A 60,948-nucleotide genomic window follows, 5' to 3' on the forward strand; every position below is an offset into this window, starting at 1 on the left:
GCGGACAGTGCCGGCACGGCCCCGCGGCCACTCCGAGACACAGCTCGGGGAGCGCTTCGCTTCTCGGGCCGGCTCGGACAGGCCCAAACGAGCTGCGGACCGCCGGTCCTGCACCCCCCACCCCAAGCGCGGACGCTCCCGGTTCCGGTGCCGCACCCCGCAGATGCTCCTCGTCGGTGTAGGTGGTGGTGAGGAGCCCCTCGGACAGGACGCAGCCGCAGGCGGCACAGACCAGCTGCTGCTGCGCGTAGTGCGCGTCCTCCACCAGCGACCCCGACCCGCACTCGGGGCACCGGCCCCGCGCCGCCATCGCCGCCGCCGCGCTGGGGGAGCGCCGGGGCGGGCGCACCGCCAACAGCCAATAGCGGCGCCGCCCGCCCCGAGCCCACCAATAGCGGCGCTGCCCGCGGTCCGCCCCGACTCCCGCCCGGCCGCGCCGCCGCCCCTGCACGCCGCGTTCCGCCCCCGCCAGTTCCGCGGGGATGCCCCGGGGAGGCGGCGGCCCCGGGAGCGCGGGGGGAGCGGGACCGAGGGGACAAGCCGCAAAACACCCCGGCCGGAGGCCCTGATGGCCTCCTCCTCCTGCCATCCCCGCGGCAGCGAGGCCAGCGCTGCCATGAGGGCCCAGAGTCCCTCCCGGTGCGTGCCGGTGCTCACAGGAACTGCCGGGTCCGCAGGGGCGGCCCAGCCCGCCCGGCAGGTTTCCCCACCCCGCGAGGTGTTCAGCAGGAAGCTCCCGGCAGGGATGGAACCTGCCCGGAATGCCCGGAGGAGGATGAGGACGAGCAGAGAGGCACAAGGAGGGGACGAGCCCCTTCTGAAACTGCTCCTTCAGAACAAAGGCATGGCAGTCAGAAAACTGGGTTTACGGTGTCTTTATTTGATAATTTATCATCCTCTTTATCTTAACTTTATGTTCTTTACCTTATCGTCCCCTGGAGGAGGATGAGGATGAGCAGAGAGGCACAAAGAGGGGACGAGCCCCTTCTGAAACTGCTCCTTCAGAACAAAGACACGGCAGTCAGAAAACTGGGTTTGAGGTGTCTTTATTTTAGTGTTCCATAAAACCAAAAGGTGTTTAAAAACAAACAGTACCTGGGCTAAAAGCAGAGTACAAACATGCATTAGGTCCTTCAATAATAAACAAGAGATTTGATTCTTAAGGCCCTCGAGGATGTAAAATGCCAGTCCCCTCACACCAAAGGAAGGCTTTAATGAGTGTTGCCAATTAAAACAAGGTGTGAGGGCTGGGCCAGGCTTTTGGGGAAGGAGCCCTGCTCAGCTCGGGCTCACCCCAACACACCTGGCTGGAACTGGCTCAGAAAGGCTGCCAGAGGCTGGCCCAAGTGTTAAGGCTTCATCTCTGCTAAGAGCAGAACATTATTTAGTTTAGGAATAATAATAATATTATTTATTGCTTTGGTTCTGTGCAGGTCACTCTTCCCCAGAGGAGAAAAAGTCTAAAATACAAGTTTATCAGTGAGGTACAGGATCCTGTGTGCAGAGATCCACGGAGGCACGAGGAGGAAACAAATCAATCCTTCATCTTCCTCACTCGAGAAGGCACAGGAGGCAGCAGCAGCTGCAGCAAGGCTGAGCAGCACCCCTCAGAATGAAACCAGCACCGAGGCTGCCTTCACTCAGAGCAGAGGGCAGAGAACACCCCCACTGCCCAAATAACACTAAAATGAGATAAAAGGACCCAAAGTCTTGCAAGACTCTCAGCTCCTAATGCTTGTTTGAGGTCAGGCTGCCCATGAGGGACAGCTCTGCCACTGAAGCTCCAGACTTTGGTAGCAGGAATAAACAGGAAGAAAAAGGTCATTAACAGCATTTCTTTGATTTTTTTTTGTAATAAATGTTTACATCTCTGTGCAAATCTATCAAACTGTTCCTCGCTACAAAATGCAGCATTTGAGATCTCCAGTGGTTTGTGACAATGTCAGCAGACTGCTCACAGGGTGAGAGTCATCCAGCTGCTCCAGCCCCCCAAATAAAGTGCTTTCCTGTAGAAAAATTGAGTTAGAAACTCACCCCTGGGCCAGGAGTGACCCAAAAACCCAACCATTTCCAAAGGTAGGAGTGTTTATTTCCATAGAATTAAGGCTGGAAAGCTTTCAGCTTTGGTCCTCATGAAGTTTTGGTCCTTTGCAGGGCTTTGTTGGTTTTCCAGCTTCCCTCTAAGCCTTTCCTGGACCCTCCCTACCCTGGCAAATCCCAGGGGTCCCAGAAGGCATCTGATGTTTTTGCTGTGTGCCAAGGGCTCAGCAAACAAAGCCCTGGTCAGTCTGCAGTGGGGGAGGCTGTGGTGGCTGCTCCTGCAGCCTGAGGGGATGGAGACCACCCCTGAGACCCCCAGGAGCCCTGCACTGTCCAGCACACCCAGCTCCCTCAGCTGCACAGGGTTTTCCTCCCACTGGGAGCAGAGCAGGCAGGAGCCCAGCCCCAGGGCAAGGCTGATCACCTTGGAAGGGCTTCCAAAGCCCAAAGGATTTCTGTTTCCTCAATGCAGTGTAAAAATGGTCACTGAGCTCCCACAGGGCACAAGGTGTGAGAGCCTCTGCCTGCTCTGAACAACCTCCAGAGCAGAAATTTAAGACACCAAGAGAACAATTTCTGATTTAAAACGTACCTTTGGCCTAAATTCATTGAGGCCATTCCTATGGTAGGAACGTACCGTGAACCTCAATGTCTCCTACTCCAAAAAACCTGAAAACCTTCCCTTGAAGGACTCTTGGGAATGTCCACTTGATGAGATGAACTGAGATTTGGCCAGCTTATGGTCAACTTTCAGGGCATTAATTCCTTTTAAATTACAGCCCAAGTCTGAAGCTGGGCCATCTTTGGACTTCTCCAGTGTAGTTAATTATTATTTTAAAAACAATCAAATCCTCAAGCTCTACTGTACAAGGATTTATATTGCACTACAACTTCAGATGTGGAAAGGAAAGTAACTGATCTCTAAAAGCTGCTACAAAACAAAACCATTAAAAAAAAAATCTTCCTAAAGGATCATCAGTGCCTTGCTGGGAAGCAAAACACATCAAAAACCCTCCTCCTTCCCATCACAACCAGCCTTGGGATTAATGCCTGACCTTCCCAAATAATGGGAAGAAACCAAAAAATAAAAACAAAAGAAATAAATAAGGTGACTTCATTACAACACCTGATGGAACTATTAATCAATCTGAGGGTTGCTCAAGGCAGAAACAGCAAAAGGTCATTTTCTGTGAGCAGCACAACCAGCAGCACCAGCTCCTCACCCTCCCCTGGGGGGGGTTCAGTCCTTGCCCACCGACACCCCCAGACCCTTCACATCTTCCCAGCTTTTTTGTTGCCAGCCATGGAAACTCGGAGGATGTTTGGGGTTTCTTCCATGACTCTGACCAGCAGGTTGTCGATGTAGTCCTCGAGCTCCCGCACCTGGAGCTCCTTCCTGCTGATGGTATCCTTCTGTTTCAGCACCAGCTGGATCAGCTCATCGTGTGTCAGCTGAGCATAGGCATAGGCAGGGTCTGAGGGATCGTATTTCTGGGGAGGGAGGGAGGGAAGGCAGGGTCAGAGCAGGCACAGCACATTCCAAACCAGACACACAGACCAGCACGGTGACAGCTGCTGCCAAACAAACCTGGTAAAGCTTAAAGCAGCTGCTTAAATGCACACTGGGAAAGCCAAATTCAGGTTAGACAGCAAGAAACACCCACCCACATTTCCTATTGCGTTGAAAAAATCTGGTTTTAACCCTCAAGCAGCATGAGAGGTACTGGGCAGCTTCTGCTGACTCCTCCAGCTCCCAAAACGCTGCCCAGGCAGGGAGTGTGAGCACAGCAGGCTCCTGTGGGGCATCTCACACGGTTCAGGTGCAATCAGAACACCACAACACCCACTGCAAGTTTTGAAGCCCTTGAAACAGCAGCGTGTCAGTCTGAGTCACTCAGCTCCCATCCTCTCCCCTCTCACCAGGAGGAGGCACTGCTGTTATTTCTGTTCTAACTTCCCTATTTCCCAAAAAAGCCCTGACAGAGCATAAGGGGACCAGTGGTTTTCCCTGCTGAGCCAGGGATGCTCCCTGCCTGCCAGGGAAGCTGTGCCTCAAGCCTGGAGGTCTCTCTTGAGGCCAGGATTATGCTGAAAGCTCCTCTCAAACCCACTGCTGACCCAACTGCATAACTGTGCTCCAAGGAAGTGGCTGTGCCTGAGAATCTCCCCCACAAAACAAGAGCCACAGCTCTATTTATAGGTCAGTCTGCAAGAAAAAAAAAGCTTTTAAGGACTGCTCCCACTCTTGGGGGCTGACCAAAAGGACGTTTATGTCCCAACTATTTGGAATACACAAACTCTTCAAATAGATTGGACAGTGAAAGTGCCACTTCCCTCCATACCTTCACACTCATTTCCAGCAGCCTATTTGGAATACACAAACTCTTCAAAGAGATCAAAGCTTGGACAGTGAAAGTGCCACTTCCCTCCATACCTTCACACTCATTTCCAGCAGCTTTTCATTCATGGTGCTGATGACATTCAGGTTCTTGCTCTGAGGCTTGTTTGCCATGGCATTCATTGGCTTCACAGGATGGAGTCTGCAAAGGAAAAAAAAAGGGTTCTGTTGTTCAGGCAGAAGAGATAACAGCAGCATGGCACAGATCTTTAGACTCAGAACAAATACAGCAAGAAATTGGGGATGATTCCCTCCCTGCTCTATCTCCTGAAAGAAAAGAGATTCAGCTTCAGGAAGACAAGGTATTTCTAAGCCACAGGGGTTTTGTAAGTATTTTCCAGTTCTCTACTATCTTCATTGACTTAAGGCATTGGAGATAAAGCAGCAGCAGGAAGGGAAATACATCCTGTGTGTGTCATGGAAGAAAAGCCAGGTCAGGCTACACGAGGAGACAGGACACAGGGCAGCTACTCTGATCCCTCAGAAACTGGTATTTCAGCCTGACTTTCCTAATCAGAACATACTTGTCATCTTACAACATACCAAATACTTCTGCTGTCCTGAGACAAGTGTTAGGCCCTGTCCAATCTGAACTGACACCACCAGCTGTGAGGAAGTGCTGTCATTATTGGCCTGCACAGGACTTACAGCACCGATTTTAACACAGGATCAAAATTTTACTTCTATTCCAGCAAACACTGGCCCAGAGGTGTCCTAGACCCCAGGCAGAGCTCTGCAGGTGAAGTCTCAAGGGCTGACAGGTCAGTGGCACCACGCCCACAGAGCAGTGGTGGTGATCCCTGAGGAGCCCACTCAGGCAGGAAATGAAGCATTTACCAGGTGTCCCTCCTCCCTGTCTGACAAACAGCTCAGCCCCAGGCCCTTGTGCCAGTGGGATGGAATGACTCCATTCCCCCTGCACTTTCCCTAAGCTCCCCTAAGAGCTGTGAGGAGCAGCTGCTCCCCTGGGCACCCTGAGGAGCTGCACAGACCCTCCTGGAGCCAGCAGCAACCCCACACTGGGTGACAGCAGCCAAGCCCTGACAAACCCAGACCCCAGAGGAAATCAGGGCTGTCCTGGCCTGATGCAGCAGCCTCAGGGACTGATCTGCACCCAGAGGGCAAAGCAAAGCTCACGCTGCACGGAGGTACCTGCTGGGATCCCCACATGTCTCACCTGTGCTTGGGAGACACGGTTTCAGCACCCCGTGGGGTTTGGTTAGGGAACGTTTCAGAGGGTGAAACCCGTGCCTGGAGAAGTTTCTTCTTGCCCGAATTTCCCGCTTTATCTGCGAAGCCCTCGGCTCTTGGCTTTTTCGGAGACTCTGCTCTACGACTCGGGGTGTCAGAGAGAAGGGAATGAGAGGAAGAGTGGGGCTGGCAAGGACTTGATAGGGAGGAAGAGAAAGCAGAAGGCTCAGAGAAGTCACACTCTGCACGCTCCTCAGCTCCTGCACTCCTTTCCAGCTCTTGTTTCTCAAAATGACTGTCACACTCCCTGGAATGAGACGTCACACCTAAGCCTGAGTCACCTCCCTGGACACAGACCCTGGGAGCACCCACTGCAGCAGGCAGCACAGCCAAGCTCCCTGGCTCACAAGCACCAGGAATGGCTCCTGCTCCTCCTCCCGGAGCAGCCGGCATCACAGGGGCTGCAGCAGAGCTATCACAGAGCTCTGGCTGCTCTCCACGCAAAGGTGTCAAACCTCGGGGCTGCTCTCCATTCCCTAGAACACCTTTGTCACCTGCAGTGGCCCCACAGCTGTCCTGGCAGTCCCCCAGCAGCTCGTCATCAGAGCCTCCCTCCGGGATCACGGGAAGACCGGCCAGTGCCGAGCCCCAGTCCCCGGGAACAGGAACTGCAGACCTGACATTTGTGAGACTGACAGACAAATCATCACCACCTTCCTTTCCTGAAGGCCTGCTCCTGCTCTTACCTCTGGGTGCCACTGCAGGGGTGACAGTCTCCAAGGAGCCCCCCTGAGGGAGGCACCCACGAGCAGCTGAGGGCTCAGGGAACGGGAGCCCTGGTGTGGATTTTACACCATCCCCTGAAGCAGGAACATCACCCCTCAGCTCAGCCTGGGGAGTGGCTGGGGATTTCCTCAGCAGCACAGCCAGTCGTGGGGCTGGCTTTGGGGGCACAAGGACCCCACTGCCGGCCCTCCCTGGATCCCCTTCCCCAGGGGACACCGTGCAGGCTCTCGGTGTTGCTGGGACTTGAGACAGTGGCTCATTTCCAGCAGGTGGAGGTGCCTGGGGCTCTAACGTGGGCACACATTCTGCCCACTGCTTTCCACCACAGGTCTCCTGCTCCTCCCTGAGCTCGCTCTCGGGGGATTGTGCCTGGTCAGCCCCTGGCACGAGGCTGTCACTGCACTTGGAGAGAGACACAAAACCTTTGTCACCCCTCGTGCAGGCCTCAGTGCTCCCACCAGTGACCTCCACAGCTGTTCCATCACTGTTCCAGGTGGGATGAGAGAGCTTTTTCGATGGGTCACCCCCTGCTCCCAGCTCACCCCCAAACCCTGCTCGCATCTGTAACCTCCCACTGGAATCCAGGGGCTGCTCTCCACCTTCCTGCCCACCCAAACCCACATCACCTGATGGAACACCCTGCCATTCCCCAAGGACAAAGGACACAGATTTCCCACGGCCTGGCTTGCTGCTTTCCAAAGACCCCTCAGGCTGAAGCTGGGCAGAATCCCAGTGTGGCTCTGGAGCCAGCCCAGAGGGGCCAGACAAGGTGCCCAGAGGGTCTGGCACAGCTGTGACATCACTGGTTAAAGCCACATCTGCAGAGCCCCCTGAAGCACCACAAGCAAGGTGTCCTGCAGAAGAACAGTCCTCCCCAACAGGAAGGCAGGAAGGGGAGGAACAATCCTGGGAACCTGGCACTGCCTGTGCCCCACGCTTGGACACGAAGGGATTGTTGGCATTGAAAGGACAGTCAGAGGGGACAGAAGGTGTGCGTGGGCCAGAGAGACCCTGGGAAGCCTCAGAGCCCTCAGGACCCTGCTCCCAGTCAGCAGCAAAAGGATTCTTGCCCCTGGCAGACACCTGCCCAGGAAGAGGCACTTTGGGAACAGAGGCTGCAGGATGATGGGATGAAGGGAAACGGGCGATGCTGTCGGGATCCAGGGCTCTGCATGCCCTGTCCCACTCAGGAGTAAAGGGGTTCTTGTCATTCCAGAGCTCTGCAGCAAAAGCAGGAGAAGTGAGAGAGGCAGGAGAACTAGTGATGTTTTCAGAGTCTGGCACTTGGACTGTCTGCCCCACTTCAGAAATAAAAGGATTATTGGCACTGCTGATACGGTGCACAGAGAGAAAAGCAGGGAGGGGGTCAGGTGCAAGAGTAGGAAGCGTGGCTTTGGGTTCCTCCTCTGGAGACAGGCCCAGTCTGCAAAAAGGGACAAAAAACTCGCATGTCACTTGCAGATGCAACACGAGGCAGGAACAGACAAGCTTTAGCACCAGCCTCCATCAGCTCTGCCACTGGAGATGAGCTATACCTTACAGAGACCTCAGAGAGAGGTCCCCTTGTCTGTGAGACTTTACATCCTTAATTTCACCTTTACCAAGCACTGGGCTTATGTCAAAACTCTCCTGCTGCAGAGCTTGGTTTTGCTGCTTTAAGCACTGCCTCTTTGCACCCCAAGCAGGTTTATTAGTATGTAAAACACTGCACAGGCAAGAAACTCAAACTTGAGAAGCACTGAAAATGAGGAGTTAGGGACAGACACAAAACACAGCCTTATTAGTAGGGCACACCTATATATATATATAATAAACCCCATACACAATTTATATATTTGTATGAAGGTTAAAGGAGCAGAATTTCCAAGAAAGCCTCATGTACAAATCCACACAAGATCCCTCTGTGCTGCTGTGAACGATGCCAAAAGCAGAAGGGCTCCAAGGCTACCCTTTGGAAGACCACAGCCAAGTAGGGAAGAGGAAAGCAGAGACGTTAGAACAGGCATTTCAGACCCTGGCGAGGCTGCAGCCACACAGCTCAGACAGAGTTAGTTTGTGCAAGAGATCCAGCAAGAAAATTCACCCCTTCAGCATCTGCACAGGTGCCTCCTGCACTAGAGAACCACCACTGCAGCATCACTTACAAGGAGCATCCCTACATCCATATTTTTTCACACTGAGGAAGAACTCTGGAGTTGTTCTTTGCTAACAAAGCCACCAACGCCAGCGTAAAACCCACAGGTACCCACAGAGCAGCACCTGAGCCCAGGTGTGGCAGACACAGCCCACTGCCACCAGCACTGCCCACCCTGACTCTGCCAGCAGCTGGGACTCACCTGGGTTTCACAGCTTTAGTCTTGGCCGGTGCAGCTTTCTCAGGTTTCTGTTCCTCCTCACAAGGGCTGAGCAGCTGCTTGGTTGTGACGGCCTCCTCTGTGTGGTGAGCATCTCCTGAGGGGCTCCTTCTGCCCACATCTGCTGGGGCCTCAGGGCATTTGGCCTCCTCTTCACTCTTCTCTTCTGGAATTTTATTTTCCTCACTCTGCAGGGTCCTGTCGGGAATAATCTCAGCATCGCTGGGCTTCACCGTTTCCTTCTTCCCAGTGACCAGGGAGAGCAAGGCAGACTTTTTGTGGTCTGGTTTTTTGGTCTCTCTAACAACCTCGACGCTTGGTGGAACGCTGGTGTCCAGGTGCTCCTCACTACTGAGCATTTTGTATGATGGCAAAGTCATGGACTTGAAGGTCTCCAAGGATGTGGACCCAGAGAATGCCTGCCCAGGAGAGGTTCTCCCCATCTCTTCAGGTGATTTAGTGGACCTAGAGAACAGGTTGTCCTCTGAAGCAAAGAGCTGCTTCCTCCTGAGGTTGTGAGGAGAGGGGGAGGAGGCTGGAGTCTTGTCCTTTGTTGTGGTCTCTTCTATATAAACGTGACTGCCATTGATGCACAGACTAGACTTGGACACGGGATCGTTTTTGGATTTAAGGCCACTGAACAAAGACAGCCCATCCTTTTTGGTGTGGTTAGTGGTGCCCTGGGTTAGCTGCCTACTGTCCAAAAAGGCTGGTTTACGAGATTTGAACAGAGGAGAAGGAGCTGGCTTCTGTTCTGGCACACTTTCAAAGGATCCTGGAAAAAAAAAAAAAAACAGGGAGAAATCGTAGATGCAAGAACAACCTTTTCTCTGACACTACTGACAGCCTCAGTGCCAGCAGGGACTTTCTATGCATTTGTTCAGAAAGGAGAATTTAACCAGTGCTGTGAAAAGTGTAAAGAACCCTTTGGAGGAAGGTTTTGTGCCAACACTCACGTTCTGAGGCAGGAGAGGTCTCGGACTCCTCCTCATCCCACTGCGCCTGGAAGTCGCTGGGCCGCAGCCGAACCCTCTGGGTGAGGGGCTGCTGAGTGGGCAGCACTGACATGGACTGGGACAAGGATGTCTTCTGCAGGCCAGGCTTGGAGAACAGCGCTTTGAACTTGGATTTCTTCTTTTCCTTCTCCACTGCCTCATCCTCACTGTCAGCAGGGGAGTGGGAGGTGCTGGGGACGATCGCAGATGCTGTGTCTGAGAGGCCACTGCTCCTCTTGCCCTTGAGCTTGTCTTTGAGCTTCCCAAAGGGAGAGCGGGGCTTGTCCTTCATGGACAGATCAAACATGCTGGCTGTCATGTTGCTCCTCATGAACTGGATGTCCACCTCGATCTCCCCTCTCTCCTTTTCCTTCTTCCCTGGTTTGGAGTGAAGCTTGTACCACCTGAAGCAACAAGGAGATTTCTTTAACCACAGGTAACTGAGAACACGGAGGGTGCTTATGGCTGAAAAATCAAATCAGCCCACAGTGTAGGAAAAGAAAGCCTTTAATCTTATGGTGACGTCACGGTCACAGCCCCAGGTGCCAAAGAAAACACTCCTTATCTTAAACAGAAAGATATTAATAAGATTTGGTTTAAAACCAGATCAGGAAGGGTTAAAAAAAAAGGAGAAAAAACAGAGGCTCAACATGGAATTCCTGTATTTCAGCTCAGCCACTCTCCTCTGCCCTTTCATCTCTCCTCCTGACACTGGCAGGGGCCACAGCTTTGAAGTGGAGCGAGAGCAGCAGCCTCAGAGCTGCACAGGCGTCCCACGCCCTCATACCTTTCATTCCAGCTCCTTAATGCCTCCTAAGCCAAGGAACCCCTAATCAACACCAGAGAGCCAACCCCAGACCTCGGGGATTTCCACTCCCCTCTCCTGCTCGTGACTGGCACACACCAGGAAGGGCATTGCTCAGCCAGAGCCTTCTCCCTCCCCAACAAGCTCTGTGTGAGCAGTGCCCAGGGCATCCCAAACCACAATCCCACCACCCACACGCCCTCAACCGCCCCTCGGTGACACTCAAGCCACATCTGAGCCAGCACAGCACACCAGTATGGTTTTGTTTGTTGATGGAACCGCAGCATTCCCGACCCCACAGGACCCATAGGAAAGGCTGGCTGGAAACTGCTTTGTTTCTTCCTCCTCACCAGCTGGAACGGGAAAATAAAGGCAGCAAACAGAGCATGCAAATGTGCCCTGCCATCAAATTTGCACTTCAACCTCCAAAGGTATACTGGAAGCAACAAAAGAGAACGGGAAAAGGTGATTTGCTCCAGAGAAAATTCAAAACTAATGGGGATAACTGAAGGAGATGGATTTGGGAACCTGCTACAGACACTTCAGAGGGAAATGAGGAAGAAATTCTTCCCTCTGAGGGTGGTGAGGCCCTGAAGAAGCTGTGCCTGTCCTGTCCCTCGAAGTGTTCAAGGGCAGGTTTGGAGCAATGGTCTAGTGGAAGCTGTCCCTGCCCAGGGCAGGGGGTGGACAAGATGGGCTTTAAGGTCCATTCTGGGATTCTGTGACTCTAAATGAACACCTGAGTGACAGTCAGGTGCTCTGGCCTGGGCTTAGAAGACACCCAGGGAAGGGCTTTTATCAGGAGACCGAGGCTTTGCCCAGTCCCTGGAGCTGCAGCAGCCTGGGAATCACAACCCCTCTGCCTCTAACACGAGCCAGCACTGGGCATTTTGTTCCAAAGCTGTGATTTCTAGGAGCATCCTGTGTTCGCAGGGCTTCGGTGCCAGAATTGATCCCGGGAGCCACGGGCAAACGCCGCGCTCAGCAAGGGCAGCTCAGCCCCAGCTGAAAGCAGCACCCCTGGGGGTGGCTGGAAGGAAATCACAGAGTGACACCCCCCAAACCACAAAAAAATCTCATTAGTGGCATTTATGGTGTTGGCAAGCACCTGTCAATCAACATCTCTCTATTTTCCAATAAAACTACTCCTTTATGGCTACACATCACCATGGCAGCAAGAACAACACAGGCTTCCAACAGGAAACCGAGGGCTGGAAACAACTGCAAACATCAGAAATTTCCCCAGGAGTAGCAAAGCTGTGCTTTCCTTTTTTCTCCCCCTCAATTTTCCTTTGCCCAGACACAAAGGAACGCGCCCGGGTGCCTGAGGCACCGGCCCTGAGCTCTGCTGACCAAGGGGCTCCGCAGTGTAAACACAGCCGAGTCTGACACAGCCTTAATGAACCCGCGGCCTAATTAAGCCTTGACAAGCGGGACGGTGCTCAGGTGAGGTAGGGGAGGAAGGTGACTCACCAGCACATTACAAGGCTGCTGACTCCCAGTAAAACCCTCCCGGGCACCACCCCTGGGTTTCACCGTGCCCGTGTTTGTGTTCAAAGCAGCGAGTGTGACACAGAGCTGGCGCTGGGCAGGAGCGGCCCCGGCTCCGAGTCAGCTCGTGGAAGGTGGAATTATCCACCCTGACACGCTTCAAGTGTCTGTTAGCAAAAATAAATAACCGGCTTGGCCCCTGCTGGAAGGAGGCAGCACTCTGAGGACATCAGGTTTCGGGGGACAGGCTGGCTGTTTGCTCTGTAGTGTCAGCACTCACACGGAAATGTTTGGAAATCAAACCCGAGGAATGGCAGGACTGGATGGAACAGCATTCTCCGGACCCCCAGCCTCTTCCAGGGGAAGGCACTCCCCAGCTCAGAGAGGGCTCAGAGGGGTCACCCCATGGGCAGTTTTGGGGCTTCAGGGGTCCCCGTGTCCCCCAAGAGTCCCCCAGCAGAACCCCGCGCTGCCCTGGGGCACAGGGTGACCAGGGACACACGGGCTCCATGGGGGCACAGGGCTCTCCCCCGTGCCCGAGGAGCACAGAGGATTCCACGAGGAACGGGGACATCATCCCACGGGGACTCCTCACAGCACTGCACCCCCTCGGAGGGCACAGAGACACCCCTCACCGTCCTCCCCAGCCCCCGGGGGTCACAGAATCCCCCTCAGACCTCCGAGGGGTCACACAATGCCCCTCAGACCTCCGAGGGGTCACACGATCCCCCTCAGACCTCCGAGGGGTCACAGAATCCCCCTCAGACCTCCGAGGGGGGCACACGATCCCCTCAGACCTCCGAGGGGTCACACAATCCCCCTCAGACCTCCGAGGGGTCACACGATCCCCCTCAGACCTCCGAGGGGTCACAGAATCCCCCTCAGACCTCCGAGGGGGGCACACGATCCCCTCAGACCTCCGAGGGGTCACACAATGCCCCTCACACCTCCGAGGGGTCACACGATCCCCCTCAGACCTCCGAGGGGTCACACGATCCCCCTCAGACCTCCGAGGGGTCACACGATCCCCCTCAGACCTCCGAGGGGTCCGCACGATCCCCCTCAGACCTCCGAGGGGGGCGCACGATCCCCCTCAGACCTCCGAGGGCCGCACAGCTCCCCTCCAAACCTCTCCGTGACCCCCGTGGGGCTGAGACCCACCCCCCAAAACCTCCTCCCCAGCCTCCTCAAGACCCGGAGGAGCCTCTCCATCCTTGTCCCCAGCTCCCGCGGCACACAGCGGCCCTCGCACCCCGGCGGCCGCGGGTGCCCATCCCTGCCCCGGAGCCCCCCGGTCGCACCTGGTGTGCCGCCGGCCGCCGTCGTCCCTCAGCGCGGCCAGCTCCACCTCGGCGCGGCCCAGGAACTTGTCGGCGCCGGCCAGGGCGCGGTGCAGCACCGTGAGGCGCAGGGCGGCGGGCCGCGCCGGCAGCTCGAACGTGGCCTCCTCCCGCCACAGCGGCTCGCCCCGGCACCGCTCGGCCACCGACGTGCGGAACTTGTCGCGGCCCAGCGCCATCACCGCGTACGCGTCGCTGCCGCCCGCCGCCGCCTTGGCGCGCAGCCCCCGAGCCCGCAGCACCGTCACCCGCACGTGGGTGGGCGCCCAGCCCGGGGCCGCGCCCGCCATGGCTGCGAGGGAGCGAGCGGCGGGGCCGGCGACGGGCCGCGAATGAGCCGGGACGGGCCCGGAGCGGCGGCGGCGGCCGGTGAGTCCCGCCCCGCCCCTCTCGCGAGAGCGCGGGGAGGGCGGGGCCTGAGGGGGCGGGGCCTGGGTGTACAGGTGAGCACAGGTGTGTACAGGTGTTTATACATGGGGGGGTGTACAGGTGTGTGTACAGGTGAGTACAGGTGAATGTGTACAGGTGGCTGTACAGGTGTGTGTGTACAGGAGAGTACAGGTGAATGTGTACAGGTGGCTGTACAGGTGTGTGTGTACAGGAGAGTACAGGTGAATGTGTACAGGTGGCTGTACAGGTGTGTGTGTACAGGAGAGTACAGGTGAATGTGTACAGGTGGCTGTACAGGTGTGTGTGTACAGGAGAGTACAGGTGAATGTGTACAGGTGGCTGTACAGGTGTGTGTGTACAGGAGAGTACAGGTGAATGTGTACAGGTGGCTGTACAGGTGTGTGTGTACAGGAGAGTACAGGTGAATGTGTACAGGTGGCTGTACAGGTGTGTGTGTACAGGAGAGTACAGGTGAATGTGTACAGGTGGCTGTACAGGTGTGTGTGTACAGGAGAGTACAGGTGAATGTGTACAGGTGGCTGTACAGGTGTGTGTGTACAGGAGAGTACAGGTGAATGTGTACAGGTGGCTGTACAGGTGTGTGTGTACAGGTGTGTACAGATGAGTACAGGTGAGTACAGGTGTGTGTGTGTACAGGTGTTTATGCATGGGTACGTGTGTACAGGTGAGCGTACAGGTTCGTGTTTACAGGTAAGTACAGTTGAGTACAGGTGAGTGTGTACAGGTGAATGTGCACATGTGGCTGTACAGGTGTGTGTGTACAGGTGTGTACAGGTGTCTACAGGTGTATGTGTACAGGTGTGTGTGTGTACAGGTGAGTGAGTCCAGGTGTGTGCCCATCCCTACAGGAACACCCTGCAGCATCCCGGGTGCGGCTCCTGTGCCGGGGCCGGGATTGATTTCCGTGGCACCGGGAGGTGGCACGGGCAGCTCCGCCCGCCCTCCCGGGGTGCGGCAGCACGGGCAGCGCTCGGGGCCAGCACCGCGCCATGCCCAGCGCGGTTTCCCCTGCCAGCCACGGCCCCAGGACGGGGATGGACCCCCCGAACCTCAGGCAGCCCCCCGGGAGCAGCACCCGCTGCTCGGGACAGACCTGGAGGCACCGCAGGGATCCAGAGGTTTATTTCACGCGGCAGGGGGGACACAAACCGGGACAAACACTGTGCAGACACTGACCATGCTGACAGCAGCGTGGGCAGGGCATCTCTGTGAGATGAGAATCCACCTCCCGTCCCCCAGGGACATCTGTCCCAAAGGAGAGGGAGAAACTGCCGAGAGAGCCGAGGCGATCCCAGTTCGCTGCCTTTGGAAGCGCTCCGTGCTCGGAGCTCTCCTCGTTCATTCCCCTGAGCTTTTCCTTTGCTGAAGGCATCGCTGCAGCTCCTGGATTGCGCTCGGCCCTGGAATGCAGCAGCTGGGGCAGGGATGGAAATCCTGGGAAGGGCTCGAGCCTGCAGGAGGCTCTTCTCTCCTTCTCAGCAGACTGTCCGAAACTGGCCAAGCCTGGGACAATAGGGTCCTTTGTCCTTCAAGAAAGCAGAGCTGGCAGTCTCCACATCCCGCTGCCAGCCGTGCCAGGAACACCCCAGACGGGAGTTTGTCCCCTGTCCACACATCCCTGAGGCTGTGCTGCCCCTTGGTGAGCAGCTCCAGAGCTTCTCCCCAGCTCCAGGTCTCCAGCACGAAAGAGCTGGTGCTGTCCCAAGACCACCAGCGTTCCCAGGGAGATCCTCCTCCTCTCCGGGTCGGTGCAGGCACCGCAGGCTCCTGCCAGCACCGTCACCCCTGGCGCTGCTTCTGCAACCCCGGCCCTGCAAGGAGAGGGTGGGAGGTGACACAGTGCCACCCACCAGGCTCGGCTGGGGACAGGGACCCACAGCCGCCACCCCAGCGGGCGCAGGAGGGATCCGGGAGCGGTGAGCAGCTCCAGCGAGCCGGCCAGGCAGCAGCACGAGGAGGGTTAAGGCGGCTGTGGCCGGGCTGATCCGGACTCACGTGCCCGAAGCCGGGCAGCAGCCTGGGGCTGGCCACGGGCTGTGGTCCCCGGGGAGCGCGGCGGCCAAGGCGGGCAGAGGAGAGGCCGGAGCAGCGATGACCCGGCCGGGGAAGCGCTCTCCTCCCAGCTCTCGGCTGTTCCCAGTCAGTCGGATGGACCCGCGGGTGTTTCTCCGCCAGCAAACCTGAAATGAGGGAGAGCAGGGGGTGAGAGCCCAGAGCCTCCCACCACGCAGCGCCCAGCATGGGTGAATCCTGCCCAGGGAACTCCTCCAGCACCTCTACCTGCACATCCTGGCAGGAAACCTCTCCTGCCCTCAGGCATCAGGAGAGAAACACGGTTAAAAGGCACAGTAACCAGAAGAACTCCAATTTTGTCATACTAATAAAAAACCCCACCCTGTAACTGCAGGTGTAAATCCGTCTCAGGGTGCAGGCAGGGCAGAGCCACAGCATGGGCATCCCTGCCACCCCTGCCAGCCCCCAGCAGCACTGCCAGCCCCCAGCATCCCTGCCAGCCCCTGCCAGCCCCCAGCAGCTCTGGCAGCCCCCTGCTCTGTGAGGGCTGCCGGCTCTGGGAGCGCATTTCCCGTCATGGGACTGAGCGGGATGAAATTAATTCCCTTCCCAGATTTACACCGCTGGAGGGCAAAGCAAAAGCAACCTGCAGAGCCCAGCGTGGCGACGGCAGCCGCCGTGCCTCGCTGGGAAGGGGTCCCCGCGTTTTCCTTCTTTAGCAGCAGAAATTGGGATCGGGAGGAGAAGGGGGAAATGCCAGCTTTTGGGACACATTCCTGCTCAGCTGGTTTGCTCCCGTGTTTCCTTTACCCAGGAACAGCAGACCAGGTCCTGGCAGGCTGGAGTGGGACTGGTTGGGACCCCAATTTTGCAGCCCAGTGGAGGGACCAGAGTTTTAGGGGAACATCAGGGAGCAGGGCAGTGGTGCCCAGACCCACATCCCAGAGCCTCACCCACGTACCCCGGGGTCTGCCTGCTCCCCCAGCTCTGCACCGCGCTGTCACAGCACAGTCCCAGCACCGACAGCCTCCCCAGTCAGCCCCCAAAGGGCTGAACCGGACGCCCCGAGCCCCTCCCGAGCAAATGCCTGCAGGTACCTACTCATGCAGCTGGGAACACAGCGAGGTCTGCGCGCCCTGCAGCCGGGACTCGCCCAGGGGCCGCTGCCGGTGGCCACTGCCCGTGGGCAGGGCTGTCTCCTCTGCTCTGCTGCCACTGCCCCGAGCCTCGCCGTCCTCCCCGGGGCGCCCGGGGGCCGCCTTGCTGTCCCTTGCGGGGTCCCCCCGAGGGCTGAAGGCACAGGGGCAGCGCTGCAGGTCCTGTGAGACGGCGTGGAGCCGGCGGTCGGCGCGGCGCGGGCAGCACAGCAGCTTGCGGAAGGCGCTCCTGAAGTCGGGGCTGCGGCAGTAGATGATGGGGTTGAAGGCCGAGTTGATGTAGCCCAGCCAGTTGAGGAAAAGAAAGAGCTGGTCCGGCACCAGCGAGCGGCAGAAGACCTTGATGATGTTGGCCACAAAGAAGGGCAGCCAGCAGAGCGTGAAGACGCCCATGATGATGCCCAGCGTTTTGAGCGCTTTGTGCTCCTTGATGGCCAGCAGGCGGGAGGGCCGCCTGCGCCGGCTGCTCCTGCCCGCGGGGCTGGGGGGCTCCTGCAGGAACCTCACCTTGTCCTTGCCGATGAGCTGGACGTGCCGCGTGGCCACGGCAAAAACCCGCACGTAGACGAAGATCATGACGAGCAGGGGCACGTAGAAAGAGATGGTGGAGGAGATGATGGCGTAGGTCACGTTGGTGACGAAGTCGCAGCAGCGGGGGTCGTCGTAGCAGCGCGCCGCTCGCTCGTCCGCCCCGTCCCGCCACCAGTGGTTCATGATGGGCAGGAAGGAGATGAAGGCAGAGATGGCCCACACCAGGCACACCACGGCCCGGGCCCGGCCCTTGGTCACCAGCGCCTCGTACTGCAGGGGGGAGGTGATGGCCAGGTAGCGATCCACGGCGATGGCACACAGCGTCTCGATGCTGGCCGTCACACACAGCACGTCCAGCGAGGTCCACAGCTCGCACACCGTCGTGCCGTAGGGCCAGTGGCCGCTCAGCAGGATGGTGGCCCCCGGCGGCACCACCAGCAAGCCCATGATGAGGTCGGCGCACGCCAGCGAGGTGATGAAGACGTTGGTCATGGTCTGCAGCCGCGGCGTCTTGGCGATGGCCACAATCACCAGCAAGTTACCGGCCACGGTGACCAGGACGGTGAGGCTGATGGCGGTCCCCAGCACCCACTGCCGGCCCAGGCTGCCGGCCCCGCTGCAGTTACCGGAGCCCCCCCAGGCGCTGCCGTTGCCGGCGGGGAGGGGGCTCATCTCGGCCGGGCTGGGGGCACCGGCCCCGCGCCCCGCCGTGCGCTCCCCGCCGCGCTCCCGGCGCAGCCCTCGGGCCGGACCGGCGGGGCCGGGTCCCCTCCGCGCCGGAGGAGGAGCCTTTAAAGGCGCGGGGCGGCCCCGGGCTGCTCGCTCCGGAGGGCGAGGGAATGGGAGCGAGCGGCGGCACCTCCTCCCCCCGGACGCGCTGCCCAGGCCCGCCCCGCTCCCCCCCGGCATCCCCGCCGGACATCTCAGCCCCTCGCCGTGCTCTCCCGCCCTTCCCCGTGCTCTCCATCCCATCCCTGTGCCCTCTGAGTCCCCAGTGCCACACGTCTGTCCCTGTTCTCCACGCACCCCACACCATCCCGTTCCTGTCCTTCCCCATGAGCCCTCAGCCCTCTGTGCTGCCCTCACCATGCCCTGCCCCACGTGCCCCTCTCCGTGCACCCCTCGCTGTGCTCAGACTCTCCCCGGGCAGGACAGACTGTCCCTGGTGGGGACAGTGACACCCCTGTCATCCCCCACCCCGACATCAGCACAGGGCTGGCAAGGTGACAGCCCAGGTGACACTCAGAGCCACAATCATCACTTCACTCCCACCATTATTGCCTGAGCCTCCTTCCCAGTGGATGGAGGAGACCTTTCTTGCTCCCCTTCCTGAATTTGGGTGGGTGCTGGTGTTTGGAGACCCCCACCCACACTTCCTGCCCCGCTCACTTGGCACTGGAGAACCACCCAAACTCTGGGAGGCTCCACAGCCCCAGCACAGTTCCCAGGGCCCCTGGGCAGACTCCAGAGTGGATCATCTTTCCCTATCAGTTATTTATACAAATACTGGAACTTCTAAGACAGGCGGTCTCCAAATGCGGCAGTTTGAAATCTCAGCCAAATGGGGGAATGTTGACAAAGACGGAAAAAATATGTGTAAAAACGATCTGGTTGGCATTTCTTCCCATTCATGAGCTACGAAAGCAGAGTCCTGGTTTTACGAGCTTCATCTTTACAAGGCTGTTTTGGATTTTTAGAGCCCTCAGCCAAGGGCTTGATCAATCTCACTCAGCTCCCAGCCCTGGGCTTTGCTGCTGGCTGGGAGCGAGCTGGAAATTGCTGTTCACAGGGCACTTTGTGCTGGCCCAGAACGGCCCCTGGCACACACACAGCCGGCAGGGAGGCTGTCGTGTGTGGCTGCACAGCTGCTCCAGGGGACACTGGCACTCAGGGCTGGCTTTGGGTCTCAAAGCAAAGCAGGAGCACCCGTGGGATTGTCCCTGGTGATGAGGGCTGTGGGGAGTCACCAAGGGCCAGCCATGGGGCAGGATGTCCAGCTCTGCCACCCCCCTGGAGTGACCAGGGGCTGCTGGCTTCCCACCCCTCCCTAGGCTTTCCATCCTCTGCTTCCCATCCTCACCTCCTCTTCCATCCCTGCCTCCATTTCCCTGGCAGCCCCAGCTGCCCTGCAGGGCTGGGCTCTGTGCTGCCAGACTCATCCCTGGGCATCTTACAGCCTGTTTTCCTGGCAATCCCTATGGCATTTCCTGGCCTTCCTCACCCTGCCGTGCCCAGCAGGGAGCTCCCCCTGCGCTCCCAGCCACGGACAGACACACTGCCCACAGCAGGACAGACAGCCAGGCGCTCCCGAGGGGCCAAGCAGGCATCCAGCCCCGGTCCTGACGGCTTCTCTCTGGAGCTCAGAGCAGGGCCAGCCCCCGACAGGAGGGCTCGATGCCCTGCCCCGCTCCCGGGGACCGGGCGGGGCTGGGGAGGGGAAGGCAGAGCCCCAGGCTTTCCTCCCCGCCGGGGAAGTAACGTGGCTCCATATCTTTGTCCCACTTTTACAGCTGGAAAAGCTGAAGCACAGAGGTGCTGGGTCTTACCCAGCCCTCACTCCCATCCCTGCTGCTCCAGAACTTTGATCCAAGCCCCCACAGGGATGGAGGCTGTCCAGCCTGGGGCTGGCACCAGGGGAAGCACCCTGTTCCCTTTCCCATCCCTGCCACCCTCCAGGACCTTTGGCTTGGCTCTACCTGCACGGACACTGGCAGTGGGGAGGCAGAGCCAGCCTGGCAAAACGCCACAGGAAGCCAACGGGTCAAGGGTTGTTTAGAAAACTCTGGGAAAATATGTTTATACCATGGATCAGAGCAGCTCCTTTGGCTGTTGCTGCAGAATAAACAATGGGTATTTAAAAATACATTTTACACACAGAGAATCTGAATCAATTAGGGGAGATCCCTGCTTGGGGAGGGCTGGGATGAAGGGAGCAGACTTCTCCTTGCTGGGCAGCACATGGAGTTCCTGGTGCCCACGGATGTGTTTGGAGAGAGGAAACAGATGCCTGAGCTGATCCCAGACACATCTGAGGGCACACGGGCTCTGCTTGGTCCCAGAGAGTGAGGGGTGAGAGCTCAAGTAGCAGCTATGGATAAAACAAAAGCTTTTTATAGCTGAGAACTCGCTCCCTCCCTGGCATGTGGCTGCATACTGGCTGGTACAGGACAGGAGATAAACCCATCACACGCTGGAGTCACAGTGCTGCCACTGCTCGTGGCCACACCAACTGTGGGGACACCAGAGTCCCCCTCTCCCCTCTGCCTCAGCCTCCTCAGCCTCCCAAAGCAGCACAGGGTCCAAAACCAGCCCCAGTGCAGCAGGGAATGGCACCAAAGTGCCACACTCAAGGGTTTTCACCTGCCCATCCCAAGGGAGGACAGCACAGGACATGGATGAGGGCCATGGGATGCTCTGCCTGAGGAGGTGCCAAGGAGCACCACTTTACCCAAATTCCCCTCCCAGGGTGGCAGCTCTGGGCTCGCTGGGGTGGGCACAGGGCCAGGCTGGGCTTTGGGAATGGGTCTGCCCCAGCTGTGTCCCCACAGAAGTGACAGACTCCCCTGGACTTGCAGAATGCTTTCCATATCAGATCCACAAATCTTGCTTTGAAGTTGTTTGGGATTCTCTGTCACCACATTTCCTTGTCAGCACATAAACAGGCTGTGATGAAGCTTTAACCCCTGGGTACTGCCTGTCCCAGGAAGCCTGCAGGAAGCTCCACATAAACTCAGGCCCTCATATAAACCCTCCTCCCCTGGCAAAGGCGGGCACGGCTCTGGGAGCTGCAGCAGTCAGCCAGGGCTTGTGCAGGAAGGGAAAAACCTCTGTGTCAGAATAATAAAAAATGATAAAAATATGCTGTTTCATGGGCACGCTCAATATCCCGAGGCAAATATCCCACAGACAGTGTGTACCCCACATTTGCAGGGCTCAGGCAGGGTCTGTGCTGTGTATCTGTGCATCTTCAGACCCTGTTGTACATCTGGAGCTCCCCTGAGCCGGCTGCTGCCCCAGCACAGCTCCCCCATCACCCAGTGGCACGATCCCTGTGCCCCCCCCCGGCTCTGCCACCCCAACCCGGGCTGAGCCGGGCATCCCAGGGGCTCCGAGCTCCCACGTCTCCAACACGCACATCCTGTTTTCCAGGCGAAGCTCCTGGGAGATCCTGCCTCGATGGTGATGAAAGAGGCACCCGGAGGTCGGAGCCGGCCCAGCCGGGGCTGAGGTCGCTCTCTGCCTGTTTGTCCAGCGTGGTTTGCCCCACGGACACACAGCTCGGAAGGAGGAAGGAGCCGTGCTGCCCTTCAGGGGCCGGGCAGGGCTGCTGGGATCCCCCTCCTCGCCTGGAGCACCCCGGGGTGAACAGCTGGGGGTGAGGGGTGGGAAACCTGCGATGGAGAATGCGGCTCGGGCGTGGCTTCAGAGGGCAGCAGAGGAAGGCACGGGTCTGCCCCGGGGCCATCCTGACCTGCCCTGCCCGGAGCAGGCAGCCTGAGAGCAGGCACAGCCCCGCAGCTCTTCCCGAGCCACGGCAGCACCGGGAGAATGAGGGAAAGGGGCACCGAGGTCCTGAAAGCCAGCCAGTGGCAAAGGCTGCGCTAAGGCAACGGCAGGTCCCGCTCCTGCCCCCCAGATCCCTGAACAATTACGGTTTCGAATTTAAAAAGAAATCACAGTAAAGCTGTTTTCTTTCCTGCGTTGCTGAGAGAAAAGCCTGCGGCAGCAGCAGGGCAGTGCCTGCAGCAGTTATTCCCAATTTCTGACATTTTTATCAAACCTTGCAGCTTCCATTTCTGACAGCTCCCATCTCCCTCCAGCTGCCGGAGAAGGGACAGTCCTCATGCTGCCATCAGGACCACAAAGGCTTGACAGATGTTTTCGCAGCTCCTTTCCTGTTGTTTCTGGTTTTCTTTCAGCTGTTGCTAAAGCAAACTGGGCTGGGGGAAGGAGGGAGAAGTTTGCAATAACACGGGTGCAGATTTCACAAAAAAATGTGGGAAGTATCATGAAAAAACAACAGAAATGACCTCAGAGAGAGCTGAGCTTTCAGGCAGGGCTTTCCCAGGGAGAGAGGAGCATCCATGCGGCATTCCCAGCTCCCCCAAGGCAGGGTGGGCGGGAGAGGGTCCAGCCCCGCTCGGGGGAAGCTGGCAGGGATGAGGGAGCGAGGGCCAGCAGCCCCACGTGGAGCTGCCTGCCAGCCCAGCCACACCACGGGACACTGGCCAAGCTGCCAGTGACCACCCAGACCTCCCCCTGCCCCTCCTCTGCCCCTGCATGCCAGGCACCCTGTGCCAAAGCTGTGCCCAGCAGCGCCCATCCCTGCTCCCCAGCCCCCACGTCCCCTCCTGGGGCTGGCACCAGGCTGTGCTCCAAAGAGAGCTGAGCTTTCACAGGGAGAGAGGAGCATCCATGTGGCATTCCCAGCTCCCCCAAGGCAGGGTGGGCGGGAGAGGGTCCAGCCCCGCTTGGGGGAAGCTGGCAGGGATGAGGGAACGAGGGCCAGCAGCCCCACGTGGAGCTGCCTGCCAGCCCAGCCACACCACGGGACACTGGCCAAGCTGCCAGTGACCACCCAGACCTCCCCCTGCCCCTCCTCTGCCCCTGCATGCCAGGCACCCTGTGCCAAAGCTGTGCCCAGCAGCGCCCATCCCTGCTCCCCAGCCCCCACGTCCCCTCCTGGGGCTGGCACCAGGCTGTGCTTGCTCCCAGCCCGATGTCTGCAGGGACAAAACCAGCAACAACGAGGGGGAGAAGGAGGAAGAGGAGGAGGAAGAGTCAAACGCTCCCTCCCTGGCTCTGGCCATGGGTACCACGGTGAATCCCGTGTTTCCAGACCCAAAGAACATATCCCGGGGCTGCTTTTTGGGGTGCTGAGCACCCCCAGCAATGCCGGGGGGCGTCCCAGTCAGGGTTTCCTGCCCAGGGCTGGGGCCAGCGGAGATGCCCTTCCCAAAGGCAGGATGGGCTTGTTTATGGGGCAACCTTTATCTGCACGAGCAGCCCTCGGGCGGGCAGCGGGGATGTGGCTTCGTCCGGGTCTGTCCTTATCGCCACCGCCATCGGAGGGGAATGTAAACACCGAGGGATGGGGTGGAAATGCCGCGGCACCGGGACATCCTCGCTGCCCTGGGGGTCCATCGTCATCCCGTCCTTCACGGGGCTGCACTGGGGTCCGTGGGAGGGGTGGGGTGAGGAGGGGGCTGGGGATGAGCCTTCCCGCGGGGGAGCCACCCAGACGGGAGGTGATGGATGGGGAGAGATGAAAGCTGCCAGCGCGCCAGGCAGGAGTTTTTCCTTCCCTCGGGTTGTTGGCTTCCTGTCCAGCAAATCCCGAAATCACAGTCCAGTGCAGGTGGGGCCGGCCGTGGCAGGGCCAGTGATGGCCCCCAGCCCCTGCTGCCATCCCCAGGGCTGCTCCCACTCCGGGGACAGGGGCGTTTCATGACTGATAAACCACATTTTCTTCCCCAGGACCTGCCAGCGGAGTGAATCCTCCCCCAGAGGCAGCCCTGCTCAGCTCGCAGGGATCCAAAGCAGGTCAGGACCAAAGGCAGGGCTGCTGAGGGACGGACACCTCGGAGAGCACTTCTGCTCCCGATTTAGAAGGCAATAATGCGATAACTCCGTATCACATGAGGATGACAAAGGGCTTTCCAGCCCGGGGAGCTGCCCGTGGAATGGGCAGATAAAATGCCCTGGAGAGGAACACTCTGTAACCGGAGGGTGCTGGTGCTGTGGCTGGGATAGCACCCAACCTCTCTTCCCTGCCTGCAGGCAGCTCCCGGGCAGCTGGAGCTCTTGTCAGGGGCAGGAGGATCCCTGTCCTTGTCCCTGTCCCCGTCCCTGTCCCCGTGTGCTGCCGGGAGCACTAAGGGTGACACCACGGTAGGGCTGGCCCTGCTCTGCCCCAGCCAGGATGTGCCCTAAACCCTGACCAACCCTGACCTTCCCCGGTCCCTGACCCCACAACGGCCCGTTCTCCAGCAGCAGGAGGAGGAGGAAATGGCAGCGGCCGCCTCTCTGGGTTGGGGGTCACTGCTGATGTCATTCCATGCAGGAAATGTTGTTTTCCTGCCCCAGTGCCCACTAATCGATTCAGCAGCTGGCACAGGGCGAGGGCTGCCTGCCTGGCACCGCAGCCTGCCTGGGCCCCGGGGGGGTTCTTGGGGACACCGCAGCCTGCCTGGGGTCCCAAAGGACCTTGGGGACACTGCAGCCTGCCTGGGGTCCCAAAGGACCTTGGGGACACCGCAGCCTGTCTGGGGTCCCACAGGAGCTTGGGGACACCGCAGCCTGCCTGGGGTCCCACAGGAGCTTGGGGGCACAAACAGCCGTGCCCATTCCCATCCTGGCAGGACACCACTGCCCTGGACACCGAAATGCTGCCCCGCAGAGCTCTCACCGACCCCCGGGGACCCGCAGGACCCCGGGGCGGGACCGCGGCCCCGCGGGACGAGGCTGCCCCGGGGCTGCGGTCCGGAGCCGAGCGTGGCTGCCGAGCTCCATCTGTTGGAGCCGGGGCCGGGGTTGCTGTGTCCCACCACCGCCGCCCCGGCTCGGGGACAGTCCCGCCGCAGCCTCGGTGACCCCGCGGTGCTGCGGCACAGGCGGAACGCTGCTGGCATCTGCCGGCATCCGTGCTGGAACGCAGCCCGGTGCCCGGCATCCCGGCCGTCAGCAGATGTCAGCACCGGGCCGGTGTCCGGTGAGGGCCGGCAGAGCTCTGTGGCCGCGGCCGGGGAGCAGGGAACGATGGAGGGCTTTTCCAGAGGGTACCCGTGAGCACGGTGGTCCCAAGGATGCCCGGAGGGGCTTCACGCCAGGTTTCATCCATGGGTTCCTCAGCCTCCCCCTGCCCAGCCCGGGGGTCCTACCGCTGCTCTTTAGATCTTCTCTTTAATACAGAATTGAGACAAACCCTATTTCCCACCGGAGCGCCCCCGGGGGCACGGCGTGGGGGGCGCCGGGGCCGTGTGTGGCCCCCCTCCCCGGCTCCCTCCCGCGTTTGTCCTCGGGGGAGGCAGAGCCATTTGGGATGGGGGCGGCCGGACAGACAGACAGACAGACAGACATCTGTCCCCGCGGCGTTCCCAGGCAGCGCCCGGACCTCCCAGCGCGGCTAGGGCAGGGCACGGAGGGCAGCGCCGCCAACGCCCCCGGGGCTCCGCGGGGTCCCCGCCGGGAGAAGCGCCCACCGCACCGGGAAGCGCGACCCCCAAAAGCGGGGACACAGGCTGGGGGTGACTCGGGGGGGAAAGGGGAGAAAATGGGAGAAAAATGGGAGAAAATGGGAGAAAATAAACTGGAGAAAATAAACGGGGGAAAAAAAAGAGAGAAAATAAATGGGAGAAAATGGGAGAAAATAAATGGGTGAAAAAGGGAGAATATAAATGGGAGAAAAAGGGAGAAAATAAACGGCAGAAAACGGGAGAAAAATTAAAAAGGGAGAAAATAAACGGGAGAAAATAAACGGGAGAAAAAATGAGAGAAAATAAATGGGAGAAAATGGGAGAAAATAAATGGGTGAAAAAGGGAGAATATAAATGGGAGAAAAAGGGAGAAAATAAACGGCAGAAAACGGGAGAAAAATTAAAAAGGGAGAAAATAAACGGGAGAAAATAAACGGGAGAAAAAATGAGAGAAAATAAATGGGAGAAAATGGGAGAAAAAGGGGAAAAAAGGGGGACCCGTCTGGGGTCCCACCCAGACCCCGCCCATCTAGCGCTAAGCCCCGCCCCGTCCGGATTAAACCCCGCCCCTACAGGGATCCATGTTATTAGCATAACCACGCCCTCACTGACTAAACCCCGCCCACTGTATGTGTGAGGTTTTAAATCCTCCCATTCCCAGCCCCGCCCACTCCCGTTCCCGCGGCGGAAGGGGGCGTGGCCCGTGCCGGAAGCGGCGGGCGGGCGGCGGCGGCAGCGCCGGTGCTGCTCCCGGTCGCGCTGCCGGTCCCGTCATGTCGGGCCGCTGCTGCCACGGGCAGACGCCCAGTCGCGACATCCCGGGCCCCGGAAAGTGCCTCGCCCTGCCCGACGGGGCCCCGCTGCCGCCCGGCGACTACAGCACCACGCCGGGGGGCACCGTGTTCGGGACCACGCCGGGCGGTGAGCGCCGGGCCGCCGGGGGAGAGCGGGGAGCGAGGGAGGGCTCGGTTTGAGCACGGGCTTGCAGGCGCGGGGGAGCGCTGCCGTCCCGTCCCGGGACAGGGAGCGGGAGCCGCCGCCCGGTGCCGGGGCTCGGGGGAGGTTTGGGGACCGGGACGGGCGGACAGCGCCTGCCCGGGGGCCGTGCTGGGGAACTCGCCTCGGGAGCCTCGCGGGGAGCAGCCTCGGCCTCGCCGTGGTTACTGATTAATTCTAATCTCTAATGTTTGCTGTTTTTCCTGGCGGCCAGCAATCCCCGGGGCTTTTTTCTTTATTTCCAACCCCAAATTGTGGAGGCACAGAGCTCTGCTGCTGCCACGGGCTCGTTCCCTCTTTGCTGTCCTGGGCAGAGCCGCCAGGACAGGAACATGCAGGGACTTGTCCTCAAGTAAGAGAAATAAACTGATTGTGCCAAGGGTTCTTCTTGTGTCCCCATCCCTTTTGGGCGTTCATTTTTGACACAGAAGTGGCCGCGGCTCCGGGTGGTGGCACAGGGGCGGTGTGGGCAGTTCCAGCTTTGGGGTGATCCTGGGACGATTTTCTTTCCACGCCTTGTAGAATCCCCCCCGGTGCCGATCGCTGCATCCCTGCCTGGCTGGGTGCCAGCAGCAGGAGCGGTGAAGCCAGGAGAACAAAGCGTGCCAGGGCACGGAGGGCTTGCTGGTCCCGCGGGGTTGCAGGGGTTAAAACGCGGGGACAAGGGGAAGTGACACTGCTGACTCAAGAGCCGGGCTTTGGGCTTGTTTTGGCCGGGCTTTCCCTCCTCTGGAAGCGGCAAATCGCTGAAGGCTCCAGCAGCTCCTGCAGGAGCCACGGCGAGGTGCGGGAGCCTTCCCCAGCCGTGAGTAACCGGCAGAAATGAGATGAGCAATTAGCGCGGCAGAAATGAGATGAGCAATTAGCGGCACGCAGTAATGAGCCCTCCGGGGCTGTCAACCCTTTGTCCCCGGGGAGTTCCTGGGTGTTTGTGCCCAGGGTGTGCCCACCTGGCAGCTCCCGGGGACACCGTGTCCCGTGCTGGGGACACCGTGCTGGGGACACCGTGTGCTGCCCGGCCCTGCTGACGGGAGAAAGGACTCAGAGCTGCTGGAGGACAGACAGGGGGATGTGTGTCTGTCCTGAGGGGCTGGCAGGGAGCAGAGCAGCCCCTGGTGTGTGGCTTTTCCTGCTGAACGCGGCTCTGGGTGGCTGCAGGAGATGTGACAGCCTGCCCAGGGTGTCCTGCTCCTCCTGGCCACATCCCCCTGGCTTTCAGGAGCTCTGGGCATGAGGCTGTTGGAGGAAGGTGGAAGCTCCGTGCTCCCAGTGCTGGTACAGAGCTGCAGTTCCAGGAATCCCTGTTCTCCTCCTGGAGATTCCCAGGAATTTAACACTCCTCTCCCAGCCAGCTGATTGTAGGGATGGATCCTCCTCCCGAAAGAACTGGAGTTCAGAATCGTCAGTGAAAAGTTTTTCGGTGTTTTGAGAACTCCCTGGCAGAAGTCCCTAGGAACACAGCTGCTGGACGTGTTGTTTTATGTATTTATTGGATATTTACAGTGCTCAAACCAAAGGGAGCTGGTTGTTCTGGGACAGATGGTGGCAGGAGCTGTTTGCCCACACGTGTGTACTTTAGTTAACGCTTTTGGGGAGGGCACAAGGACAAGTCCCTTTCCCTCTGGCTGGAAGGGGAGCAGAGCAGGACACACCTAATCCAGAGGGGTGTGCAGCCTCCTTTGGGAAGCAGACACTGTTTTCCAGCACTTGCTGGGTTAAGGCTGTGGGCTGTTTGGAGGGATCCCTTTTCTGCCTGTGGTTTTTGAGCTGTTTCCATGAAATTCCTTTACGAGGAACAGGGTGTTCAGTGGTGTTCCTAGAAATCCATGCCTGGAGGCTCAGCGTGGTTGGCTGGAGCTGGTTAAGCTTTGGAGCATTAACCATCAGTGTAAACCCTGAGCAAGGTGTGTGTAAGTGCTGCTGTGCCAAGGGAAGTGTCCTTGCAGGAATTCCTGCTGGGCAGAGCTCAGAGGGACAGCCCTGTCCTGCCCTGTCCCCTGCTGTGTGTCCACCTGCAGCTTTCAGCCCCGCTTCTGGCCATGAGTGGGAATTAAATTCAGTTTTCTGTTTGCTCTGTGGGCTGGTGCGACCTTGAGCGAGGTGGAAGGGGCTGGATCTGCTGCTTCCAGCCCCTGCCCGGGGTTTGGAGCCCTGTGCTGCCTCGGGGCAGAGTTTGGGTGCCTGATGTGTCACCTTTAGTGGAGGTACAGCGTCAGCGCACCCGGAATTCTGGTGAGTTAACCCAGACTGAAGTGCTGCATCACAATTATCACTTAAATATCCAATCCCTGAGTTTTGGGCTGTAAGGGACCTTAAAGATGATGGAGTTGCCTGCCCTGGGCAGGGAGGGCTGAGCGTGTTCTGTCCCCCCAGGTACCAGGATCATTTACGACCGAAAGTTCTTGATGGAATGCCGCAATTCTCCGGGTGCCAAAACCCCTCCCTCCGACCTTCCCGACATTCCAGGAGTCACCAGCCCCAGCGTGGAGGAGCTGAAGCTTGAAAACCACCACGTGCAGAACTGTGAGGAGAAAGTGAGCGCAGGTGAGTGCAGACAGCAGAACCCCAAAGCCCCAACAGCCTCTGAGGGGCTCTGCTGGTTCCTAGAAGTTCCAGAGCTGGAATGGAGCCAGGAGGTTCCCAGGAAACGTGATCAATTCTCCAGTGACTTCTTGGAAAGTCACAGGGTAACGAGGGTCTCGCAGTTTGATCCTGCTGTGGGCCCCAGCAATGTGACTTTGGCAGTTTTTAGGTGTAATTTGATATGATTCCCATTAATTCAGCGTTTGGGAAGCTGCTGTTGGGTGAGGAGCCCTGTGGAAAGCAGAGGGGCAGCTGCTGCTGCCTCTCCCTGAGCTGGGCCGTGCTGCAGCTGCTGGAGTTTCAAGTTACAATTCAGAGCAGGATTTACTTGGGTTTTTAATATCAGCCTGAGTGGTAAATTTCTCTTGCCTGTTTCTGTCCCTGGTATGACAGGGACACTTCTCTGAGGCCCTGCTGCAACAACACAAGCCAATGTTGCCCTTAAAGAATTGTTTTTAAAGTTATTTGAGGTTATTTCTTGATGCAACCCCAACCTACCAAGTGCAAGTATTTATCTTCTCTCTAAAAATAAAGATCCAAAGGCTCTTTTTGTGTGCTTGCTGCAAGTAAAACCTTTCCAGAGTGAGGATTGCCTCGTGCCTGACACACTGCTGTGACCTGAAGTGGCTCACAGGAGTCCCTGAAATGCAGGCTGGGTGCTGGGCTGTGACTGCCAGAGAATCCCTGTCCTCAGGAGCAGCTCCTGCCTGTCAGGCTGTGGGAGCAGCCCTTGGGCTAACGGGTGTGAAATGTGCCAGGCTGGCTCCTGTCCTCAGCATGGTTCTTTCCATTCCTTGTGACGAGGAAATCCAGGGGTAAGAATCAATTATTTAAAGGGCATTTGCTCTGGTATGTCTGGGGGAGATGCCCCAGCAGTGGCACATTTACCAGAGCTTCACAAGATGATTTTCACACCAACCCTGACCCCTGAATGCAGCTTTTAAGCCCAAACTACCCCATTTCTGAAGCACAGCTGCCGGCCACTCCTTCACTGAAACCTTTGCTGTTTAATGTGCAACTCTGGGGCCTCACCCGTGGTTTTATCCCTCCCAGCAGGTGAGGAAGAGCAGTTTGACATGGACATCTAACACACCTGCCTGGAGAGTGCTGATCCAGTGAAGCACCAGGACTTGTCTGGAGGATTCCCACCAGCCCATGCCTTGAGTGCCTTCCTGCTCTGGGAAAGGCAGATTCCCTCAGGAGAGCAGAGCGTGTCCTGTTCCAGGGGCCAGGCCTCGGGGTGCTGCAGGAGACACTCTCCCCCCTTGGTTTTGGTTCCAGTTTTCTGCTTTTGTTAATCATTTTAATACTGTAACAGTAACAGAAATGCAATATAAGGGAGAAATAAATCATGTGGAGTCTCCTGGTGTGGAGATGAATGCAATAAATGTGGTTTCTGTCCCTTTTTCCAGCAAGAAACTGCTGACCTGAGGTGTTAAATGGTGCTGAGGCTGGGCCAAGCATCCCTGGTCCCCGGGGGAAGTTTTGGTCTGCCAAATCTGCCCCCAGAATAGACAAAAACTGTCCCCTGAGTGCTTCCACAAGGCTCTGTCACAAGTTGTGTCCTAGTGCCTGCCAGGCTCAGGCTGCAGGTGGGATATTTGGGGTCAGTTCAGCTGCAGGCTCTTGGAGGGCTCCTGACTGAGCTCCCTTCTGCCCTGCCAGGGAGGGGAAGGAGCCTCCAGCTTTGCCACTGCAATTCTTTCTGGCGTGTGCTTGCCTGGGTTTGTGATCCATGGTGGAATTTCCCTGCTGCTTTACCCTTGCTTCTCTTTTTCATCTTGTGGTGGGCAGGGAGAAGAGCTTTGGGGAAGAGGGTTAGAAACAAAGTCTGTCTGGGTTTGAGAGGGGAATTTTCGTCAGAGAAAGTTCATTTTGCTGTGGGAAGGTCCAGTTTGGGTCCCCAGGGCAAATATCTTCATTTTTAGCCTCAGTGAGGTTTGATAAATGTGGTGTGGACAGTCTGTAAGACACATCGCTGTTACTGCTGGGGGTGGAGGCCACCTCACAGGAGGAGAATCCTTATGGACAGGGCCTGAACTTCAGACTTCCCAAACCACAGGGAGTGTCTGTGCACATCAGGTTAGGCAGATAGCATTTAAATATCTGCTAATGATGCTCAGCGGTGACATAATGATATGCAAACCCTCCATAATGAGTAACAGAACAAAGCAATTGCTGCAGATAAACCTGCATTTCTCTAAGATAAGATTTAAGGGTTTCCCTGAAATCTTAATGGGAACAAATCCGAATTTATTGCCCTCAGGTGTGACTTATCAGCCTCAGCTGCACCAGTTAGGTTCTGAGGATGGTTTAGAGAGGAGCTGCTGCAGCTGGGATTGACTTTTTTTCTGTGCTAAATCGGTGGTTTTGGTTTAAAATGGCAGTGCTGTGGAGCAGCTGCAGTTTTTGGTTTAGGAAAACTTCCCATGTTGATGGTAATTTCCCCAAAGTTCCCCTATTGAGGGGAAGACTGAAATAGCCCTGACAGGCTGCCAGGCCCTGCAGGGATGAGTCCCTGTGCTTGTGCTGGGGCTTCTCCTGCTGTCCCAGCCAAAATGGGGAATTCCTGCTCTGCTGTGGATTTATGGGGAGAGTTGGATTGATGGAGAGCAGGTTTCCTTCACCAGGGTGGGGTGTCACCCTCCGTGACCTGGGCTGTGTCCCTGTGTCACCCAGGACTGTGGGGTTGGAGGGACACATGATGCTGGTGACCCTGTGTGGCCTTGGATCCCTGAGGTGCCATCCCAAGCTGAGGCTGCATGTCCAAGCAGTTTTGGGATCCCTGAGGTGCCATCCCAAGATGCACATCCAAGCAGCTTTGGGATGCCCTAAGGCACCATCCCAAACTTCACATCCAGGCAGTTTTGGGGTCCCTGAGGTGCCATCCCAAGCTGCACATCCGGGCAGTTTTGGGGTCCCCTGAGGTGCCATCCCAAGCTGCACATCCAGGCAGTTTTGGGGTCCCCTGAGGCACCATCCCAAGCTCATCCCTGCACATCCAAGCAGTTTTGGGGAGCAATGAGCTGATTTCAGCCTTGACCAACCATGGCTGTTGGAGCAGGAGCCTTGTGGTGTTGGGCTTTGGTGCCGGTACAGAAGTGGCTGCCTGGTTTTTGGGGGTGTCAGGTATTGCAGGTAATGCTCTTAAATGCCATTCCTGCCACCTGTAGGAGAGGTAACACGTGCTGGAGGTGTTAATGCTTTGTCTGTGTCCCGGCAGCTTTGGCAGCTTTGCATCGGTATCTGCCGCTTATGCAGATCTGGGAGCATCAAAGCGCCAGGTGCCTCCCCACCGATAATCCAGAGGGAGGGAGGAAACCCTGTGAAACACCTGGCCAGGTGTGACCGGGGTCCTGCTGGGCTCTCGGTGCAGGCCCTGGGGCCATGGGCTCATCAGGGCCGTAGTGGGGGCAGAGAGAGCCGGGGTGTGGTGAGGTGATGTGCACATCTGCTCTGCTGCAATTTGTCCCCAGCCCATTCCTTAAACCTTTCCAGCCGTGGTGTGGGACCAAGTGGTCTCAGCATCCCATTGCTCTGGTGCTTCACCCTTCACTCCCTCCCTTCCCCCTCCCACCCCCAGCTGCTGCATCCTTCAGCCAGGACGTTTTGGATCCATCTCCCTCATGCATTCGCGTTTACAGCTCTCCAAGCTTGCCCGAGCCCTGCCAGGAGCAGCTCAGCATTCCAGGGCACATCCCTGCTTCCCCAGACTCTGCTCCTCACCCGACTTGTGCTGTTTTTTCACAGGCTGAGCCCAGTTGTGCACTGTGGGAGGGAGGGAGGCAGTCGTGGGTGGCTGAGGCACAGCTGGGATGCTCCAGGGAGGTCCAGGGACAAGTTGGCTTTGTCCTTGCATTTCCCATCCCAGCCCCTTTTTGTCTCAACCCGGTGTCCCTGTGTCCTGCCCTACTTCTCTGTGTCCTGCTCCGTGTCCCTGTGTCCCAGTCAAGGGACAAACGCCACCTGCCCAGCCCAGCTCGTGCTTCAATGCACCATTTGTACAAATACCACCCTCGGTCTGTTTGTTCTCACTCTTTCCTTTCTCTGTGTCCAAAGCATCTGTGCCTGCTGTCCCCCTGGCTGAGCCAGCCCTTCCCAGAGCAGGAACCTGCCAGCTCCCCCAGCCCTGGGATGCCCTGAAGGGTCGTGGGCAGGACTGGGTCTGTCCCCCACTTTATTGTCCTCGTGTCTGGGCTCCTGTGACCCCCAGCCGATGTAGATTGGGGCAGGAGCAGGGCCAGAGCTCTCCCTGCTCAGGTCAGGTCGAGCCTGACAGATCCTTGCCTAAACCCGACTTTATTGTCATTATCCACACTTTGATGTTTTCCTTACAGCCCTGGAATCCCAGCCTTTATTTTTCCACCCTGCTCTTCCCAGCCAACGGCCTCTGCCTCCCCCTGCCCCGCCACAACTTTTGAACCCGCTGCTGGATTCCAGTCAGGCGTGACGGAGGGGCAGAGATGGCAGAGACAGATAGAGCACCGGGAAGAGGGGCAGAGATGGCAGAGATGGCAGAGATACAGCCCCTGGCAGAGATGGCAGAGATACAGCACCGGGAAGAGGGGCAGAGATGGCAGAGATACAGCACCGGGAAGAGGGGCAGAGATGGCAGAGATACAGCCCCTGGCAGAGATGGCAGACATAGAGCACGGGGAAGAGGGACAGAGATGGCAGAGATAGATACAGCACCGGGAAGAGGGGCAGAGATGGCTGAGATACAGCCCCCGGAGGGGCAGGGGTCCCGGGGGGGGCGCTGGGGGGAGTGAATCCTCCTGCTTTGGAACCCTCTGTGAGCCGCAGTAACAAAACTGCGGCGAAAGAGGCAAAATACTGTAATTTTCCATCACCCAGAGCACAGACGGGCAGGTTCCTGCTTTGCCTCCTGCCGGGGGTCAGCCCCGCGCCCCCGGCCCACCCTTGACAGCTCCTGCAAATGACCCTCTAATGACGGGATGGTCGCGGTGTGAAAGCTGTAGGAATATGGAAGCGGCCCCGGGGAGGGCCCGCTGCGGCGGGGGAGCAGCAGACACGCTTTGTTTATCCGCCGGCCGGGATGTGGATTGCGGATAATCAGCCTGGGCTGGGATGTGGAGTCGGGGCCGCTGCTCCCAGGAGGGGCGGGGTGGGGGTGGTCGCTGTCCCAGGGCCACCCGCCGCCAGCCCCGGTGCTTGCTTGGGGTCCCGCCAGTCCCCTCTGCTGCCTGGGGGTCGCCGGTGGGTCCCCACGCGTGTGTCGTGTCCCCGTGCAGCTGTGAGCCTGGCTCCGCCAAAGCCGGGCTGGTCCCCGCTGCCATGCGGGGGGACACGGTGACCCCGGGGCTGCCATGCGGGGGGACACGGTGACCCCGGGGCGCTCGGGACCCCGGCATCGCCCCCAGCCCCAGCGCTCCTCCGGATGGTGACCCAAAGGAGCTGCCTGCAGCACAGGGCTTAGGATGCACTGCTCTTACAGGGCACGGCCCTTCCCTGACCTCCGAGGGGTAAATAAAGGAGGAAAATCCCTTCAGCCTCCCCTGCCACGCCTGCAGGTGCCTCCCTTGCTGTTGAGCAACCCCTCATCAGGGTGGGAGCAGCTTTGTCCTTATCTCATGTGAGCTTTGGAGCTTTCCAGCATCTCTTGCACTGTTGGAGGGACTCCCTGCTCTGGTAGTTTCAGAGCAGGCAGAGCCCACCTGCTCTCGGAGCAGGCTGCAGCCAGAGCAGGGAGGAGCTCTGGGGGCAACAGATGGGACACAGAGAAGGGGACACTCACACCCTCATGCCATCAACAGCAAAAATCAGCAGAACCCAATGGACATTTTTAATATATATAATTTATTGATGAGTTGTACAGCTGTGACCTTTTCACTACCAGCCCATCCAGCGAGGGGGAAAAGGTTTGAGCAGAGCTGTGGTTATTTCTCTGTAACAGCTGCCCCCCTGGATCTGCCAGGTGGGGCTCTGGACATTGGCCAATACATTCACTTGTCTGAGTTGCAATAGAAATCTGACAGTTTTAATAGAAATATAACAGAATTCTTAGGAGAAACACCTAAACTCCAGGGGAGATTGAAAATCCTCGTGGTGTGTATGCTCAGCATGGCCAGACACTGCAGCTGCAGGGCTCTGAGGACCTGTGGCTCCTTGATGATTCCCATGGCTGGGAATTCCCATTGCCTGAGCCGTGTGGTGGCAGGGAGCAGCTGCCATGCCCCAGCCCTGCACCTCAGCTCCTGCCTCTGTCCCACACAGGGCAGCCTCCAGCTCCTTGGTAAGCACAGCACGGGGCACCACCACCCCAGAGCTGTCCCTGGTGCCACAGGGAGGTGGCTGGTGGCCTTTTCCACGTGCAGCCTGGATCCAGCCAGGCACTGTGGCCGTGCAGTGTAGCAGAGCTGCCGGGCACCCACTGCTCCCCAGGTCCAGCCAGGGCTGTGCCAGCCCGCAGGGCTTCAGAGACACCCTGCCCTGCGCAGTGCTGCTGGGTCCTTGGGGCACTTCTGGGCACAGATTTGCACCTTCCTGGCGGGCTAGAGCTCGGCCTCAGTTGCAGCCACACTCCTCGATGATCATGTCCTCGTGGTGGCGAACGACGACCTCGCCCTTCTCGTAGTAGAGCATGGAGAGGGGGCTCATCTTAACTGGGGAGCAGGCAGGACACGGCACCTGGTTGGGCTTGTAGAGCTGCAGCAAACTCTGTGGGAGACACGGGAAGGGCAGAACATCCCCCTGCTGGGCTGTGGGGTGCGGGGGAGGCAGGGGCAGCGCCCCTCTTACCTGGATGTAGGCGTGGTTGGTGGGCTTGAAGGTCTCATCCACGGGCGAGGGGCACAGCCCCTCGCAGCGGTAGGCGTTGTACTTCTTGGGGTAGACGATCCAGCTGCCCCAGCCCGTCTGCTCGAAATCCACCACCATGTCCACCCTGCGGCACAGAGACCGGCCCTGCTCCCGCGGGGAGGCCGCGGCTTTGATCCTCTGCCTCTCCCTCCTGTTCCTGCGCTGCCGCCGCGCCCCCGCGCCCGGCGAGCCGCTGTCGCGCATGATGTACTTGGAGGTCTCCGCCGTCCTGATCAGGCTGTGCTCTCCTGGAGACTTGTCCTTGGAGAAGACGAGCAGCAGGACGCTGTCCGCCACGTCCTGGGGCAGGGCTGGGTCCCCGTGGCCGCTGTCTCCCGGCGCGGCGGTGGCAGCGCTCACCTCCCACTGCCCCCTTCCCGCGGGGCTCTGGTGCCCAGCGAGAGCAGCTTGGTGCAGCCAGGCCCGCAGCAGGTTGGTGACCTCGAAGACTTTCCAGGAAGCCTGGGTGGCAGAGGGAATGCCAGCCACGGTGCCCAGGAAGAGCTGGTGGGCGCAGGCTCCGTGTGCCCGGCACCTGCGCCGCTGGCTGTGGTAGATGTCCAGGGAGACGTTGCGGGCTCGGGAGAGGCCGGGCAGGCGGACACGGAGCTGAGCCAGACTCACCTCCTGGCTGCTGGACAGCGAGGACATGTCGAAGGAGAGCGCCCAGCGGGAGCCGTTCTGCAGGGAGCCTGAAAGCCGAGGGCACGGTGAGGGGAGTGGTGCCAGGGGTGCCAGGGCTGGGGGGGAAGGTGCCCCCCGCCTGCTGCCGGGAACCAGAGGCTCGGGAGAAAGCAGCTGGACCACCTGAGAGCCAGCCAGAGCCTCAGGCAGGGCAGGGATGTGGAGTGAGGATCCCTGGGCGGGGGTGCATGGGGACAGTGCAGGTCCCGGGGATGGCGCAGCTCCCAGGACAGGGAGGCTCGGGGACAGCGGCAGTCCCGAGACAGGGATGCCCGGGAACGGTGCCGGTCCTGGAAATAATGCGGGCCCAAAGACAGGGATGCTCGGGGACGGTGCCGGTCCCGGGACAGGGATGCCCGCGGCGCCACTCACCGTGTGGGGAGAGGCTGAGAGCGGCGGCGGCGGCGGCGCGGAGCGGGGCGGGAGGGGCGCGGAGCAGCTGCAGCATCAGCGGGGGACAGCGCTGCGGGGCGCGGGCCGGTGCCCAGGTGAGCTCCCGGGGGGACGCTCCGGTCGGTGCCCAGGTGAGTGCCCGGGTCGGAGCGCAGCCCAGGCGGAGCAGGGCGAGGGCGCAGAGCGCCAGCGCGGGCACGGAGCGGAGCGGGACCCGCATGTCTGCCCGGGCCACCCGCAGCCGCCCTATTTGTACAGCGGCCCCGAGCGCCGCCCCGGGCGGCCCCGGCGCCCCCCTCCCCGACAGCCCCCTCCCCTCTTCTCCCCGTCCCTCTTCCCATCCCTCCGTCCCTATCTCTGTCCTCCCTCCCCTCCACCCCCATCTACCTCCCGGCCATCCCTCCCCATTTCCACTGCCCTCGTTCCCCGCCCTGCTCTTTCTCCGTTTCTCCTTCTCCCCATCCTTCCCCCGCTGCCTCCAGCCTTCCATCCATCATTCCATCCATCCACCCAGCCATCCATCCATCCATCGCTGCCTCATCCCTGCATTCCTCCACTTCTTCTCTTTCTCCCCGTCCCTCCTGGGCTCGTCCCCACGACCACCCCTCTCCGTCCCTCTGTGCTTGGGGGTTGGGGGCGCCCACCCCCGCACTGTGCAAGGCCACTGCTGTCCTCAGAGCCCGCAGAGCCCGGGACGCTGGTGGCGAGTGTCCCAGGCACATCCCCGGCCCAGCCCAGCCAGCCCTGCCCCGCTCCTTGGCTAGGGGAGCAGCACCGGGGGGGCCCGTGGCCCCCAACCTCTGGGGCGGGGGTGCCACTGGGGTCCCCTCCCACCCGGAGAGGCGACACTCGTCCTTCCTGGGGGTAAAGGCTCTTGGACCTCCCGCGGGGCACCGGGACCCGCTCCCGGTTCGTGCCCCCGCAGTCAGCCCCGCGGGGTGACGTCACGGCAGTGCAGGGTGACGTCACGGCCGCGGAGAGTGACGTCACACTCGCCCCGCGCTGTGCTGCCGGCGGCCGCCGGCAGGGGGCGCGCTCGGCCACGGCGGGGCCCCAGCGAGCGCCGAGTCTCGCGAGATCACCGCGCATCTCGCGGCGGCGGCACGAACATGGCGGCGGCAGCGGCGGCTGAGGGCGCCGAGCCCCCCCCGGAGCCGCCCCCGGCCCCGGAGCCCCCGGCCCCGCCAGAGCCGCCCGCCACCGACGCCGAGACCGGGTATGTCCCTCCCTGGGCGGGCCCGTGGTACCCCCGCGCTCCCCGGGCCCCGCGGGCCCCGTTACCATGGGAACGCGGATGGGGGTCCCGGCCCTCCCTCAGTCCCTCCCTCCCTCGGGCTCCCGCGGCCCGAGTCCCGCCAGGCCCCGGGTCCCGGCTCCGCTCTGATCTCTGTGCCCTGGCAGGGGGGACGCCGCCATGGTGGATGCCAGCGCGGCCCTGGAGACCGAGTCGGCCAACGGGAAGGAGCCCCTGGTAGGTGCCGTGGGCACGGCGAGGTTGGTTCAGCCGCAGGGCAGCATCCCTTAGCGCCAGCGCTGCTTCCTTAAAGGGTTGTTTTGGAAGTTAAATCTCCGGCCGTGCGGCTCATCCTCACGAGCGGAGTGTACAAAACAGCTCCAGCCTGCAAGCAGCGCGCCGTGGGTTAGGGGAAAGGATTTATTCCCATGGTGGCAGACTCCTGCCCGAGCCCCTGTGCTGCCTGTCCCGGGCACTGCTGGATTCCTGGCTCTGCTCCGCCTCCAGGACGCTGCCGGGGACGGCGCCGAAGCCATGGATGCCCAGGGGGGCTCGGGGGACGAGGAGAACGCGCGGCAGCTGGGCGAGATCGAGTTGCAGTGTGGCATCTGCACCAAGTGGTTCACAGCTGACACCTTCGGCATCGACACCACGTAGGTGATGGGGCTGGCAGGGCAGCACGGGGCTTTAGAGTGCAGTGTTTGGAGTCTCAGTTCCTGAGGAGCTGCCCGTGTCCTTGAACGCTTGGGAACTGGTGTGTTGTGTAAATAAAGCTTTGTCCACGATAAAGCACCCCCGTGAAATGCTGCTGAGCCTGTAAGATGTCTGTGGTTTTAGGGAGGGAAGGAATACTTGGGTTTTAAGCTGGAATAGTTAGTTTCTTAACCCAGTGTAGTAAAGAATAAATAATTTTCTTTCACTCCAAGAAGAGCATTGAGGGGCTGGAGAGTGTCCAGGGCAGGGAACAGAGCTGGGAAGGGGCTGGAGCTCCAGGAGAGGCTGAGGGAGCTGGAAAGGGGCTCAGCCTGGAGAAAAGGAGGCTCAGGGGGGATTTTGTGGCTCTGCACAGCTCCTGACAGGAGGGGACAGCCAGGGGGGTCAGGCTCTGCTCCAGGAAACAGGGACAGGACAAGGGGAGGTGTCCAGGGAACCCCTGGAGGTGGCACTCAGTGCTCTGGGCTGGGGACAAGGTGGCCATTGGGCACAGACTGCACTCAGAGGGCTCTTCCAGCCTCACAGGTTCTGGGATTCGTTAGCCTGAAACAATAATTGCAGTGTACCCAGCCCTGACAGAGCTGCCTTTTCCTAGGTCGTGTCTGCCCTTCATGACCAACTACAGCTTCCACTGCAACGTGTGCCACCACAGTGGGAACACCTACTTCCTGAGGAAACAAGCAAGTGAGTTTGGGAGCAGCTTTTTGGGGGATGTTTTGTGCACCTTCATCTTGGAGGGTTGGCTTTGTCTGAAGTCAGTGGGTGGGCTCAGCTGAGACTTTCATAAAATGAGCCAAAATCCCATATTTACAACCACGCGTGGCTTCTTCTAAAAGTGTTTTGCTACTGATTTATGAAGGTGTTGTAACTGGTTCAGGAGGGCTGAGTCAGGACAGAATTTAGGGAGGTTTTGCAGTTTCTCAGGGTGATCACTGTGCCTGATCTTCCCTCCAAGTGTAATTGCAGGCCTGGGGTGTTTTGTTTCTCAGATCTGAAGGAGATGTGCCTTAGTGCTCTGGCCAACCTGACGTGGCAGTCGAGGACGCAGGACGAGCACCCCAAAACCATGTTCTCCAAGGATAAGGTCTGGCTCTTTGGCACCTGCCCCGGGCTCACAGCACTGCTGCTGTCAGCAAGAGCAGGAGCTCACACAAATGCTTTCTGTTCCTGCAGGATATTATCCCCTTTATTGATAAATACTGGGAGTGTATGACAACACGGCAGAGGCCTGGGAAAATGACTTGGCCCAATAATATTGTCAAAACCATGGTAAGGATTGAGGGTAAATCCCTGGAAGAATTCCCACAGGTTTGGGTTTCTGACATCTGTGTGTGCTGAGGGCTGGGCTTGGAGCTGCAGGGTGAAGGCACTGATGCTTCTTAGGCACTGATGTACCTAATGCATATTAATGGAAACTACTGGAATTTAAACACTTGTTAATGAATTTGTTATCATCTCACCCTGTGTAACTAAAACTCCTTTGTTTTAGTGTAAAGAAAGAGATGTGTTCCTGGTGAAAGAGCATCCAGACCCAGGCAGTAAAGACCCAGAGGAAGATTACCCCAAATTTGGGCTTCTAGACCAGGTATGATGGGAGACAGGAGGAAGGTGGGGAGCTGAGAGGGGGGTGGGTTCCTCTGGTACCTTTCTGCTCAGTCAAGGGGCACATCTCTGCTGTGAGCCTGAGCTGTGCCAGCAGTGGGTGAGTGCCCTGCTGAGGCTCAGAGTGTTCCCTTTGACCAAGTGTGCACAGCAGAGTGTTTGATCTCCTGCAGGATCTTGCCAATATTGGTCCAGCTTATGACAACCAGAAACAGAACAACGCCGTGTCCACGAGTGGAAGCTTAAATGGCAAGTTCTTTACTCAGAGGGCTTTGGGTATTTGGGACTAAGCTGCATTTCCCAGTCCTCTGGGGATCTGTGCAGTTAAACTGTCCTGTGAACTGTGTGCTTGTGCTCAACAGTCTCACTGTGCCTTTTTATAGAAAGATTAACTTTGTGTCTTGGGAAGGTTCAGCCCTTTCTTTACTGTGACCAGATAAATCAAGATGCTCGCTGAAGGCTGAGCTTGTCACTTTGCTCCTAGAATGGTTTTAAATCATCTCCTTGAGTTGTTCAGATTTCCTGTTTCCCATCTTGCTGAGGGTACTCAGGGCAGCATTACTGCAGTAAATTAACTGTTAATTGGTTTATATATTAATAATCTGTATTGAACACATCCCAGTAGTACAGACAGGAGGTATTTGGGTCTTTTTAAGGCAGGTTAGAGATATCTCAGGTGTGTTGTTTCCATGTCATGGTTGTTTTTTATTTCATTTCTGGGAGACTGACAAACATGTGGTGCCACTTCTGTTCTTGCAGGTGGAGCCTCTCTGGGAGGTGAATATTTACCTTTCAGCTTCTAAAACTTAAGTATTGCTGTTTGCAAAGCTTTTCTTGCTCGGTTCTCTTAGAAGCCAAAGTCAATCAAAAATGAAAGCGTGCCCTGATGTGATTGCAGTTGGACTTCAATACAAACCAGCAATTCCAGTCTTTAATCTTAGTAGTTAGAAGCTTTTAATTGCCATATTCTGCCCTACTTGACTGGTTTAAAGGTTTTGTTTGTTTATTTTACACTTATGTTTATTTTTTCTGTGTCAATTGACCTGATGTTGTAGTTTTAATGCTTAAACAATTGATCTGAAATTTACAGTGCAATGGTTTGTTGGACAAATAATTGTTTTTTTTTTGGCAAGTAATTGCTGACAAACTGGAGAGCCTGAATGTTTGTTTGCACTGAAATCAGGGAGTGCAGCTGGATCAGGTCATGTTTGTGCAGAATATGGCATTCCCTGGATGGTTTGGATCCCTTACTCTGTAAGGGAATGCTGGTAATGGAAGAGCTGACTGGATTTTTAGTTACCACAGGAATGTGGTTTGTGCAGGTGTTTATCTACAGTACATGAAATTCTCATTGTTTTCCTTATAAATCAGCAGTGATATCTTTGAAAATAGCAGGATTGTAAAATGCATGTATGATTTAATTTATTAAAACATGCTGATATTAATTTGATTAAGTTTGACACGTAGCTTTTCCTACCCTCAGTTTTATTACTGAGTGCTGAGTTCAAACTGATTTGCTGCTCAATCATAGAACTGATTTCAGCAGTACTGAAGAGAAACACCTCTTGCTTTTCCTTTTTCCTCAACTCAGGTGTATTTTATTTTGTAGATGGAAATGGAACATTGAGTGCTTGTTGCTGGTTGGTGTCAGTGCTCCTCCAGCACAGGGTCACCGCGTTGGTGGCTGTGCTGTAGGGTGGGTTTCTGCTGCTTCTGCAGAAATAGATTTGGGCTGTGACTGGAATCTCCAATAATAATAATTATAATAATATCAATGCCCCTGAAGTGGATCCCAGTGCTGCTGCCTATAAATCTTCTGATGACAGAAAAGATTCTTAATTCTCACCTGAAAAGCTCAGATTGAGCTTGTTTCGCTGCTCAGTCTCCTTTAGCTTCTGCTCCAAATTCAGACGCCTCAAAAGCTGACCAGAAGCCACATGAAAGTCGTGGCCTTCGCTGTGCTCGTTGGCAGTGAAGTCTGGTTCACAGTAACTGTGCCAAAGGCACCTGAGCCCACGAGCTGATTTGGTTTGGCTGCTGTGCCCTCTCTCCCTGGGGATCCCGTGCGGGCGGGCGCTGGCGAGCGGCAGCTCCTGAGCGGGCCTGGTTTGTGTGTCCAGGGGGAATGGCTGCCGGGGGCAGCGGGAAGGGCCGAGGGGCCAAGCGCAAGCAGCAGGACGGGGGCACCACGGGCACGGCCAAGAAAACACGGAGGTGAGAGCAGAGGTGCCGTGGAGGGGCAGGGATGGGCACGGGGATGAGTGTGGAGATAGACATGGGAATGGCACAGGGATGGGCGTGGGCATGGCACAGGGAGGGGTGCAGGGCTGGGTGTGGAGATGGACACAGGGTTGGGCATGGGGATGGACACGGGGATGGCACAGGGATGGGCATGGGGATGGCACAGGGATGGGTGTGGAGGTGGACACGGGGATGGCACAGGGATGTGTGTGGAGATGGTCACAGGGATGGGCATGGCACAGAGATGGATGTGGAGATGGACACGGGGATGGCACAGGGATGGGCATGGGGATGGCACAGGGCTGGGTGTGGAGATGGACACAGGGATGGGCATGGGGATGGCACAGGGATGGGTGTGGAGATGGACACGGGGATGGCACAGGGATGGGCATTGCACAGGGATGGGTGTGGGGATGGCACAGGGAGGGGTGCAGGGCTGGGGGTGGAGATGGACGCAGGGATGGGCATGGGGATGGCCCAGGGATGGGCATGGCACAGGGATGGATGTGGAGATGGCACAGGGATGGGCATGCGGATGGCACAGGGATGGGTAGGGCACAGGGATGGGGGTGGAGATGGACCCAGGAATGGCACAGGGAAGGGTATGGGGATGGGCATGGGGATGGCCCAGGGATGGGCATGGCACAGGGATGGATGTGGAGATGGCACAGGGATGGGCATGCGGATGGCACAGGGATGGGTAGGGCACAGGGATGGGGGTGGAGATGGACCCAGGAATGGCACAGGGAAGGGTATGGGGATGGGCATGGGGATGGCCCAGGGATGGGCATGGCACAGGGATGGATGTGGAGATGGCACAGGGATGGGCATGGGGATGGCACAGGGATGGGTAGGGCACAGGGATGGGTGTGGAGATGGACCCAGGAATGGCACAGGGAAGGGTATGGAGATGGGCATGGGGATGGGCGCAGGGATGGGTACCAGTCAGGGACAGTGGCACTTGTGATGCCCTGAGCTGCCTCCCAGCTGTCTCTGCCCTGGGTGGGTGTCTGGGGGTCACTCCAGAGCCCTGTGATGTCACTGATGATGTCATGGATGACTGATGGGTCACAGGCTATAAGTGATTTGCAGTGGATGACCGCTCATTTCACGGAGACACGAGTGTGCAGCATTGAGCACAGGGACAGCTCTGCAGGGGCTGTGACAAGTGACAGCACCTGGAGATGCCAGCGTGGTGTTTGTGTGTTTCAGTGACCCGCTGTTTGCTGCTCAGCGCCTGCCCCCCCACGGGTACCCTCTGGAGCACCCCTTCAACAAGGACGGCTATCGCTACATCCTGGCCGAGCCCGACCCCCACGCGCCCGACCCTGAAAAGCTGGAGCTGGACTGCTGGGCAGGAAAACCAATTCCTGGGGACCTGTACAGAGCCTGCCTGTATGAGCGAGTCCTCCTGGCGCTGCATGACCGAGGTACAGAGCCTGTTAGTCTGTGCAGCCTGGGTTTCCTTCCAGAGGCACCAGTCAGAGCTGTTTCAGCTGCCCCTGCTCTCACAGGTGCAGAACTTAAATCCACCTCTGCGTGTTCACTTGCCTTTTGACATCACCACGTTAAAAATCACAAGTGCATGCTCTTGTGCTCCCCTGCAGCTCCCCAGCTGAAGATCTCTGACGACAGGCTGACTGTTGTTGGGGAGAAGGGCTATTCCATGGTGAGGGCCTCGCACGGCGTGCGCAAGGGAGCCTGGTACTTCGAAATCTCCATGGACGAGATGCCTCCAGACACAGCTGCCAGATTAGGCTGGTCACAGCCCTTGGGTAAATAATGTTACAAAGCATTTCTCAGCAGGTGCTCCTGCTACACTCCCTGTGCTCACCATGAAGCATTTGTTTCTACAGGGAACCTCCAGGCCCCTCTGGGATACGACAAGTTCAGTTACTCCTGGCGCAGCAAAAAGGGAACCAAGTTTCACCAGTCCATAGGGAAACACTATTCCTCTGGCTACGGACAGGGCGATATCCTGGGGTTCTACATCAACCTTCCAGAGGATACTGAGACAGCCAAATCCCTGCCTGACACCTACAAAGACAAGGTGAGGTGCAAGTTCACTGTTGGATTAAGCATTGGCAGGTGGAAAACTGGAAAATGGCCTCACTCGTGCCCCTTTCCATGCATCCTTCCCATCCTGCCTCTCGGTACCTCTGTGGTTCGTGGGGGAGAGGCCCAAGGTGTTGATCTCAAGAAAGCAAAATACTCCTGGATGGGATTGCCCACATCTCCTTTCACCTTCCCCTCCTGGCTCTGAAATGTCTGAGCTGTGGGAATCACTTCTCACAGGTACTCTGACACCAGGCACGCCTGGCCCTGAGCAGGGCAGGTAACAGGTTTCAGGCTTGTTCCTGACATTGTTTACTGCTGTTTCAGGCTTTGATCAAGTTCAAAAGCTACTTGTACTTTGAAGAGAAGGATTTTGTGGACAAAGCAGAGAAGAGCCTAAAGCAAGCCCCTGGAAGCCAGGTGAGTTGTTGCTGTCATTTCAGCACGTGCCTGGCCTGAGTGAAAGGGAGCAGGCATTAATCTTGTCAGGGTTGCTGTGTCCTGACAGCCACCATCAGAGGGAAAACCCTTCATTTTTCAGATCATATTCTTCAAGAATGGTGTCAGCCAAGGAGTTGCCTTTAAGGACATCTTTGAGGGGGTTTATTTTCCTGCTATCTCTCTGTACAAAGGCTGCACGGTAAGTGAGGGGTCTTTGAAAGGGAATTCCTAAATGCATCAGTTTCACACCCAAAGTGTGTTCATGCACTAGGTGTGGGCACTCAGGGAGTGTGCCAGGTGAAAAGATGGGAACCATTTTAGTGACTCTGGAACAATCTTGCTGTTCACACACGTAACAAGATTATCAAATTGCTGAAGTAACATCAGCAGTGTTTGTTCCTGTGAGCTTGCACAGGGTGTGGGGAGGCTCAGGAGTAGGAAGGGACAAGGACAAAGAACTAAAGAGATTTTCCTAGATTTTTACATGTGATGAAAATGTATGTTCCACAGGTTTCCATAAACTTTGGACCATATTTCAAGTATCCACCGAGAGACATCACTTACCATCCTGTAAGTACTGAAGCTTCTCCCCCCATTTGAGAGCCTCATTGTTTAAATCAGAGATGTTTTGGTGTGATTCATGCCACACCTGTACCTGTCCTTCAGTCTCACTACCTGGACAGTGTAGCCAAAAGGATTGTGTTTAAAATATATATAAGGACAGATATCCAGGTGCTGTTATCTTGTTCCTCTTGACAGACTGTTGCCTGTGTTGGCCTCATTTGTCAGTAAGGGGACTGAATTGTTGTTGAAGAAAACACTTGGAATTCCTCCCCTGCCACTACTGTTTTGAGGAGGAAAACAGCTCTGGGCTGTGTGGTCCCTCCTTGTCCAAGAGTGGAGCTAACTGTGCTTCCCTCTGCAGATGAGTGACATGGGCTGGGGGGCCGTGGTGGAGCACACGCTGGCAGATGTCCTGTACCACGTGGAGACAGAGGTGGATGGCAGGAGGAGCCCACCCTGGGAGCCATAAACCCCAGCACCGTGGAGGAGCATCCATCTCTCTCTCAGTGATCAGCCAAGGACCGAAGAGGCTGAGGTGGATGCAGCCCTGGCTGACAGGTGTTGTGTGTGTGTTCACAGCTCCCCACTGCCCCAGGAGGCAGGTCTGGGGGGTTCTGTGCTAGTGTGGGGCCTCTCTGGGAGCCCCCAGTCCCGTTAGTGTCACTTGCTGGAGAAGGGGGTGTTGAAGAACCTCCTCCCGGGGTGTAGCTGGACCTGCCAGGTGTGGCTGCAGTGACCCCTGTGCTCAGGAGTGTTTGCCTGATGGTGACCAACAGCTCCCAGCCAGGATGGCTCTGTTGGAACAACACAGCTGCATGTAAGACTGAAATTTGGGCTTCTGTCCAAACTGTATTTTTTTTTCCCCACAGACTGGAAACCAGTTTAAAAATAAAGGCTTTAACTCTTCTTTTTATTCTTGTTTTTGTCTTGTAAATTGTTACAAGTGACATTGAAACTCAAAGTAGCTACACTTAGAGATCTTATGAGCTGAAGATCTCTGTGCACAGGAGTTACATGGGTCCTCCTGCTAATGATCATCATTGCACAGCTCTGGGTGAATAAATAATTTGACATTTTTTATGTGTTGGTACAGGAAAAAAATAAATTAGAGCTGCTTTGATGGGGAGAGGAAACGAAATTGTTAAGGGCTGTGTTTGAGCTTTGGGAGAGTAAAATTTGAGGTTCAGTCAGGCTTGTGTTTGCCTCACTGAGGATGTACTTCCCAGTCAGCTGTCTCCCTAATAACTAATTAGCTCAGACCTTTAATTGTAGACAGCACTAATTAAAGCTTTATTTATTCATTGAAAGCAATTAGGGAGGGTGGAGTTGGCTGACTGGTTCAGCACGTGCTCAGTTAAGCAACTGCAGGAATTCAATTTTTAGTCCTGCACTTACACAATAAGCTTCAATAAATAAACTGATTATAACTACATATTAATTAGTGGAATCGGCTGTTAAAGGCCTTGGCCAATTGAAGTGACAAGATTCCATACTTGGTCCCTGAAGGGAGCCCTGCACAGGTGGTCAGCAGGCCGTGGTCAGCAGGCCGTGGTCAGCAGGCTGTGGTCAGCAGGCCGCAGGCACCGGCCGGGCCAGGCGCTGCCGCAGGTGTTTGGCAAAGTCCACCTGTGTCTGGGACAGGACCTGGTTGATGATGGTCTTGGGTAGCCAGCCCTGGGGAGGAGCAGACACAGCCTGTGAGCAGAACCGGCCTCCCCCAGAGCCCCCAGCTCCCCCCAGCTCCTCCAGCCCCAGGTACCTTGAGGTCGATGCTGAGCAGCCAGGTGAGCCTGGTCTGGGAGGGGCTGCCGGGCAGCGGGCGCAGGACCATGCAGGTGGGACCATTCTCAGCCCTGGTTGGGGAAAGAGGCTCAGGTCAGACCCAAACTTGGACTTTTCTGCCTCAAAAATGCACTTTGGGCTTTCTGCAGCAGCTCCTGCCGCCCATAGAAACCCAGCGACCCTGAGCCCACAGTGCCCTGAGGGAATCTCCTCCCTGCACAGGCTTAACGGGGCTGAGCAGGGGGTACCTTATGAAGCCCTCCTGCTCGGGCATGGCCCCGTAGGTGGTGGACATCCCAGCCAGGACACAGGTGGAGCCACGTCTCCTGGAGCACCGCACGCTCACAAAGTCCCGTGGCCCCACGATGTTCCCGGGGGTCGCGGCCGCCTTCTCGTGGGTGATCACCGTGTCCTTCCCAATCTTCTCCAGAATCTGCAGTTCAGAATTAAAACTTTCATTTGAAGTGTTTAGTGCAAGCACTGCTAAAAGCTGCCTTTGGTTACCAGGTGTTCAGATACAGGGTCTGACAAAGAGTTGACAGTGACAAAAACTCCAAATACTTGCTTGCCCCCAGGTGAGAACTGTTTACAATTCCTGAGTGAAAAGCTATTCCCTTACTGCCTCTCTGATTCCTTGTGCCTTGGGGCTATTTCTTCCCCAGATCAGCCCCATTTTCCAGCAGAACTGGCAGCTCCTTGCAGGAAGTGCCTTTCCTGCAGAATTAGTCACACAGGAGCTGCTCCAGACTCGCCTCTGCTGCAGAAGCAACACAGATACTGCAAAACCTCCTCTACATCTGCAGCAGGAAATGGACAGAACACAGAGCTGGGACAGCTCTGACACACATCTCCTACCCTGACTTCTTTGACGTTGGGGTTCCAGTCTCCCATCTGCTCCATGTTGTCCACCAGCTCCCCGTACACCCTGTCCAGGGGCTGGTCCACCACCACCTCCAGCCGGAACACCTTCCCCACGTCTGGCAGCACCTTGCTCAGCACTTTGTCCCCGTTACCCTGCGGAGGGGATGGCAGAGTTACCACCAGGGCTGCTGGCAGGGGGAGGGGCTGCAAGGCAGCACCACGGGGCACAGCACCCACCGCCACTGTCTCTGTCTTCCAGTCGTCCTGGTCCTCCAGGATTCTGAGGGATTTCTGCAGGGCCTCCTCTCCTTGCTTGATGTAAGACATTTCCATCTCGCTGAAGGGTTTCTCCTCCAGCCTTGAGCCTGCAGACAGAGGCAGGGCTGAGCAAGAGCAGTGTAATGTGCCAGATGAGCTTTATCTACACCAAATACCCTTCTCTGTCCCCATGGGATGGGGATTACACCCAGTTCCCTGCCTTTGGTTCTGGAGAAGCATAGCCCATCCTCAAGCAGGTTTTCCCCCAGCCTGTGAGGGTCTCCCACCAGCAGAAGGAACAGACCCCTCAGGTGTCACTTACTGAGCAAGGAGCTCCTCCTGCGCACCTGGTGGATCCAGGCGCTGGGTCCTGGGCTGCGGCTGGCCAGCCTGCTCAGCTCCTGGCTGATGGCCACAGCAGCTTGTCTCCTCAGACCTGGGGAGAGAGCGTGTCACCCACCAGCACCACACAGCCCTTACTGTGGGTTTTTCCCCCATTTAAACATACAACATGCAAAAGTCTCTGCTTGTCACCATCTCGGTGTCCCTACAGGCACAGGGAGCAGCTGGTTGCCATCACACTGCCCTGGGGTAGGCTGTCCTAAGCAATCCTGAGCTTGAGCTCCAAGCCACTCAGCAGTAAAAACACTGAGGAGCATCATGCAGGTGCCCAGGAAAGAGCATGGAAATGGATCTACAAAACCCTCCCAGCCAGAGGGAGTGTGACCCAGAGCTGGTCACAGGGACATAAGCCAGCCCTCAGGCCCCAGTGACAGGGCTCAGGGTTTCAGGGACAGTAAATCAGAGAACCCACCATGCTACGGAGCGGGGAGAACATCGCTGAGGCCCCAGCCACCACTCTGAGGAGTTTAGGATGAAAGAGAGCCCTTTCTGGAGCCTGTGACCCAACAGCAGCTTCTCTAATAAACTTTCGTCAGAAACCCTAACTCTGCCTGTGACAGCAGGGAGAGAATCCCTGAACCCCAGGCAGCTAGAGAGGGACTGTCCCAGCATTATCCTGCCCCAAGCAGTAAGACAGGGACTGTCCCAGCCCCATCCTGTCCCAGACAGCCGAACAGGGACTGCCCTAGCCTTGTCTTGTCCCAGACAGCCGGACAGGGACTGCCCCGGCCCCATCCTCTCCCAGACAGCCGGACAGGGACTGCCCTAGCTTTGTCTTGTTCCAGACAGCTGGACAGGGACTGCCTTGGCCTTGTCCTGCCCCGGGCAGCTGGACAGGGACTGTCCCGGCCCCATCCTGCCCCAGACAGCCGGACAGCAGCTGCCCCGGACTCACCGGTCATGTTGCGCAGGTGGCGGTAGGAGATGGCGGCGCAGAGCTTGGACGTGGCTGGCAGCATCTCCCTGAGGGGCTGGAGCGTGGGCTGGGCAGCGGCTGTGGCGGTGGCGGTGGTGGTGGCAGTGGCCGGGCGGTGGCGGTGGCTGTGGCCGGGCAGTGATTTTGGAGGTGGCAGCGGCTGCGGGGGTGGCCTCGGTGGTGGCCGCGGTGTCCGTCCGTCTGCGCCGAGCGCTGCTCTGCCCCGGCCCCGCCGTGCACGGCCTTAAGTACGCGGGGCTGAAGGATTCTGCCCCGTCAGCCGCGAGATAAGAGCCGTCAGTGCGGGCCGGGCCCCGCGGGCCAAGGCCGGCCCCGCTCCCCGCGCAGCCGCGGGCAGCGCACGGGGCCGGGGGCGTGAGGGGAGCCGGAGCTGCCCCGGCCCGGGGGCACGGCGGGCAGAGCCCGAGCAGCTCCTGCCCTGCCTCGCAGCCATCCCTGCCGGGACAGAGCACGGCACGCGGACCTGGAGCAGAGCTGCGACAGGGAACAGGTCAGCGCAGTCACACCGTCATTAATGCTGCAAAAGTCCTCCAAGTGATCGAGTCCAGCCTTTGATTGGTAACGATGGATAATGAGGGATAACTTTGGGTGACACCATCTCACTGCACGACCATTGTGGAATGACGAGCCAGGCTGAGCCTCTGTGCACAAGAAGCAGGACAGCCCATAGGATAGTGAATTATAAATACACTGCTGAAGTGAGGGGCAGCCCCGGCAGCCCCCAACTCCCAGGCCCCGTTATCTGCCCCAGCAGTGGGACACGGCGGAGCAGCGATAACGCTCAAGGCTGAAATGACATTTCTGGGATGAATTACGGCCTGGAGACCAGCACTCCCAGGAACCTGTGAATTACAGCTGCTTCCTTTGACGTCAGCCCCTGCACCCTCCTGCAGGGAGCCTGACCTTGCTCCCCAATTCAACAGCTTGGCCCGGGGGGAGGTCACCCCCTCACTGCGCCAGCAGCCCGGCCCCGGGGAGCCCTTTGTCTCCCCCTGCCTGTCCCCAGCTTTTCTGAGATGATTTGAGTCCCACCTGCGTTCCAGAACGCTCCTGCTGCTCCCCAGGATGCTCCTCTCCATTGCCAGGGCTGCCATTCTCCACCGTGTGCCAGGAAACACCTCAGGCTCAGGTCAGCACCGTGGGGTTAGAGGGAGGTGCTGGAGGCACCAGGAGCTGCACTATCCCTTTACAAAACCTCTGCTGGGACCTCCTCTTTGCAGCCATGCTCCCACAAGTGTGATTCCCGGGTCATGCCACAGCTCTCCCCACCTCTGGGCTTCCCCCACCTCCCTGCACACATGGGGAAGGTTTGGAAGCCCCGAGTCTCAGCCAGGAGTGCCCAGCCCAGAGCTCTGGCCAAGCACACACTGACAGGCCTGGGACCACCAGAGACACCCCAATATTTTGCTCTGCCCCAGCCCTTGCAGGTCCCCCTGCCCTGGACTGAGGGCACACAGCCCCGGGGGCCGGGAGCCCCTGGCTGTGAGCGATCCAGGACTGTTATCCCAGATGGAGCCGCCGCTCCCAGCACGAGGCCTCGGCACAAGGACACGCAGTTGTTTGTGAGAAGAACCAAAACAAGGCACGCAGAGCCGCCCCTCTGGCTCCAGGCTGGAGGGGCAGGACCCCAGCTGTGCCCTCAGGAGGGGACACAGGCACAGCCACACCGTGCCACAGCACGTGAGGAAATGCTGCAGGTGACCGGGCCCCAGAGCAGGACACAGACCCCAAAAAGGCATCCAGAACCCTCAGGGGGATCTGGTTAACTGGGACACCCCAGCCCCCACAGCCCCCTGAGGGTCCTGCACAAAGTCACCACACAGCTCCATTTGCATTCACTTAACAGGGCTTGAAGTACAAAGGCTCACAAATGTACAAAACGTACAAAAACCAAAATGATGCCAACCAAAGGCACTGGAGCTTCACTGGGGCCTGAAGGCTGAGGGAGCAAGGAACCCTGAGGCTGCCCTGAGCCCCCCTTGAGAACATTCCCCTCTCCCTGCCCATTCCCACTGCAGGGGCTGCAGCAGGGCAGCTCTGTCGGGGTGACCCCGTCCCTCCTGCAGCACAGGAATGTCCCCCCATTCCAAGGCTGAATTGCTATTTGGAGAGCACAGACAAACCACAACCCCCGGTGCCACAGAGGGCACACCCGACGCCCTGATAAGATAATGGGCTCCAGAGCAGCAAGAATGGGTCCATGTCTTGACACCCACCAGCTCCTCATGCCCCCCAAACCCTGGGCTGCAGGGCTGGGACCCCAGCACTGGGGCTGGGCAGCCCTTGCCTCCCCCCAGCCACCACGGGCATCGCTGTCCTGATCCCCCCTCACCCCAAAACGCCCCCAAAGAGCCATCCCTGCCTGCCAGAGAATTTCCAGCCAGAGGCGCCAGCTCCATAAATGCTTTTTATTACATTTTATTAGAACAAGAAATAGCATCTCCTTGTTTAAACCTTTGCTACCCCCAAACCCACAACACCCACTCGAGCCCAATGGGGCAGGAATGTTTCCCCCCAAAGTGAGTGGTCCCTGGGCCAGTACTGGCCACAACAGCTGTGTCAGGACAGCTGTGCTCAGCCCCAGCAAGCACAGCTGGGCTCATCCTCTGTACCCCCCAGCATGGACCCTTCACCCAAAGAGCTCCCACTGCCCAGGGCAGCAGCCCCAGGTCCCACAGGGATTGTCCCTGCTGAGGTTTGCCCTTCCCTGCCCGCACCCAGCAGGCTCCTGGGGCCTGGCAGCTGCCCAAAGGCAGCCCCGAGGCCAAGGACTCTCCTCCCCACGGAAGGGCCGGGACACAGCAGGGCAAAGGACTCTCCAGCCTGACACAGCTGCAGCAGCTCCCCCAACACGGGCTGAGCAGGAGCTGGAGCTCCAGGCTCTGCCGTGCCCCAGGTGCAGCAGCTCTTCACCAGCAGGTAATTAGTGGGTTCAGCTGGTAATTAGCAGGCTCAGCTGCAGGAGAGTGGCACAGCCTGGCAGGGAGTGGCACAGCCTGGCTGGGGGGTACAGGGGTACCCAGGTTCTGCTCTCCATCCCAGATCAGGATCTTGCCACAGGCTCCAGCATTCTCTTGGAGTGAGCCCAGCCCCTGGCTGGACCAGGGGTCCCATCTGTCCCTGCAGAGCACACGGAGGGGACAAGAGCTGGCCTGAGGGGTGCTTGTCCCAAGAGAGGGGAACTGTCAGGACCAGAACAGCAGAAAACCATCGATGTCAGGATCAAGGATTTATTTACATGTCAAGGAAAACTCTCACCCAGAGTCATGTGAGGAGGAAAAAGCAAACAAACCCAAGGAGCAGTGATTTGCCTCCCAAACACAAATGCTTGCACTCCCAGTGCGCTGGGCCCTCCTCATCTCCTTCTCCAGAAGGAGACTAAAGGCATGATTTGTGTACAGTTACCAGCACCACGGAAAAGACAATCTGAAAATGAAACCCGCCTTTCTGAGGCAGTCTGTGCCTGCCCAGGCAGGTCCTGGAGCAGCCCTGGCTCCCCGCAGGGAAGGGGCAGCCCCTCAGTACTCATCCAGCGTGTCAGCCCGCGGCACCGAGAGGCCGCGCTCCTTCAGCGCCTGCACCTTCAGCTTCTCCGACTCCTGCTTGGCCTGCTGCTCCACCCGCTGCTCCTCCAGGATCTCCTCGATGGACACCTGCTGCAGAGGTGTGTCGCTCTCCTTCTCCAGGTCCTGCAGGAGAAAGGAGCTTTCAGCTCTGCACAGCACCATCACCTGAGCCCACGCGCCTTCCACACAGTGAACGGTGGGGCTGGCAGGGAACAGAGGTGCTGGAAGTGCTCTGAGGGGTGGGACGTGGGCAGGGATCCCCAGCACAGCCCTGGGAAAGGGGCTCCCGAAGCAAACAGCGCTCGGCTCCTCCTGAGCCCATCCCAGACGGTGCCCGCTGGGGCAGAGCCAGCAGGGAGGTAACAGGCAGGCAACAGTGCCACCCTCCAGCAGTGCCACACAAGCTGGAGCTTCCCCACAGCTCCCTCTGCATTGTTCTTCCTCCTTGTGTCATCCCAGAGGGGCTGTGGCAGCAGGACGCAGCCCTGCCCTGCAGGCTGGCCTTTCTGTGGTGGCTCAGCCCTGGAGGCACCTCCAATTCCAGCCCAACACAACAGCAACCACATTTCACAGCAGACAGACACACGGACAAACCACAAACCCTCCCAGCCCGGGCCCAGACTGCAGCGGGAGCTGAGCACTTACAATTTCCCCCAGCAGCACCACATTCTCGCCCCTCACCACGAAGATGCCCCGAGGGATGTCCCCATACTTCTTGCCCACGTGGATGCGCTCCACGGTCTGGTGCAACACCAAGTTTGCTGCAGCAACGAGACAGACAGAAAAACAGCGACGTTCCACCGTGAGCTGTGGCTGTGCCGTGCCCCCCGTCCCACCGGAGCAGCGCTGGCCGTGCCCGGCACTCGGTGGCTGCCCGGAGCCGGGCCACTGAAGCCACCGACGCCACTGAAGCCACAGGAGATGATGGCGATGCTGGCGCTGCAAACTCCAGCAAGGACGGAGGATGAACATCACCCAGCTCCTGCTGCCCAAAAAGCGACGCAAATCCCCAGCGCTGGATGCACCGCGGGACGGGGCGCGCCCGGCTGCGGAGAAACCCCCGCGGAGCGCCAGGTCCGGGGCACAGGACACTGAGCTTCCACCCCCAGCACAACCACGCTGGAAAGGCAGCACGGCTCCCTCCTCCTCCTCCTCCTCCTCCCCCCCATCCCCGGCCGTACCGAACTGGTCGATGCTGCGCAGGTACCCGATGAGCGTCCGGCCGTCCCGCAGCAGCACCAGGTGCTTCTCTGCGGGAAACGAGAGCGGGGCGTCGGGCACGGCCCCCGCGGCTCCGCGACAGCGCCACGCGGGGCCGGAGCGCACGGGGGGCGGCTCGCTACGGGAAGAGGGGTCCGGGCGCCGCACGGGGAACCGGGGGGCAGGACCCGGGGGAGCGGGAGCTCGAGCCCCACGGCGGGGCGGCACCGGCGGGGCATGGAGGGGACGGAGCGGGCCGCCCCGGGACACTCACTGTCGATGTCCTGGATCAGGCTGGCCGTGCCGGGCATGTAGTTCATGGTGCCGCCGCGCCCGCAGCGGAAGCGCCGCCATGCGCCGCTGCCGCCGCCGCCCCGGAACCGCCCGCGGCGGGCGGGGCCCACCCGGCGCTGCCCTTTTAAGCCGCGCCAGCCGTGCGCGCGGGGCCGCCGCCGATTGGCCGGAGCGGGAGGGGAGCGGCCGCCGATTGGGCACGGGGCGAGCTGGGGCGTGGCTTTGGCGGCGGCCATGGAGCCCCGCACGGCCGGGCCGGGCCCGCCCGCGGCGGCCGCGCAGGTAACGGGGGCGAGGGGCGGGCACGGCCCCGGGACGGACAGGGCCACGGGATCGGACACGGCCCCCGAGATCGGCAGGGCTCCCGGGGAGGGCACGGCCCCCGGGACGGAAACGGCCCCCGGGGCGGGCGGGTGGGCAGCGCTCAGCCCGGCCCTGCCCCGGTAACGGCCCGCAGGGCGGTCCCCGAGCGTCCGTGCCCGGAGCCTCCCAGCCCCGCCGGTTCTCGTGGCTCTGCTCGCGGCCCCTCCGGGCGTGTAACGGGGCGGAAAGGAGCGCGGGGAGGCGCTGCCTGCGGGGACATTTCTGGGACGCGTGTGCTGGTGCGGAGATCCCGGGAACGCGGGGAGCCCGGAGCCTGTGCGGAGCGGAGGGCCACGGCCCGGGGCTGGGCATTGCCGGGGCCGGGGCCGGGGCTGGGCATTGCCGGTGCCGGGGCTGGGCATTGCCGGGGCCGGGGCCGGTGCTGGGCATTGCCGGGGCCGGTGCTGGGCATTGCCGGGGGGGCATTGCCGGGGCCGGTGCTGGGCATTGCCGGGGCCGGTGCTGGGCATTGCCGGGTCCGGTGCTGGGGCTGGGCATTGCCGGTGCCGGGGCTGGGCATTGCCGGGTCCGGTGCCGGGGCTGGGCATTGCCGGGGCCGGTGCCGGGGCTGGGTATTGCCGGGTCCGTTACCTGCGGGGTTGATGACAGCTGGGTTTCGGGCTGCCGTGTAAATTCCGTGTTTGCCCTGCCGGAGCAGGCTCTGCTCTCCAGCCGCGATTTCGTTTGGTTTGGTTTGGTTTGGTTTTTCCTCTGGGCTGTCAGGCTGGTCCGGCCCTCCCATAAATCCCGGCACACAGGTTGTACAGCCTGCGCTCCGGGCAGCAGCTCAGGGTGGAGCGCTGCTTTGCCCGAAGGTACAAGGAGTCGTTCCCCGAGCTCCTGAAATCCTGTCCTTCAGCATCCCCTCTGCCATCAGGTGGAAACTCATGTTCCCTACACATCAGTTATGGGATGGATCCAGGTAAATCCTCGGATGTGCCATGGGTGTGCAGACCTTCCGTACAGAGACCCACACGAGCTGCAGCTCCAGGAGCTGAACACTGCCTAGCAGAGCTTATCTGTTTGAGAATGAGCAGGGAGATGAACTTCCCTGGAGAGTTTTCCACCCTCCCATCGGTGATGCAGTGCTGACATTGAATCCTCCAGGAGCTGCTCACTGTGAGGGGCTGCACACCTCCCCCTGAGCTCAGCCACGTTAGACCAGGAAAGCCTAAAACCAGGGCAGATCAGCTGGAGGAGGCTAAATGCTGCAGGAAGGGCCAGACCTTGTTCCTGGAGCACCGTGTCCCTGTCCCGTCACCTTCCCTGTGCTCTTCCCGTGTCCCCAGGCAATGGATTCTCCCTATGCCAACGGAGCCTACAGCCCCCCGTACCCGCACTACGCCAGCCTGCCGCAGGCACGGGGCTTCTACTGCTCGGGGCCCCCACGCAGCCCCTACCCCCCGGAGCCCGCCGGCCTCTACCGGCCCCCGTCGCCCGCTCCCGCCTGGAGCTACGTCCCCCCGGAGTGTCCCCCCGAGGGCTCGGCCCTCCGCAGGCAGCAGGTCCCCGGCTACTCCCCGCCGCAGGTAAGGGCACTGCCGGCTCACTGGCATGGGGCTGTGCCGGGGGGAGGTGGGGCTGGGGGTCCCCGTGGCTCTTGGGTGCCTTGTCCTGCCTGGTTTTGCTCTCAGCAGAACAGGTGGTCACGCTGTTCTCTGGAGACCCTGAGCTTTTGGGGTAGAAGAGCGGGAATTGGGCGGCCAACCTGAGCTGAGGCCGTTCTGTCCAGCTCCCAGGGCTGTGTGAGGGGGCAGGGCTGGCAGTGACCCCCTGTAACGCCTGTCCCAGGGCTGTGTGAGGGGACAGGGCTGTCAGTGACCCCCTGTAACCCCTATCCCAGCTCCCAGGGCTGTGTGAGAGTGCAGTGACCCCCTGTAACGCCTGTCCCAGGGCTGTGTGAGGGTGCAGTGACCCCCTGTAACGCCTGTTCCTGCCCTTGCAGACCCCGGGAATGCCGGTGCCGCAGTATCAATATGGAGACAGCAGCGCAGGGGTCACGGGGCAGGGCCCGGTGCCGCAGCCCCGAGCCCTGGAGGACACGTGGGGCCCCCACTCTGGTTTTGGGGTGCAGCCTCGCTACGCCTGGCCTGCCTCAGGGCACGGCAGCCTCTACGTCTCGGATTCACACCCGTCCTGGACCGGCAGTGGGGCTCCTTCCCACCCTCCCTCCTGGGAGGCACAGGGACAGGTGAGGTCCTGTTTGCATACAGAAGACTCAAACCTGTGGCTGGGATTCTTGTGAAGGACAAGATGTCCTGGGTGGGTCTTGAAATGGGTCTGACAGGCTTTCTCCGGGTTGGATCAGGAATTGACTCCATGGTTTTGGTGCCCAGGCAGTAGCAGCCCTGATGGGGGGCTCAGACTCCTCCTCTGGACAGGTGCCCCTTGCTGGGTTGGTGCTTTCTGACATGGGGAGCAGAGCACAGGTCCCTGTCCCCAGCATCCCCAGCCCTGTCCACCACTGGGTGCAGGTTGAGAGCAGAAACCCGTGGGTTGGAGGGAAATGCACTTAGAGATGTTCTCTCCCTCTGCCTGCAGGACTGTGTGTACGACAGAGCTGAGCAAAGCCCCAGCCAGCACAGTTACTACTCTGATGGCAACCAGCGGCACTCGGGGCCAGTGAACGAGCACAGGGGGGCCAAGCCTGCCCCGTGCCAGCCCCGGGTGCAGTACAGTGCCCAGCCCCAGCTCTACGACCTCGGCCCACGGAAGCCCATGGCCAGGAGCCAGGAGCTGGGCTTCAAAGCTGCTGAGCAGCCTGCCACGCATCCTGCAGCCCTGCAGCCGGAGATCCAGAGGATCCTCCACGTGATGGGGGAGGCTGAACGGCTGGAGGAAGAGGTGGATGAATTTGTAGGGAAAAAGACAGATAAATCCTACCGGCTGCTGGAGGAGATGTTGACCAAGCTGCTGCTGGAGCTGGATTCCATTGAGACTGGGGGCCAGGACAGTGTCCGGCAGGCCAGGAAAGAGTCTGTCCACAGAATTCAGGCCATACTGGAAAAACTGGAAAGAAAGGGATTGTGAAAGCACATGAGCCACAACACACAGCCTGTTGTTGAGGTTCCAAAGAGTTCTCTTAAATCTCAGCTCTTTCTGCTACGCACTATTGACAATGGAATAGCAATAAGCCCTGAGTTAACAAATCAAATCAAACCCACCAAAAAGCCAGCTCAGAAGCCCAGCTCCGACAAACAACTCAGCAAAGGACAAACGGAGAGAGGTTTGAAGCAGCAAAAGTATTTAATGAAGATGTTGAAGGAACTGGGCCAAGGATGGAGCCCTGTGGGGTTGTGTACAGAGTTCCCCAGGCCAGGCCCAATCTCTGGGTGCCTCCTACAGCCACAGCCAGTCTTCAAACACTCGTCAGATGTGCTGCAATGTGCAGCCACCAACCAGGACTCTGGGCTTGTCCTCACTGCCTGTAATTTCAGCTTCAGCTCCCTTGCCATGAGCCCCGTGTGTCCTCATAGGGGTTGTTTGGGTTTAGTGCACTCAAGGAGCAACACTGAAGTGCTGGAGGGAGGGACTGTGCTGGCACATGTCACATCCTGCTGTTCCTCCTGTGTGGTGCAGAGCCAGTGTGGGGTGTCCCTGTGGGCATGGCAACAGACTGGAAATCCCTGTTCTGCCACTGGAAAAGAGAAGCACAAGTCAAGGAAGGAACAGGGGCAGGATGCTTGGAAATGATGTCCAGGTCACTCGGGTCAGAATCCCCTGTTTCATCTCCCTCTCCATCCTGAGAGTTCTGTGTCCCACTGTGCAGCACCACGGGGAGAAAACAGCTTGGCCTGTTCCAGCCTCCTGGTTACCACCTGCACAGCACCTCACTGCTATGTGTGACGCCTAATAAACCCTGACAAGTTTCAAATGTTATTTTGTAATTGAGATGTCTCAGAGTCTCTTTTTCTTTCAAGAGAAGTGGTGGGGAAGGTTTTGTAGCCCAGACCAAAGCTCCAGCCTGGCTGTACCAATGAATAGAACATCTGAGGAGGCTGTTTTGGGGTGCCAGGGTGACCCATTGCCTCCCAGGCAGTGCAGATGCTCCAGGAGCCTCCAGCTGTGGCTCTAGAGCCAGTGTGGAAGAGGGTCTGGAAGGGATTTCGGATGCCTGAGGCTGGGAGTGCCCTGCCATGCCCTTTGTGCTGCCAGCCAGCCGAGGCCCTGGAGGCAGCTGGCAGCTCCCACATTCCCAGACAGGGCTGTGGGCACAGGACTGACCTTTGGAGCTCGTTGGATGTGTCCATGACCACACGTGGTCAGCCTGCACAGCGAGCTGGATGTCCTGGGACAGGGAAAGGCTCTGCTGCTGCTTTGTTTTGTGTCATGCAGGGAGCAGCCAGACCGAGCTGTTCCATGCTTCCAGCCTGGCAAGTGCCTCCTGGGGACCACTGGCTGTGTTGGGAGATTCATAATTCACAGTACTCAGAGAGTGCTGTCCTGTCACTGTGCTGGTGAAGCCCCCGTGAGTGCCACCCCTTCCCCCATCAGCTGCACCCATCCAGGTAGCATATTCCTGAGCAATATTGCTTGTCCCTGCCTCCTTGGCGGAGGGTTATGTAAATCCCTGGAGAAAAGCCCACGAGAGAACACGAAGAAGTGGGCTGGAATGGCAGGTTACCATGGCAGGGCGTGGGGATCCCACAGCTCCGTGGGACGGCGTGGCTGCCTGTGACACTCCAGCATCCCTGGGTGGGTTTTGTGTGTTTCCCCCAAAGCTGAGCTGGGATCAGGGGTCAGGAACACGTCCCACACCTCAGCCTGCAGGAAGCTCTGCTGTAACCCATCCCTGCCTGCTGCCTCTGCCTCCCCCACGCAGGACCAGAGTGTGTCACAGTCCGGATGATCCCAGTGGGGACGGTCTGACACGGGCAGGAGCTGTGTCAGCACCCTGCTGCAGGCTCTGCAGGGGCTCCAGCTGCAGAACTGGGGAGCTGAGCACTCCTGACCCTTCTGTTTTCCTCACCAGTCCCTGCTGTGCGACGCTGAGCACTGGGATAGCAGTTCCTGGCAACTGGTTCATCTTGCAGCATCCACTTGCAGCATCCACCCACATCACAACCCCCAAATTAGAAAGTCTGTCTCTGTTTATCGCTGGGCTCATCTCTACAGAAACCAAACTCTTACTCTGGGGTTGCCCGTTGCTTCTCCAGCGGTGCTGGAGTTTCTCAATCGCCACGGAGGCTAAAGTGTCACAGAGGGACTGAAAAACAAACATTAAATCAGCACCGCGTGGTTTCTGCTGCAAT

General features: G+C 58.6%; 9 protein-coding genes across 13 annotated transcripts in view; 3 read left to right on the forward strand and 6 right to left on the reverse strand.

The window, feature by feature from the left end:
- BRF2 (BRF2 RNA polymerase III transcription initiation factor subunit) overlaps positions 1-330 on the reverse strand; it is a 6,788-nt gene extending 6,458 nt beyond the window's left edge. Inside the window, exon 1 of the mRNA XM_041424824.1 lies at positions 157-330. Within this exon, the coding sequence (XP_041280758.1) occupies positions 157-310 (154 nt within the window). The 5' untranslated portion in view covers positions 311-330. The remainder of the gene's footprint in view (positions 1-156) is intronic.
- Positions 331-1,045: 715 nt separating this feature from the next.
- Positions 1,046-13,696, reverse strand: RAB11FIP1 (RAB11 family interacting protein 1). Its single transcript, XM_041424941.1, has 6 exons — positions 13,362-13,696; positions 9,726-10,168; positions 8,752-9,544; positions 5,616-7,838; positions 4,475-4,580; positions 1,046-3,531 (listed from the first exon to the last, which is right to left on the reverse strand). The coding sequence occupies exons 1-6, from the start codon at positions 13,688-13,690 to the stop codon at positions 3,313-3,315; spliced, it is 4,113 nt and encodes a 1,370-aa protein (XP_041280875.1). The 5' UTR covers positions 13,691-13,696; the 3' UTR covers positions 1,046-3,312.
- Positions 13,697-14,922: 1,226 nt separating this feature from the next.
- Positions 14,923-18,184, reverse strand: ADRB3 (adrenoceptor beta 3). 3 transcript variants are annotated; one of them, XR_005954109.1, is made up of 3 exons: positions 16,926-18,184; positions 15,807-15,991; positions 14,923-15,622 (listed from the first exon to the last, which is right to left on the reverse strand). XR_005954109.1 is itself a non-coding variant. In XM_041424832.1 (2 exons), exons 1-2 carry the CDS (start codon positions 18,182-18,184, stop codon positions 15,952-15,954), a joined length of 1,299 nt encoding a protein of 432 aa, XP_041280766.1. In that variant the 3' UTR covers positions 15,631-15,951. The 3 variants fall into 3 exon arrangements, 1 of the variants encoding a protein (XP_041280766.1); XR_005954110.1 differs by having other exon boundaries at positions 16,922-18,184; XM_041424832.1 differs by lacking the exon at positions 14,923-15,622 and having other exon boundaries at positions 15,631-15,991.
- Positions 18,185-26,395: 8,211 nt separating this feature from the next.
- On the forward strand, positions 26,396-30,670 carry EIF4EBP1 (eukaryotic translation initiation factor 4E binding protein 1). Of its 2 annotated transcripts, none has more exons than XM_041424925.1 (3): positions 26,396-26,628; positions 29,077-29,247; positions 30,340-30,670. In XM_041424925.1, the coding sequence occupies exons 1-3, from the start codon at positions 26,481-26,483 to the stop codon at positions 30,372-30,374; spliced, it is 354 nt and encodes a 117-aa protein (XP_041280859.1). In that variant the 5' UTR covers positions 26,396-26,480; the 3' UTR covers positions 30,375-30,670. The 2 variants fall into 2 exon arrangements, with proteins under 2 accessions (XP_041280859.1, XP_041280860.1); XM_041424926.1 differs by having other exon boundaries at positions 30,343-30,670.
- A 5,141-nt stretch (positions 30,671-35,811) lies between these two features.
- On the reverse strand, positions 35,812-37,479 carry NODAL (nodal growth differentiation factor). The gene is made up of 3 exons (XM_041424881.1): positions 37,162-37,479; positions 36,046-36,797; positions 35,812-35,964 (listed from the first exon to the last, which is right to left on the reverse strand). The coding sequence occupies exons 1-3, from the start codon at positions 37,400-37,402 to the stop codon at positions 35,812-35,814; spliced, it is 1,146 nt and encodes a 381-aa protein (XP_041280815.1). The 5' UTR covers positions 37,403-37,479.
- A 1,104-nt stretch (positions 37,480-38,583) lies between these two features.
- On the forward strand, positions 38,584-46,939 carry ASH2L (ASH2 like, histone lysine methyltransferase complex subunit). 2 transcript variants are annotated; one of them, XM_041424891.1, is made up of 16 exons: positions 38,584-38,653; positions 38,924-39,069; positions 39,726-39,814; positions 40,120-40,214; positions 40,304-40,399; positions 40,620-40,715; positions 40,906-40,981; positions 41,492-41,509; positions 42,853-42,946; positions 44,186-44,403; positions 44,581-44,748; positions 44,830-45,023; positions 45,356-45,448; positions 45,570-45,668; positions 45,980-46,039; positions 46,395-46,939. In XM_041424891.1, the coding sequence occupies exons 1-16, from the start codon at positions 38,597-38,599 to the stop codon at positions 46,500-46,502; spliced, it is 1,707 nt and encodes a 568-aa protein (XP_041280825.1). In that variant the 5' UTR covers positions 38,584-38,596; the 3' UTR covers positions 46,503-46,939. The 2 variants fall into 2 exon arrangements, with proteins under 2 accessions (XP_041280825.1, XP_041280826.1); XM_041424892.1 differs by lacking the exon at positions 41,492-41,509.
- Positions 46,940-47,551: 612 nt separating this feature from the next.
- Positions 47,552-50,308, reverse strand: STAR (steroidogenic acute regulatory protein). Its single transcript, XM_041424882.1, has 7 exons — positions 50,232-50,308; positions 49,257-49,370; positions 48,914-49,041; positions 48,671-48,829; positions 48,064-48,248; positions 47,793-47,886; positions 47,552-47,707 (listed from the first exon to the last, which is right to left on the reverse strand). Exons 1-7 carry the CDS (start codon positions 50,293-50,295, stop codon positions 47,600-47,602), a joined length of 852 nt encoding a protein of 283 aa, XP_041280816.1. The 5' UTR covers positions 50,296-50,308; the 3' UTR covers positions 47,552-47,599.
- A 3,181-nt stretch (positions 50,309-53,489) lies between these two features.
- On the reverse strand, positions 53,490-55,467 carry LSM1 (LSM1 homolog, mRNA degradation associated). The gene is made up of 4 exons (XM_041424887.1): positions 55,314-55,467; positions 55,021-55,089; positions 54,485-54,600; positions 53,490-53,962 (listed from the first exon to the last, which is right to left on the reverse strand). The coding sequence occupies exons 1-4, from the start codon at positions 55,357-55,359 to the stop codon at positions 53,792-53,794; spliced, it is 402 nt and encodes a 133-aa protein (XP_041280821.1). The 5' UTR covers positions 55,360-55,467; the 3' UTR covers positions 53,490-53,791.
- Positions 55,468-55,527: 60 nt separating this feature from the next.
- On the forward strand, positions 55,528-59,583 carry BAG4 (BAG cochaperone 4). The gene is made up of 4 exons (XM_041424886.1): positions 55,528-55,615; positions 56,986-57,225; positions 57,642-57,887; positions 58,238-59,583. The coding sequence occupies exons 1-4, from the start codon at positions 55,568-55,570 to the stop codon at positions 58,724-58,726; spliced, it is 1,023 nt and encodes a 340-aa protein (XP_041280820.1). The 5' UTR covers positions 55,528-55,567; the 3' UTR covers positions 58,727-59,583.
- Positions 59,584-60,948: the final 1,365 nt, after the last annotated feature.

This window comes from Onychostruthus taczanowskii, unplaced genomic scaffold (assembly GCF_017590055.1).
Source record: "Onychostruthus taczanowskii isolate IOZ18803 unplaced genomic scaffold, ASM1759005v1 scaffold84, whole genome shotgun sequence".
NCBI lineage: Eukaryota > Metazoa > Chordata > Aves > Passeriformes > Passeridae > Onychostruthus > Onychostruthus taczanowskii.

Bases quoted from the DNA above. Each gene is read 5' to 3' on its own strand.
- RAB11FIP1 (XM_041424941.1), bottom strand. From the start codon at position 13,690: ATGGCGGGCGCGGCCCCGGGCTGGGCGCCCACCCACGTGCGGGTGACG. The intron at 9,545-9,725 runs GTGAGTGTTGGC...TTTTTTTTCCAG, and splicing joins GACCTCTCCTGCCTCAGAAC to GATCCTTTGAAAGTGTGCCA. The intron at 3,532-4,474 runs GTATGGAGGGAA...CTCCCTCCCCAG, and splicing joins TGCTGGAAATGAGTGTGAAG to AAATACGATCCCTCAGACCC.
- ADRB3 (XM_041424832.1), bottom strand. From the start codon at position 18,184: ATGAGCCCCCTCCCCGCCGGCAACGGCAGCGCCTGGGGGGGCTCCGGT. The intron at 15,992-16,925 runs GTAGGTACCTGC...CCCTCATTTCAG, and splicing joins CTGTGTTCCCAGCTGCATGA to GTTTGCTGGCGGAGAAACAC.
- EIF4EBP1 (XM_041424925.1), top strand. From the start codon at position 26,481: ATGTCGGGCCGCTGCTGCCACGGGCAGACGCCCAGTCGCGACATCCCG. The intron at 26,629-29,076 runs GTGAGCGCCGGG...CTGTCCCCCCAG, and splicing joins GTTCGGGACCACGCCGGGCG to GTACCAGGATCATTTACGAC. The intron at 29,248-30,339 runs GTGAGTGCAGAC...TATCCCTCCCAG, and splicing joins TGAGGAGAAAGTGAGCGCAG to CAGGTGAGGAAGAGCAGTTT.
- NODAL (XM_041424881.1), bottom strand. From the start codon at position 37,402: ATGCGGGTCCCGCTCCGCTCCGTGCCCGCGCTGGCGCTCTGCGCCCTC. The intron at 36,798-37,161 runs GTGAGTGGCGCC...CTCGGCTTTCAG, and splicing joins TCTCAGCCTCTCCCCACACG to GCTCCCTGCAGAACGGCTCC. The intron at 35,965-36,045 runs GTAAGAGGGGCG...TGTCTCCCACAG, and splicing joins CCAACCACGCCTACATCCAG to AGTTTGCTGCAGCTCTACAA.
- ASH2L (XM_041424891.1), top strand. From the start codon at position 38,597: ATGGTGGATGCCAGCGCGGCCCTGGAGACCGAGTCGGCCAACGGGAAG. The intron at 39,815-40,119 runs GTGAGTTTGGGA...TTTGTTTCTCAG, and splicing joins CTTCCTGAGGAAACAAGCAA to ATCTGAAGGAGATGTGCCTT. The intron at 45,669-45,979 runs GTAAGTGAGGGG...TATGTTCCACAG, and splicing joins CTCTGTACAAAGGCTGCACG to GTTTCCATAAACTTTGGACC.
- STAR (XM_041424882.1), bottom strand. From the start codon at position 50,295: ATGCTGCCAGCCACGTCCAAGCTCTGCGCCGCCATCTCCTACCGCCAC. The intron at 48,830-48,913 runs GTGGGTGCTGTG...TCCCCTCCGCAG, and splicing joins GGAAGACAGAGACAGTGGCG to GGTAACGGGGACAAAGTGCT. The intron at 47,887-48,063 runs GTACCCCCTGCT...TTCCCCAACCAG, and splicing joins GAGCAGGAGGGCTTCATAAG to GGCTGAGAATGGTCCCACCT.
- LSM1 (XM_041424887.1), bottom strand. From the start codon at position 55,359: ATGAACTACATGCCCGGCACGGCCAGCCTGATCCAGGACATCGACA. The intron at 55,090-55,313 runs GTGAGTGTCCCG...CGTTTCCCGCAG, and splicing joins CCTGATCCAGGACATCGACA to AGAAGCACCTGGTGCTGCTG. The intron at 54,601-55,020 runs GTACGGCCGGGG...TCGTTGCTGCAG, and splicing joins GCGCAGCATCGACCAGTTCG to CAAACTTGGTGTTGCACCAG.
- BAG4 (XM_041424886.1), top strand. From the start codon at position 55,568: ATGGAGCCCCGCACGGCCGGGCCGGGCCCGCCCGCGGCGGCCGCGCAG. The intron at 55,616-56,985 runs GTAACGGGGGCG...CCGTGTCCCCAG, and splicing joins CGCCCGCGGCGGCCGCGCAG to GCAATGGATTCTCCCTATGC. The intron at 57,226-57,641 runs GTAAGGGCACTG...CTGCCCTTGCAG, and splicing joins CCGGCTACTCCCCGCCGCAG to ACCCCGGGAATGCCGGTGCC.